Source organism: Benincasa hispida, chromosome 1, assembly GCF_027475165.1.
Source record: "Benincasa hispida cultivar pf3 chromosome 1, pf3_genome.v1.1, whole genome shotgun sequence".
NCBI classification, from domain to species: Eukaryota; Viridiplantae; Streptophyta; class Magnoliopsida; order Cucurbitales; family Cucurbitaceae; genus Benincasa; species Benincasa hispida.
Genome location: NC_143478.1, coordinates 65,913,115 through 65,985,203, shown reverse-complemented (window position 1 = coordinate 65,985,203; position 72,089 = coordinate 65,913,115). Strand labels below are relative to the sequence as shown.

General features: G+C 33.7%; 2 protein-coding genes and 1 non-coding gene across 5 annotated transcripts; 2 read left to right on the top strand and 1 right to left on the bottom strand.

Moving 5' to 3' along the window:
• The first annotated feature begins 28,044 nt into the window (after window positions 1-28,044).
• Window positions 28,045-38,675, top strand: LOC120071174 (low affinity sulfate transporter 3-like). The gene is made up of 11 exons (XM_039023283.2): window positions 28,045-28,684; window positions 28,760-28,808; window positions 28,897-29,104; window positions 29,947-30,127; window positions 30,226-30,294; window positions 32,319-32,549; window positions 32,657-33,070; window positions 36,495-36,688; window positions 36,941-37,014; window positions 37,115-37,191; window positions 38,251-38,675. The coding sequence occupies exons 1-11, from the start codon at window positions 28,355-28,357 to the stop codon at window positions 38,389-38,391; spliced, it is 1,968 nt and encodes a 655-aa protein (XP_038879211.1). The 5' UTR covers window positions 28,045-28,354; the 3' UTR covers window positions 38,392-38,675.
• Window positions 38,676-39,790: 1,115 nt separating this feature from the next.
• AAT (aspartate aminotransferase) lies at window positions 39,791-43,922 on the bottom strand. Of its 3 annotated transcripts, none has more exons than XM_039022157.2 (11): window positions 43,492-43,919; window positions 43,266-43,384; window positions 42,822-43,041; window positions 42,612-42,705; window positions 42,401-42,504; window positions 41,893-42,141; window positions 41,708-41,821; window positions 41,509-41,592; window positions 40,577-40,747; window positions 40,350-40,463; window positions 39,791-40,110 (listed from the first exon to the last, which is right to left on the bottom strand). In XM_039022157.2, exons 3-11 carry the CDS (start codon window positions 43,017-43,019, stop codon window positions 39,970-39,972), a joined length of 1,269 nt encoding a protein of 422 aa, XP_038878085.1. In that variant the 5' UTR covers window positions 43,020-43,041; window positions 43,266-43,384; window positions 43,492-43,919; the 3' UTR covers window positions 39,791-39,969. The 3 variants fall into 3 exon arrangements, with proteins under 3 accessions (XP_038878085.1, XP_038878086.1, XP_038878084.2); XM_039022158.2 differs by having other exon boundaries at window positions 43,266-43,352; window positions 43,492-43,653; XM_039022156.2 differs by having other exon boundaries at window positions 43,266-43,922.
• A 14,747-nt stretch (window positions 43,923-58,669) lies between these two features.
• On the top strand, window positions 58,670-58,756 carry TRNAS-UGA (transfer RNA serine (anticodon UGA)). Its single transcript has one exon. It is a non-coding gene; the product is annotated as a tRNA-Ser (tRNA).
• Window positions 58,757-72,089: the final 13,333 nt, after the last annotated feature.

Below are 72,089 nucleotides of genomic sequence, written 5' to 3'. Positions count from 1 at the left end.
TATCTTTATCTTGTATTGTACATTAATCTCCCAAGGCATTAGAACAAGTCGGAGATTGTTGGGGTTGGTGTTCTAGTTCTCCCAAAGTCTCGTAGTTATAATATATACACATTGTTATGAATAAAATAAGAGTTATTTTATTTTGGCATTTACTCATGTCCAATAAATAAAGCTCCATGGTTATTATATGTAAACTTAAGAATTTATATGAGATATACAAGTGGATAATGCCTTAAGCGATAACCTAAAAAGGTCTGTAGTATAATGATTAAGGAGGGATACCTGATCCTAGTGACACTACGTATACGGCCTACTTTGTAGAGGTTTGCAACTGTTGTGAGACATGCGAGTGAGGGTGTCCTATACAATGAGTTTGTATAAGACCAGACCACGAGATGACTAGTCTCTATATATAACACCGTTGATACTGGAGACTTACATCTCACCTAAACGACCATAGGTGACATAACCTTAATCCTGAGTATTTTGGGAACTCCTACCTTTGAGGGCATTCCTTTGATTAGTATGGATTAGAGTGGCCAGATTGCCAACTCAACATACCTACCTTTTTGGAGATTTGTCTGATTTGGGAGCTGAGAACTCAGTTACACAAGATGGAATTCACTCCTTCCCCTAAGTAGGGGTAAGTAGATAGATTGCTCCTTTAAGGGCTGATTCCAGATCTTGAACATAGTGGCCACAGCTTCTCTTTGGAACAGAGGACTCAGTCATAGTAGGACTATGACTTATGTTCATTAGACGGATCAGTAGTACGTAAGGAGTTAGATGTAACTACAGGGGCATAACGATTATTGTCCCAGATATACTTACGAGCGATCTGTGAAGAGTTATCGCACTGTTGATTGGTTGATATGAACACATAATATATCTGTAGTAAAGAGAGTTCAACTGTCAATCTTTAGTGGAGTGCCTGGCAGTTAACGGATGGTGGATCCTATGACTAAAGAGTTTAGTCAGTTATTCACGTACTGTTAGAGTTTTGAGCTATAGGTCCATAAGGTCCCCTTGGTAGCTCAATGGATTCAAGTTGAGAATCAGTTCTTGGTGTTGATTTGAAATGTTCAGATGGACAAGAGGAAATTTGATTATAGATGATATGATCGGTGTGATGTATGAGATACATTAAGTGGAGGATTAATGTAAATGAGATTTATATTAAGTACCATGAAATAGAAAAAGAACTATGGATAATATATTTCATGAGATAAAATATTAAAACTATATGTTATAAATATAATATGGTAAGTTGTTATCATATTTATTTATAATAATATTAATTATTGGATAATTATATCTTTTTTTCTAATAACCAATTGAGTGGGAGGTCATTCGTAATTTCATGGTAAGCTCTCTATCTATCACAGGGGGGGTTGTTCTCCTTTGTCAATGCTACTAAGGATTGGGGCAAGCGGAATTTTGTAGAGGCTCGAAGAGGGGCTTACTAAGCGAAGAGCCGAAGGCGGCTTTGCTATCGAGACTACTATACCACCAAATGGTGGCAGGCAAAGCTACAAGGATCTCTGTGAGATAAAAGGAAAAAAGTTTTCCTAAATTTAGTGGTTGTTGAAAAGAGATTTTCTATTCTCGAAAAGTTCTCACGATTGGCTATCAAGTGGTTAGATTCACTAAACGATATCTGAAGAGAGAGTAGATGATCGTGGAGTGACACTACGATAGTTCATTCAGCTGGCCTTTAGCTAAACAATCGCGTTGCTTTTGCTAAACGATCGCAGAGCTTTTGTTAAACGATTGGGCATCATTTATACGATAGACTTTGTCATCTCCCACTTGCTCAATCGTTTACATGATTGCTCTTCGTCTGGTCCCATCCTCTAACCATGTCCACAAAGAGCCCACACTTCTGGATTCTCACACCGAGAATACCAAGATAGCCATTGTGGTGGTGTTGTACTCAGCTCGACATAGTTCGAGGTTTGTGGAGGTCGTTCGTTGCGTTCACGGTGTTTGTGTGGTGGTCGCTGTGATCGTGTTGTGTTGCGATCGTTGAGCTCGAGCTTTCGTGTGTTACGGGCTTGGAGTCTGAACGAGCGTTCGTGATCGAGGGAGTTTGAAGATGAATCTTCAAAGATATGTATAATTTTATCCCTTAATCTTATAGAAAAGCATGCTATAATTTTGTATGTTGCATGACCAATTAGTTTTCATTTGTGTACTGTAATTGTTGTTGTTCAAATATGTATGGAATTTGGTACAATCATTCCGTTACTCATGGAAATCCTCATGTCCGATTTCCGATAGGATTGTCCTTTGATCTATATGTGCGAGAGTGGTCCAAGTCTCCAACTCAATATGTCTACCATTTTGGGGACAAGATCAAGTAGAGACCTAGAAACATAACTACATGAGATGAAATTTATTCCTTCTCGCTTTAGGATAGTAAAGGAGTTGTTCCCTTAAGTGTTAACTACGAATCTTGAACAATAGGGTCCCTTCCCTCTTTGGCTCGAGACAGACTTTGTTTATAGTAAGACCATAAACAAGTTGTTCAATAGAGGGTCTTCAAGTCTTAAGAAACTAGAAGCAATTATAGGGGTAAAATGGTAAGTTGACCTAACTATAATTATGAATGACTCGTGAAGGATTGACTTACCGGTAATGGTTATATCCATGGACACATAAATATATCTATAGTACGAAGAGTGCCGTTGTAGGTCTTTAGTGGAATGACATGCAATTAATGAATGTTGATTAATTTAATTAAAGAGTTTAATTAATTAATCTCGTATCATTTGAGCTTCTAATCTGTACATTTATTAGGTCTTTCCGCTAGCTCACCAAGGGTAAAAATAGAATTGTTAAAGTTTTGGATGAATTTGAATTATTCAAATTATTTGGGAAACATAATTGTATATGATACAATTAATATGATGTAAATGGATACATTATATTACAATTAATTTTGAATTAGATTCAAAGTTAAATTTTATTATATGAGAAAAAATATTTGAATAAAATTCAAATACCAAATAATAAAAATTAGATTTATATTCAAACTATAGGTTAAAAATTAATATGAATAAAATTCATACTAAAACTATAGGTTATGAGAGAAAAATATATTTAAATATGATTTAAATATAATATTAATTAAATATAAGATATTTAATTAATTAAATTTAATAAATTAGATTTATTAAATATTATTATTTATTTTCAAATTAAATTTTAACTTAATTTATATTAATAATAATAAACAAAAATAACTCCCCACGGAGTTAGTGGGAGAGGTAACTCCTTCTCCCTTAACTCAACGTGAAATGAAGAAAGGGAAAGAAAATTTGATTTTTTTTCTTGCATCTTCTTATTCGTTTCTAATCCTAACTCTCTCATTCTCTTAAGAAATTCTTTCTTTCCCCATACTTCCAAAAAAGCTCCCACAAGCCACGATTCTACCGGAGAATAGCAGAGATACATGAGTGATGGTATTCAGAACATCTTGACGGAAGAATCGCTTGAAGCTCCCACAAGCCACTTGCACTCTATACACTTGTTTCATCAGACGTCCTAGTAATTTTAGAAACAACAGTAAGACAACAGAAGAAGAATCCAAATAAACACTCCAATATTGGTAACCTAGTTCAATGGTAAACCACCTACGTCTGGGGAGCAATGTGCCCAGGAAAGATATTCCACTAATATATAATAGTCACACAATTACACCATTTTACTTACCTATAAATAACAACAATTACAGTGACACTCGTACTACCAGACGTAGTTGATCATCTAGGCTCTCCCTCGTTGTGGGACTCCCTCTCTCTCGAACTTAATCTCCCCTAAGTATATGAATATTAATGTTGAAACATTTAGGCTCCCCCTAAGTGTGTGAGACTCCCTCTCACTTGTTGATATCTTTCCTTTAACTTGTGAACTCTCTTCACATGAGAACTTAGGTTCACCTAAGTCTTGAGAAATCCTTCTCGATAAACAAAGTCTTAGGCTCCTTCTAAGACCTATCAACCTTTGTGAGTTGAAGCAAGAACAAGTGAATAACACCGCTACAAATAGTTCAAATAGCTCAAAAAACTTCTTCTTGAAAACAATGTAGAACTTCTCGAGCTTAAATAGCACAACGAAATGATGGAAAATATTCCCACACAAAACCGTTAGCACATCGGAAAGAAAAATATTCCAAATAAAATATTCTACAAAATACAATAAATAAGGAAAAAATATTCTGCAAATTTAGCAACTAAACGAGCAACCTCTGAGACAAGATCCATCAAAGACGAGTAGAGACAACTCTAGAAAGCCCAAGAAAAAATGATGCTAGAAGTCTAAAACAAATATATTTAGCCAACATCATTATTTTTAACAAATTTTCCCTTGGCTAAGATATTATTTTTAAGATAGTACAAATTTAACAATTCCAACCTATATCAATAATTAACAAAGGTAGACAAAAAATAATAAAGGTCCATGCAGAAATAAGAATTAGTCTGAGATCTAAAGACAAAAGATAACGACAAAAGAACAACAATAGTCCAACATAAACAATAGCTCAAACAGCAAACCAAATGTTTGCAACTACCGTTATCCAACAATCAGATCAAGTAGAAAAACAAAATCATTAGCAACCAACTCTCCCTCTACTTCAAAGAAAGTATTCATGAAGAGGGGCCAACACAATCAGGATCTTCTCAGCTTGCCTCATCAGAGATATCAACGATATAATTTCCCACTTCCGATTAGAAGCACGATCAATAACATCATTAAGCATTATAATCTCCTCAAACAAGGAGTGTAGAAGACGATGACTATAAAGGAGGAAGCAATAAAGTTTTGCACTGGGAGATTCCTCAACAGTACTAGGAGAAGGTAGGGAAATATCTGAAACATGATGGTCTTGAAAAAACTTGTAGTTAAAAATTAGCAGACCTGGATTGGCACTAATTTGAGAGTAAATTGGTCTTCTGAGACAACAAAATTCCATAAATCCGGCGTGGATAGGGAATAGGTAAATGCAAAGCCTGAGAACCAATATGTCGTTGAAGTTCACCAATGGTAAAAACCCCATAGTCAAAAGTAGAAAATTTTCCAATTTGATACAACAAAGTAGCCATAACAATCAAAAGATCGGAGTGGTGAGAGAAAGGGCACCAATTGGCATTTCTAATTTGAAACAATACAACATATTTAGCACTTCATGAGTGTTAGAGGGAACATTCCTATCAAGCATTCTTTAAACCTCCAATTAATTCAAAAACCAAATCTTCACAGAAGGACGCAAATCATGAGTGTTAAAGGGAACATTCCTGTCAAGAAAATATTTAATCACACTGGTAGTAAAAACAAAACTATGGCCTCTAACATGAACGCTTTCAAAGTCAGGAAAATTCGCATCATCAAAAGCCAGCAAAAGATTCACAAGAAATTCTCTAACAAGTTTAGGATAATAAGAACCAAGATTCATAATAGTCTTCATTAGGTCAACTTTAACAATCAGTTTCTTGATATCAAGACATTCTTATGCCTTTTCTGACAACTCCTTTTCAACAAAAATCTTCCCCTTGATGACAAACTCTCAAAAGAAGGCACTTTGCTCAAAGTTAAAGGAGACACCATCAAGAGGCATGGGAGGGATAGAGACAGGATCTGCCTTTTTCTTTTGACCCCTTGCAGAAGCACGAGTGACTTTGCCTTGAACTTTTTCAGATTCATCGTCAGAACTGCTCAGCCTTCAATCTCTGGAATACTCAAATACTTCTTCACCATATTCTTCATCGGGATTTTCTTTTGAAGAATTAGAAGTTGCCTTTACATCCTTTCCAACATCTTTCAACTTGGATAACATTTGACTAAGGGGAATATTATCCAGACTGGACGAATCTGAAGGCTTTGCAGAATTCTCCCCTTTTTCAAACTGAACATGATCATCATTAATTATTTCAAAGTTAACACTCACATCTTGCACCTTTTAAACATTCACACTTGTAGGCAAAAAATTAGGATTCGTCAACAACTTGATCATTTGAAATGACATTTTTATCAAACCCACCATTAACAACACTAGTGGGTTCAATAGACTCGCCAACAACACTTCGTTTCTCACAAACAAGTAAAACAACAGTAGGCTCATTAGAAGCAACAAAATTCATAATAACATCACAACTACTACACACCTTAGACTCATGCACAATCTAATCAATCAATTTAAAGGGACTATCAACTGATAACTTGTAGAAATACAAATTATTTTTCTCTCAAAGTTGGATTAGGATCTTTAGTGATAAAAACGCACTCATTATGAAGGAAAATGCATGAAATTCCATATATATGCACTCAAAGTTGCTTCACTAATGCACTTCAATTAACAATCAAAGAAATTTATTGAGTGTTGCCAGTTAAGTCCAATGCAAGAGGGTATGCATCCGAGAATGTTCGACAGATGAAAGATAAACTTGCCTTGTGCAGTTCGTGTCAAATCACCACTTCCAGACATAGGCATCTAACTATCGGCATCTAAACAAAACGAAAGTGGTAGGCAGCTCTTCCAGAGTATGAAAATTAATGTGGTCAAATCACCAAGTTGGTGAGATTTACCTATAAAAGGAGAAGCCACCTGCAAAATCAAGAGTTAAACATTTTTTAGCCCAAGCATTAGAAATTATTTTAAGAACCAGTAGTTAGAGTCCTCTGTCGATGCAGGTAAGAAGTAGGAGGGAAGACACCGTTTTCACTGTTGATCAAGAGGAGTTGTCGAAGAGAAACTTGAGAAAGATATCTTCTTCAACTCCTTCACCAAGTTGGTTGTAGCAAGCATTAAAAACAAGCCAAATGGGACAAGAGATTGAACTCTATGGCTTGACTTCTTCCTTTCTATCTTTCTTTTCCATTCACCATTTCATTTCATTATGCTAAGATTGTTTGTATAAACACTTGTTATCTTTAATTTAATCTTATCTTTGGCCATTTACCACTTCTCCATCTGTTTACCTTCAAAATTGTGTGTGTTTGTGAATTTTCTGACTTAATGAGAGCACGAAATCTATTGCTTAAATATTCATGATCAGTGAATTAAAGTGATTAAGTAGTTAAGTTACTCGAGAGAGCAATTTAACTATTGAACGCATTAAGTTGGAGCGTGAAGTAAATCTAGAGATAGAGTTGCTCACGTCTTTTTCCTGTTCTTTGTGAGCAACGCATCCATTCTAGAGATAGAACTATATGTGGCTTTCACAACGAGAGATGTTGAACTTAGCATGATTTAAAGAATAGAATTTCCAACGCATGGCATATACATTTAGATTGTAAACAAGCATATACACCATCTTCATTTCATCTTCATTGTGCTCATCTAGGCTTGCTATTCTTTCTAGGAAATAAACGCGTACCATTTAACTTTAAATCATTCATCCACAAACCCGTTTCCCCCTCTGAACTTCTATTTCTTCTTGCATGCATGTTGTAGATTAGTGTAAATAACTAATTCATCTCAGTTAATTAGGACAAATTTGCATTAGATCTGAAAATAAACCCTACGTTAGTACATTTTAGAGTCCTTGTGTTTGACCCTTGTCTTACCAGGAAACTTAGTTTAGATTTATACTTGGATCTAACTCAGAAGAACTTGTGCGCATAACAAGTGAGATCAATCCTTCATCCATTTTCATTTATCATACTCATTTATCTCAACTTACATTCATCACCATAAGCACATTTAGAATCAAAATCATAGGGTGAACATCAACATTTGACGAAACGACAGGGCTAGTTCCAGAGATATTAACATTCGAAGCAACAGGAAAATTTTCAATAAAAAAGTCAACATTTGGTCTATTAGAAACAGATGGTTCAGAAACCCTAACGTCTTTGCTAGAAGGTTCACCAAGATCAGAACATATATTTTGCTCAGAACCACGACTCACCACACGCTAGTCTTATCCAGATTTAGAGGAATCGTTGGAAGATGATTGGTTAGAGTTGGTTAAGATTGTCTTACCTACTCCCACAAAATTAGTCATAGTCAAGGCGATTGTTGACAATAGGTAATTCTTCCTCTTTGTAGAAACGGGAGAACCAACATTCGATTGAGGGAGAATGTAACCCCCGCGTTCAAACCCCATAAGCATTGGTAATAGTTGCAAGGACATCTACTTCAACAATCTTCTTTCAATTAGCTTTTTCTTTAAAACAAACCATATTTTTCTTAAGAACATAAGTCCTCTTCCTTGTATTCACCATCATGCAAGTAGAATACTCAAAACATAGCACTCCGATAGTTGAAGCAACATGGGGAAGAAGATAAACAACCACGTTGGAAGGGATTAGCGTGTCAAATAATAACTGCCACCTACTTAAATTCCAATTCAAAATAATCACCTCACTAAACTAAGCGTGGGCCAACAATATATCACAATTAATGGGCTTGTTTACTATAAAGGCCAATTCTAGCAAAAGAAACATATGTTAGTTAATTGCTATAAATTAATTTTGCAAAGGCTCAAATTTTCCCTTAAGGCTTCAAACTGAGCTACATCCAAGGCTTTAGTAAATATATCTGCTACTTGATCTTTAGTAAGAACATGTCCAAGAACATTTTTCTTATTTTCAACAAGATCATGAATGAAGTGATGTCGAATATCAATGTATTTGTTTCGACTGTGCTGAACAAGAGTTTTTTATATATGGATAGCACTAAGTTTGTCATAGTAAAGAGTCATCGCTTCCTGTGGAACATCATATTCCTTCAACATCTGCTTCATCCACATCAGTTGAGTATAACTACTACCTACAACAATGTATTAAACTTTTGCAGTAGATAGAGAAACACAATTGTATTTCTTGCTATGATATAAGATTGTTTCCAACAAAGATACAACTCTCTTAAGTGCTTTTTCTATCATCAGAACTCCCTGCTCAATCAGCATCACAATAGCTTACAAGAGAGCTACTTGTGTCAAAGGTATAATATAAACCATAGTCACTTGTCCCATTGATATACTTGATTATTCTCTTATCACCAAAGAGATGATTAGATTTAGGGTAAGATTAATATCGAGCACAAACTCCAACTGCAAAAGCAATGTCTGGTCTACTAGCATTGAGATATAATAAACTACCAATGATTCTCCAAAAATACAATGTGAAGAACAAAATCACCACGGTTTATCATCCATGGATGAATAAATGAGTTGAGCTATCAAATAGAGAAATAAATGAAATTTTGGAGAAGACTGAAGTGAAAGGAATTGAATCCTAGCAGAAGCTTCTTTGAATTCTTGGACAAATTAAAAATACCAATAATCAAGAAAACGTTAAGCAACATACCTTTGTCGATCCACAATCCTCTTGAAACTGGTTCTCTCCTTCTTGAATTCTTCCAATTCCACGAGATCTTCCTTGTTGTGACTCTAGAAATGATCTAGTTTGTGAGAGCCTCTTCTTGAAAGGATAAAAGGAATGGGAAGAAGAATTTTCCTGGAACTTTTCTAAGAAAATAGGGAGAATATTAGAGGGAGATTTTTAGAGTAATCATATCATTATTCTTGTAGAGAGTGTAGAGTGTGTTCTATAAGAGCTCTCAAGGGCTCTATTTAAAGAACTCTGTGGTTTACTTCTAATCCTATTGGAATAACCCTTTGCAGAGTTTTTTTAATTTAAATATTTAATAATATCCAATATTAATAAATATTTATCCAAATAATATCTCATATTAAATTTTTTTTAAATATTTAAATCATATTTAAATATTTATCTTCTGCAAAATCTTTAATTTGAATTTTATCCAAATTAGTTTTGGGACATAAAATATCATAATGGGTTAGAGGTGGACAAAGCAAAAGTTTCTGCAGTTGAATAACTGCCACCTCCTACAGATGTGAAAGAAGTTAGAAGCTTTCTAGGACATGTAGGGTTTTACAGGAGATTTATCAAAGATTTTTTAAAAATTTCTAAACCCTTGAGTAACTTGCTAGAAAAATATGCTAAATTTTTTTTTTAATGATGCTTGAAAGCTTTTACTTTTTTGAAAGAGATTGATTTATGCTCCTATCATTGTCACACGTATGTGGTTTGAACCTTTTGAAATTATGTGTGATGCTAGTAATTAGGCATTAGGTGTTGTCTTAGGCCAACGTAAGGATAACATTTTTATAATACTTGCTAGAATTACACTACTACTGAAAAAAAGTTGCTAACTATTGTGTTTGCTTTTGATAAGTTTTGTTTTTGCAAGAAATTGACTTTTCCATCAACGATAAAAAAAGGATGTGAAAATCTGGTTGCAAACCACCTGTCTAGGCTTGAGCTTGAAAATGAAAAACCTAGCTCATTTATTGTTAAGGCCTTCCCTGATGAATGTCTATATCAAGTAGAGGGAAAGTTGCCTTGATTTGCTGACATTGTTAATTATCTTACAAGTAAAGTGTTGCCTCCTAATTTAACCACTCAACAAAGGAAGAGGTTTTTACACAAAGTCAAATCTTATCATTGAGAGGATCCTCTTCTTTACAATGTGTGTGCAGATGGTCTCATAAGAAAGTGAGTCCACCAGAAGGAAGTGGTAAGTAATTTGAACACTTGCCATTTTTCACCTTATGGAGGTCATTTTGGACCAACTAGAACTGTAGCTAAGGTATTTGAATCAGATTTTATTGGCCTTCATTTTTTAAAGACCGTTATACTTTTGTTAAATCTTGTGATAGATGCCAACATACTGGCAATATCTCTAGACAACATGAGTTTCCTATGACTCCTATTTTGGAAATGGAGCTTTTTTATGTCTGGGGTATTGAGTTTATGGGGCCCTTTCCTGTGTCTTCTAGAGGTCATGTATATATTTTAGTTGCAGTTGGTTATATGTCTAAATGGGTGAGGTTGTAGCTACTATGAATAACGATGTCCACAATGTTTTGAAATTCTTGCATAAAAATATTTTCACAAGGTTTGGTACACCTAGGGCTATCACAAATGATGGGGGGTCTCATTTTTGTAAGAAATTGTTTGATTACATGATGTTTAAATATGGTATGAAATAAAATTGCCACAACATATCATCCTCAAACTAACAGTCTTGTTGAGGTATCAAATAGGGAAATCAAAAAAAATCTTGAAAAGACAGATCAAATTAACGGGAAGGATTTGGCTCTCAAGTTAGATGATGCATTATGGGCCTACCATACAACTTTCAAGACTCCAATGCTTCATTGTATAGATTTGTGTTTGGGAAGGCTTGTCACTTACCGGTGGAGCTAGAAAGCAAAGCTTATTGGGCTAATAAGAATTCAAACTTCGATCTATAGAAAGTGGGAGAGAAAAGATTGTTGGAACTTGCTGAGTTGGAAGAGTTTTGTGATCAAGCTTATGAGAATGCCAAGTTGTATAAAGAAAGAACTGCTAGATGGCATGACAAGAAGATCATTCACTGTACATTTTATCTTGAACAAATAGTTTTTCTTTATAATTTACATTTACGCTTGTTTCTAGGTAAACTCAAGACTCGATGGCCAAGACCATTTGTAGTAGTAAAAGCTTCTCTTCATGGAGCTGTGGAAGTAGAAGGAGAAAATGGATTGAGATTCAAAGTCAATAGTCAAAGACTTAAGCACTATTGTGGTGATGAAGAAAGAAAGATAGAGAACCTAGTTTTCAAAGAATGATTTAATGGGTTCGATCTAGCTAAGAGACGTTAAACCAAGCGCTTGTTGGGAGGCAACCCAATATTTTTCTTGTTGGGAGGCAACCCAATATTTTTCTACTTTTATTTATTTTAATTTTTTTGCTTTTGTTGTTTTATTTTAAAAATCAGAGAGTCACTCATTTTTTTTCCATATTTTTTGGGGTCTATATGCAACACAAAGTACTCTTTCCACTAGCCTATGACTCTCACATGCTCCCAGGCTTGTTTCTCTGTGCTTTATTCTTTTCTTTCATTAAGGGCAATGAAAATTTCTAAGTTTGAAGTGGAAGATATCTTTCATACTTTTGTGTTTGTTTGTTTATCTAGCTATGCATCATACATATATATAACCTTTATTTTAATAATTAAGTATTGCACAGAACTTTGAAAATCTTTCTTATTCATGCACTTGTCAATAACTTTTGATTTCAAAACATTTTTATGAACCATGAATATAGATAGTGTACAGATAGAAAACAATATTATGGTTTTATTTGTCAAAAACAATAACCCTCTACGAATTATAGACTATTTTCTAGGGAAAACCCACTTAAATTTTGGTTTTTATGCTATAACATTTCAAAAATAAGGCCACGTTAGGTAACCATTTGGTTTTTAATTTTTTGTTTTTGAAAATTAAGTCTATAAATAATACTTCCACCTCTAAATTTCTTCCTTTGTTATGATCTACTTTTGCCAATGGTTTAAAAAACAAGCCAAAGTTTAAAAACTAAAAAAATAACTTTTAAAAACTTGTTTTTGTTTTTGGAATCTAGCTAAGAATTTAACCATTATACTCAAGAAGGACGCAAATTATTGTAAGAAATTAGGAGGAAATAGACATAATTTTCAAAAATCAAAAAGAAAAAACGAAATGGTTACTAAAGGAGGCAAAGAATTTCTGGTTATTAAAAATTTATAATATCTTTTAACCATTTTTTCTATATTCTTAACTTATCAAGAATTAACTATTTGTAAATAAAAACTTATGCACAAAATGTATTTAATCACTTTTCAAAAATAACTCAATTTTAATGAAAAATGAATAAAAAAAAATGGTAGATAACATTATTCATGGCTTTAGTTTTATGTATTTAACTAAAATTTAATAAATCAAATTTCATGAAAATAAATAAGGAAAAAATAAAAGTTTTGAAAGTATAGGTACTAAAATGAACAAATATTAAAAATATATAAACTAAAATAAACATATTTGAAAAGTACGTGGATAAAAATGAACAAAGCCGAAAATATAAAGAACAAAAGTAGTATTTAAACTTAAATATTATGAACAAAGGTATAGAAAACGTATATTTTTTTGTTCTGAGCTTCTACTTAGATTGTATTTAGGTCTCTGAGTTTTTAACCTTAACGTTTTAACTATTGATGCGATGTTTGGGATAATATTATTGTTGGTCCATGTCAAATAGGTACTTTCAAGAGTTTCTCTGTCTCTTTTATTTATCAACTTAATTATGTCAAATAGGTCAAAATGAAGTTAATTGGAAATTATAACATTATATAGGGAGAGAAAAGAGGGAGAAATGTAATAAGTGTCTAGATTCAATGTATAAAAGATTTGTAAATGTGGTGGTCGGTCTAGTGAATGAAAAGTGATAATTAATTTAATAAAGATTTGTGACTTATAGATTCATGATTTTGTTCAATGAACCACTTTTACAATATAAATTTAAATTTTAAGATCTAATAGAATATAATCGACTATTAAAACATGAATCTTCGATTAGAAGGTCAAATATTCAAACCTCCTAAAAATTTCCAAGGGAGAAGATCGATTTTGAAACCCTAATTTGAATTTCACAGTGTATCACTTTTTGGCTTTTGTCAGCCACCGCAGCTTTTGAGGTGCTTTCTTTCTCTAGAGAGTTCATATTTTCTAAACAAGAAAAATCCCTTTTTTAAGCCTTACACAATTCTCCCCTAAACAAGTCTACATTCGTTCGCTTTCTTCAAGTAATGGCTCTTTTTGGCCATCTCCTTTTCTCCTTTTCTAGTTAAAGTAATGGCTCTTGTTTGGGCAATCATACCCATAGGTAATAATATCTCAACTTTGAAAAACTTTAATCAATTTGATTGAGAAATTTTCAAAGAGTTTAAATAGTTTTCTTAAATACTCAAGGTTGTGCATGATTAGTTAAGTGTAAATTGTCCAAATGAATATAGCTCGTTGATAATTAATATATATATACTCAACTCTTGAGGTCGGAGGTTTAAATTTTCACCATACCTCCACTCGTTGTACATAGAAAAATGTTGACTAATTAAGAGCTGTGCAAAATTTGAATACTATATATATGTAGCCATAACCAAAACAAAATAGATTTGAATCTAAGTAAAAAGATATTTTTAATCTTGAGAATGGAAGATCAAACTAATTTTGACTTAAAATGAGAGAATGCATGTAAATTATCGTTGAGCGAAGTTCACTTTGATATCTCTAAATAACTCGGTCTCTTAAAGACTAAAATTTAGTTAATTATGTTGGGATATTAGCAAGTTGTTTGCATTGTGTATAAAAAAATGAATTTTTTATTTTTATTTTAAGACTTCTTTTGAAATGAAAGTTTGAACAAATGGTTAGGGCTAGTATTATATTTTTATTGAGAAAAAAAAATACTATTAGATTACTATGAATCTTGTCAATCCCAAATACTTGTACACATTATACTTTATAACAAGTGTTGTGAAATTGAGGTAAGAAAATATACACACATATATATATATAATTAATAAAATATAATAATAAAAAAAGATAAAATATAACTAAACTTATAAATAACTAAAATTATAATTTTAAGGAAATAGGAATAATAGAAATAGAAAATATGATTTTATAGAAATAGAAAATATATGAAAATTTCTTTTTATTCTCATCAATGTACATAATTTTAAGATCCACCAAATGTCACTATTTATAACCAAAGAGGCAAGAAAGATGTGGTTTTATATGGACACCAAGCATGAATTTAACAAGGCATATGGACAACATGAAAAACGACACATGGATGGGCATCTACTTTTATGATATTTATAATACTCCCCCTTAAATGCCCATATATATATATGAAATATGTCTCGTTAAAACCTTACTAGGAAAAACACAATGGAAAAAAAAAACCTATTGAAGGAAAAAGAGTACATATTTCATATAATACATACTTCTAAAAGAATATAATATATTTACTCTCCCTCACGAAAACATCACTTAAGATTTCTGAGTTGCCGCATTCCAATGTTGTGCACCAATTTCTCAAAAGTTATGGTTGGTAATGCCTTTGTAAATAAGTCTGCCAGGTTATCCTTCGAACAAATTTGTTGTAAAGGGATGTCGCCATTTTCTTCAAGATCATGAGTGTAGAAAAGCTTGGGTGAAATATGTTTTGTTTTATCTCTTTAATATATCCTCCTTGATTTGGGTTATGCAAGTTGTGTCGTCTTTATATAATATTGTTGGAAGATTTTTATTAGAAGATAAGCCACATGTTTCACGAATGTGCTGAATCATTAACCTTAGTCATACATATTCTTGACTAGCCTTGTGAATTGCAAGAATTTCAGCATGATTTGAGAAAGCGGCCGTTATGGTCTGTTTCACCGATCGCCATAATATAGCAGTTCCTCCACATATGAACAGATAACCTATTTGAGATCTAGCTTTGTGTGGATCAGATAAATATCCAGAATTTGCATAACCAACTAGATCAAAATTTGATTTATTTGAATAAAACAAACCCATATCAATTGTTACTCGAAGATAACGGAGTATATGCTTAATTTCATTCCAATGTCTTTTTATAGTAGAAGAACTATATCTAGCTAATAGATTTACTGAAAATGCAATATTTGATCTTGTATTATTAGCAAGCTACATAAGTTGACCAATTGCACTAAGATGTGGTACTTCAGGACCAAGAATTTCTTCATTATCTTCTCGAGGTCGAAATATATCTTTCTTTATATTCAATGAACGGACTTCCATTGGAATATTTAATGGATGTACTTTGTCCACATAAAATCTTTTCAAACTTTTTCCTGTATATAAGTTAACTGATGTATAAATATTTCATCTGCTAAATGCTCAATTTGCAAACCCTAAGGCAAAATTTTATTTTTCTGAGATCTTTCATCTCAAATTCTTTCTTAAGATATTCTATTTCCTTTGAAAGCTCTTCAAGAGTTCCAGTTATATTCAAGTCATCAACATATACAGTTATAATAGCAAATTCTCATTGTAATTTTTTTATAAAAATACATGAACATATTGAATTATTTTGATATTCTTCTTTCAATAAATATCCACTCAGACGATTGTACCACATCTGTCCTGATTGTTTCAATCCATATAGTGATCTTTGTAACTTTATTGAATACCATTTATGAGAATTTGATGTTTGTGTTTCAGGTACTTTAAATCCTTTTGGGATTCTCATATAAATATCATTATCAAGAAATCCATATAAATATGTTGTGACTACATCCATAAGATGCATATCCAAACTTTCATTCACAGTCAAGTTAATTAAATATCACAGTGTAATTGCATCCACCGCTAGAGAATATGTTTCCTCATAATCAATACCAGATCTTTGTGAAAAACCTTGTGCAACCAGTCTTGCTTTGTATCTTGTGACCTCATTATTTTCATTTATTTTTCTCACAAAAACCCAATTATATCCCACAAGTTTGACACCTTCTAGTGTTCGCACTTAGTCCAAAAGCTGTCGTTTTTTAAAGTAAGTTTAATTCTACCTTGATTGTTTCTTTCTACTGAAGCCAATCATTTCTAGTGGACATTCTTCAATGGATTTTGGTTCAGGATCCTCATTTTCAAATATAATATCAAGAGCAACAATATACGCAAAAATGTTGTCAATAATTACATTAATTTGATTCCATCTTTTTCCTATCATGACATAGTTTATTGAAATCTCATCATGACATAGTTTATTGAAATCTCATTATTACCTTTAGGTATTTCACCTTCTTCACTAGTCATGTCGAGGATTTCTTCATGGGTATTCACATCATCAACCATGTCTTTTTCACTATTAATTATTTTTCGTGTTCGAGTATTTTTATCTTTAGAACCCACTAGTCTACCATGCTTCTAGCGTGTTCTAAACTCATTATTGACAACTTGTTGTGATGGGATATCATTTTTTATGGAACATTTGCAACTAGTATATGTAACTTAGTTACTTTCTTTGCATCTATAAATGCATATGGTAATTGATTTGCTATATTTTGCAAATGAATTAATTTTTTAACTTCAAGTTCACATTGATCTGTACGAGGATCTAAATGAGACAATAACGATGCATTCCATGCATTTTTTTTTCAATTTCTTAATTCCTCCCCCTATTGTTGGAAAATTTGTCTCATTAAAATGACAATTAGCAAATCATGCAGTAAATACATCACCCGTCAGGTATTCAAGATATTTAATAATTGATGAAAAATCATATCTAACATATATTCCTAACCTCATTTAAGGACCCATCTTAGTGCATTGTGGTGGAGCAATTGAATATATACTGCATAATAAAAAATTCTCAGATGGAAAATATTTAGCTCGTGACCATAAGCTAATTGTAATGGCGAGTACTTATGATAAGCTACTAGTCTAATGTGTACAAGTAACGATGCATGCAAAATAGCATGTCCCTAGATGAAGGAAGCTTAACTCTCATAAGTAATGGTCTTGCAATTAATTGCAAACGTTTTATAAATGATTCTGCTAAACACTTTTGTGTATGAACATGAGCTACAAGATGTTCACAATTGACATACAATAACTATCAAAAGCTTGGGATGTAAATTCACCAACATTATCAAGACGAATGGTCTTAATTGTATAATTAGGAAATTGTGCTCTTAACTTAATTATTTGAGCAAGTAATCTTGCAAATGCAAGATTTCGAATTGATAATATGCACACATGTAATAATCTACTAGATGTATCTATTAATACTATAAAATATCTAAATGGTTCACTTGGTGGGTTAATAGGTCCACATATATCACCATGAATTCGTTCTAAAAATGCAGGTGATTATGTCCCCACTTTGGCTAGTGATGGTCTAATTATTAATTTACCTTGAGAGCAAACATCACATGATATTTCATTAGATTGAAGAATCGTCTGTTTCTTCAATGGTTTCTTATTTAAATTCTCAATAATTCTTCTCATCATTATATATCCTGGATGACCCAATCGATCATGTCACATTGTGAATATGTCTGGATTCATGAACTTTAGGTTCATTGTTACATATGTTTTAATTACTCGTATATAAGTATAATACAATCCATAAGATAAAGCAGGAAATTTTTCCAATATACGTTTTTCATTTGAGATAGTAGAGATAATATATAGATATTCCACATCAGTTTCAAAATGATAACTATTGCAACGTATGTCTTTAAAACTTAGAAGATTTCTCTTTGATTGACTAGAGAACAATGCATTGTCAATTGTAAATTTTATTCTTTTAAGTAAAATAATATTTACATTTCCAAAACCTTTGATCAAGTTTGCAGAAATAGATATTGTATTTACTTTTGCTTTAAGCATTGACGATTTGGAAAGTATTTTTTTTTTATTTGTAAGTATTGTATGTGTAGTTGCACTATCTGCCAGACATAGATCTTCTTTGCTTTTCGTAAACACCCAACATATGAAAATGATCCATGTTTCTTCATTCAAAGAAAAATAATTACAATAAGAAAAACAACACTTAAAAAAATACAAAAGTTCCTAAAAAAAAATGAAGATAGATAAAAGAAAACAACAACATTAAGTCTAGATATTCTCAGAATCAAAAGAAACACTTGATATTCCATCAACTACGTCAATCTTCTCTTTAAGAGATCCAAAGAAGTCCACCACATCCAAATTTTTCATATGGGATGGGTCAAATATATCATTATCCTAGTACACAAAATTTGCTTCCACATTTTTTTCTTTTTCCTTCAGGGAGGCTTGATAAAGGTCAACTAAGTGTTTTGATGTACGACAAATACGTGACTAATGTCCAGTCATCCCGCATTGGAAGCAATTATTTCAACACTTTTTAAGCTCTTATCTTGTGGAGTTTTTCCTTTGTGATCATCATTTTGTATGGTTCTTTTGAAATTTGAATGATTAAAATGACCACAAAGAAAATAATAATTATTTCCTCCTCTTCCATGGTCATGATCTTGACCACGACCACAACCTCGACCACGATTATTATTAAAATTCACGGCATTCACTTCAGAGAATGGTGTCGTTCCGATTGGTTGAGATTCATGATTTTTCATCAATAACTCGTTATTTTGTTCGGCTACGAGAATACATGAAATTAATTCAGAATACTGCTTAAAACTTTTCTCCCAATATTGTTGTTGTAAGAGCATATTCAAGACATGAAATGTAGAAAATGTATTCTCTAACATACCAGCATCAGTAATTTTTTCTCCGCATAATAACAATTTTGAACTGATTTTAAATCATGTGAAATTGTAATCATTTACTGATTTAAAATCTTGTAGCCTCAAATGCATCCACTCATAATGGGCTTTAGGAAGAATAATTGTTTTTTTATGATCATTCCTTTCTTTCAAATTTTTTCACAAGATACGAAAACCTTTTATTGTAAGATATTCCATTTTTAATCCCTCGTGGAATGATGACGAAGGAAAATCATAGTTTTTGTTTTTCCTGGCTGGATGTCATATTTCCTTCTTTAGATGTTTCTCCCAAGGTCATAGCATCCAGGTGAATTTCAGCATCGAGCACTCATGATAAATAATTATCATCATTAATGTCAAGGGCTGAGAATTTCTAATTTTGTAAGGTTTGTCATAGCAACACTATCACAAAATATTGTATTTTTATTAAAAATTTAATATGTACTAAATACGAAAAATAACATTTAATTTATTAATTATAATAAAGAGAAAAAATCAACCTAACTTTAGGACCTACCTTCAGTAATGGGAGCAATAGGAGCTCATGCTGATAACGTGTTGTGAAATTGAGGAAACAATGGAGCACAACGAATATGGAGTATATATATATATATATGGAGTGTATATATATATATATAATAAATAAATATAATATGATATGATAATAATAAAATAATAAAATATAACTAAAATTACAATTTTTGAAAATAGGAATAATAGAAATAGAAAATATGATTGTGTGGAAATAGGAAATATATGAAATTTTCTTTATATTCTCATCAATGTGCATAATTTTTAAATCCACCAAATGCCACTATTTATAGGTAAAGTAACAAGTAGGATGTGGACTTACCTCATGAATTATTACAAGACATATGGACAACATGAAAAATGACACATGTGTTTCAAGACACTAAGTATTGGGCATCTATTTTTATGATATTTATAATAATAAGGACATTTTAAAATAAATATTATATGAAACAAATAATATAATAGAAATTTTAAGATAATCATAAGTAAAACTGAATAACTTTTTTTACCAAAATGATTATAGCTCAATTGACATAGTACTTAAATTATCAACTTCGAAGTCAAAAGTTTGATCCTCCACCGTCCCTTATATGTCAAAAAAAATTAATATCTTTTGGAAAAACTAAATTAAATCTAAAATAAAAAGTATAAAGACAAGTGTAACTAAAATAATAATAAATTATTTAAAACCACTCATTGCTACAGTGAATAATATTTTGTAATCTCCAATCAGCTACAACTAACACTATTTCAAAATCATTTATCTGCTACATTATTTACTATTTGTTACAATTTTTATTATTTTACATTCATCATTTTTTTCATTCTTTGCTATAATGTTTGTTATTTTCTCATCAAACTAGAATAGTTTACACACATACTATTATAACTCAAATTAAAATAATTTATCCTTTAAACACAAACCATCATAACGCAACTACAATAATTATAGACTATTATAAGAAATTTAGTACCTCAAATGTCCCGTTAGTTTCTTTGTTTGTCATTATAAAAATATATATGTTAACCACCCCATAAAAATTTAGAAGTTTTCAATTTTTAATGTGAAAAAGTGTAAAGAGAGCTCTAGTGATCACAAAAATAAATATATTCAAACAAAATTCAATAGTAATCCAAATCAAATTTGGTTCCAAATATGGCATTAATTTAATATGGCTATTAGCTAGCCATGGCACCATGGAGGCACCTGATATGTTGGGTTAAAGCATTTGCATTTGACAATCTTGTTTGATAATATTCTTCCCCTTTACCCAAAAGTTGGCATTAATTTTGATCAAGAATTATATGCCTTTGGAAAATTACTCAACCATTCAAAGTCTTTAGGTCACTTTGATCTTTTATATTCTTTTAATATTGATTGCATCATGCATTCAACAATATCAATCTGTCAATTTAATCTATTTTAAGTTCATAATTATACAATAAAATCCTTTATAATAATTACCAAGATCTTTGAACAAGATGATTTTTTTACGATTATGTTAAGTTAAGAGTAACATACCTTGATCCATAATATTGATCTAGTAAATGATTGAATTTCTCTCTCTTGATCATATTCCTTTAGAACTTAATTGACGAGGAGAAAATAACCATTTAATGAGGTAGAGAGAAGATCAATCCCTAGGATAAAAGGATTTTATTTTTATATAGGCACCTCCCATAAGAGTGTGAAGTTATGATAAATTATCTTTTACTTAATTATGAACTTTATTTTTTTTAATTCGCCTAATAAAATAATAAGTCTAAACGATAAAATAGTAGATAACATACATGGGTCACATCAATGATAATATTAAATTTAAATTAAATCGAATATCTAAAGTACTCAATTGGATAAGATGTGTATGTATTCTTGACTAAATATTAGACGAGAATAGGAAACATGTCTAGGTGATCAATCTGTCCCTTTTCTGAAGCCTACCCTTTGCACGTCCACAACTAGAGGCAATTGAGCCATTTGATCCAACAAGCCCACTTCAGTCGAGGCCAACCTTCCCCAGCTAGTTTTTTTCTTGCTCATGATTAGGGGTGTTCATGGTTCGGTTTGGGGTTCAAACGAACCGAACCGCGAATTTTAAAAAGTGAGCATATTCGGTTCAGTTTCACAGTTTTTTTTTTTTTTTTTAAAAAAATTTTTTTATGTTTTTTCATATTTTCTAAATTTCTATGATTTGAAACAATGTATTTAAAAATATAATTTTGATGGTTAATTTTGAAATTTTAAAACAATAAGAATTAAAATGTTTAAAGTTTAATAATAAAAATTACAATTAGTCATTATTTGGTATTACTAGTCTACATTACTAATAACACTACTATTTCAACAACAAACTTAAAAATTATTCCAAAGTCAAAAAATATAAATACTACAAACATAAAAGATTTAACATCCTTAGTTGCTCTATTTTTCAAACTTTTATGTATATATAATATATATTAAAAAAGCAGGGTACAATTCGGTTTCAAATTGGTTTTTAAATTTGAAATCAAACCAAACTACAAAAGATATCAAACAGAACCGAACCATATTAATTCGGTTTCGGGTCAATTCCAGTTCACCTTCGCATTTGGTTTGGTTTTAACGGCTTCAATGGTCACTCCTATCATGATCGACCCCACCTTCCCTAACGTTACTCTTAATATATCTATAAATTAAATCAATAATGATCTTAGGGGAAAATATTGTGTAAAAAATGTAATGTTTATAAATACAAGGTATGAAATTAAAGATCAAATTAAAAAAAAATTTAGTAGTATAAAATTGTATAGTCCATCTGCCTACTTGTGCAATTCTGAACTAAAAAATAAAATATTTTATAAAATTGGAAATGTAAAGACAATAATATCCCTTCCATGCCTATTTCTGGAAAGATTATCTTCTCTAATAGGTATTTAATTTGAATTGAGGATATTATAACAAAACTATGTCCTTAATTAAAATATCAAAATTTCAATTATATTTCATCCTACTCATGAAAAAATTATGTAGTACACATAAAATATTCTAAATAATTATTTAGATTTCATTTGGCAATCATTTAGACTTCATTTGGTAATCGTTTCGTTTTAAATTTTTAATTTTTGAAAATTAAGCATATTTTTTTCTTATTTCTTACGATGATTTACATCTTTCTAAAGTATAATGGTTGAATTCTTAACAAATTCCAAAAACAAAAAGGTTTTTAAAAGCTACTTTTCTAGTTTTCAAAGTTTGGCTTGGTTTTTTAAACCATTGTTAAAAGGAAAATAACAACCAAAGAAATTAAGAGGTGAAGTAGTGTTCTTAAGCTTAATTTTCAAAACAAAAAATTAAAAATCAAATGGTTATCAAAAGAAGCCTTAGTTTTTTAAAATTAAGTCTATGAACACTCATTTCATCTCTAAGAGTCTATTTTGATTGACTAGAGAAAAAAATGTTTTTCAAAATCATTTTTACTTAAACTTTTTTTATCAAGATTATTTAAAATATACTTTCAGAGTGTTTCAAAAGTTATTTTGAAGGATTGTCAAACACTTCAATTTTTTCTAGAATGACTAAATTCTAAAACTAAGCACTTGAAAAGTTAAATCAAATACATCTTGAATCTCTTGTTTTGTTATCTACTTTGAATTATTGTTTTTAGAAACCAAGCCAAATTTGAAACTAAAAAAAGTAGTTTTGAAAAATTTTGTTTTCGCTTTTTAAATTTGACTAAGAATACAACTCTTGCACTTAAGAAAAATGCAAACCATGGTAAAAGATGAAAAGGAGATAGCCTTAATTTTCAAAAACCAAAAATCAAAAACGAAATAGTTATCTCATGGATCAATTTTCAATTTAAAAAGATTTTTTTGCATATCAATTACCATTAAACTAGTTGAGTTTAACTATTAGAAAATGATTTTGAACATCAGTTTGATATTCTCTATATTTTAGATTATGATTGGCAATATATGTGATAGGGAAATTCACTTACTTTTGTATTCTATATATACATATAAAGTTGGATTCCAAATTAACTCAATCCATTCAATTGAATTCCCATCACGTTGACCCAACTCAACAATTGAGTGCACTGTTTCATTATTTTTGTTTTGTTTTGTTTTGTTTTCTATTTTTATTTTAATGTTTTTTATTCTAGTTTTCCCCCTTTTCTCCTATCTTTCCCTATACTTTAATCAAAGAAAATAAGTACATGAAAATTCTTTTATTCAACTTCATTCTTCCATTCCAATATACATATATATTTTAATTAATAACAAAATTTTTGGATCAACAAATTATTTATAAGTCACTTTTTGAATTTTAAAATTCATCCACACCAGAAAAAGAGATGTCATACTAGACGTTCTAATAAATTCAGAGACAAAAATAGAATAACAAACAATAAATCAAGAATAAATACTTAGAGATTGGTGACCCAATTAGGTGATAAACCACCTACTTTGGGAACAAAGTGTCCATAAAAGATAATTCACTAATTTGTAAAAGTCAAGCATTCACAGCATTGTACTTATCTGTAAATAATGATTATTACAATAACAACACATGTAGAGCCTAACTTATTTAATCACTTAGGTTCCTCCAAATATGAGACTCCTTCCCACTCGAACTTAGACTCTCCCTAAATGTGAGAGTCTCTCTCATTATGAAGATATCTTTCTTCCTTCTTGTGAGTTGTGAACTTAGGCTCTCTCTAAGTTTGAAAATTCCTTCTCTATGAATAATGTCTTAGGATCTCCCTAATGTTGAGAGACTCTTCTCGATCAACTTTGCCTTAGGCTTCCCCTAAGATGAAATCAAACTTCGCAAGATTGAAACTTTCACAACAAAAACATTGAAAGAATAAGTCGCCACAAGCCAAGATTTTAATTCTTTCTTCTTCGAACACGTGTTGGGTTTATTTCACCTTTTTTCGTGAAAGCCAAATTAAGGCCCACTAGGGCAATATTAGCTTTTGCTTTAAAATCAAAACACAAGCAGCCCCCGATTTTTATTTGATTATGTACGCAAACCATGAGAGACCAAGAAAAATGGCAGTGAGATTATTTTAGAAAACTTCTTCCATACATCAGCATTTTCAAGCTGAAATTTTAACGACGTGTTCTTCACACGAGAGTCTTCAATCTAGATAGTAAAGATTTCGTATGAAGCTACCTTCAGTTAGATATCGTGGATAATTGATTACCACTTCAAGTGAGACGTTTTTAATTTTATTCTTCTCAATTTGTTGCCATTTGTTGCCAAGATTATTAATTTTGAGATATTTACTGTGTATGCCTCTAGTTGTGGCTAGGGAGAACTCGTTGTAACCCATTATTGATTTTAGTGAAGATTTTGACTTCAGTCCGTGGTTTTTTACTCCTCACATTGAGGGGTTTTTTCCACGTTAAAATTGATTGTGTCCTTACTTGATTATTATTGTTGTTGCTAGTTGATTAGTATTCTATTAGATTCACACAAAAGTGGGATAATTGATCCGAAAAATATAGTATTTATCCCAACAGCACAGACCATACAGAAAGTTGTCGGTCACTACTCAATAAATTATCTCACACAATAATACATGTGGCAACCCTAGCAAACATACTTCTTGGACTCAAATAGTACAATTGAAAGATGAAAAATATCCCTAAATAAATTCTACAAATTATCCAAAAGGAATGTCATTCAGAGAAAATAAAATGCATAATAATTGAAATAAGAAAAGAAATATTCTGTAGAGTAAACATCGTGTATAACAACCTCCGAGACATATTCTCACTAAAACATATTTTAAACAACTCCAAAAACAACCTAAGAAGAAAAATCCATAAACCTTAAACAATTATATAGCCAATAACACAAATTTAAAAACTTTCATATATCTTGTAGGTATGATGAAGAATATGAGCTAAATTACAAAGTTAGCCCCGTAAGCTTTAATAATTTAGTCTATTGATTATACATGCATATACATTTTCTTAATTTTATAGTGTAATTTTTTATTTCATGTTTATTGGACAAATATTGATAGATTTGACATGATATAGTAGACAAATGATAGGAGAAAAACTAGACAAAATAGATGAGCAAAATTTTAGCCAAAAAACAAAAGGCCAAAGACAATATTTGGGTTTTAGTGTCACACCCCCTCCCGAGCCATGTTACCCTTATCCAGAAGGAGATGTGAGGACGACAGGTACCAGCCTTTTGTGATATCTACTGCCCATTTGAATCTTTTTCTCTTTCTAAAATTTATGCCACGTATAACAAACAGTTGTTGACTTATTTTATTACAAACAACATAACTTTTATACAATCTCCAGACTTAACTCAATAGTTACAGACTCTTAGCTGCAACTGTTTACAACAACAACTTAAATTTGGAAGTGTGGCTGTGGTGTGGCAGATCTTGACCTTAGTAGCACCCTGGAACTCCTCTATTTCTCTACCGGAGAAGAAAAACATAGAGGAAAAGAATGAGCTTCAAGAAGCCCAGTGAGTGACTAAATTAAAACATAAATCTCATGCTTGAACTAGAAACTGGTATTTGAAAACTGAAACTGAAAACTAGCCAAGCAACATCCATGCATAAATTTAAAAAATAAAAAATGACTTTTTGAAGTCAATTCTCCCCTTTTGTACTTGAATCTACCAGCCATTCATCCTTAATAGACTGCCACAACACCCACTTAGTGGGTTGATTCTACTAAATCGACACAGTTGGCCTTCCTAAACAGTGCTTAAAGATGATCGCTCATGCAAAACTTGATACTCGATGGCATTTTACTTTGCACGATGGCATTTACTCGATGCCTAATCCCTTCCTTGCTCACGAATACTCGATGCACGATCCTTCCTCGATCACACATACTCGATGCTCGGCCACCATTTTCACGGCCAATACTTAACCAAAATTTCTTCTTGCTAGGCTAACATATAAACACCTGAGAGCCAAGTCTCCAATACTTAAGCATTTTTCCTTCTTCATTTTCTTATCATTTACCAATTTCCCTACAATTCCACATTAATTTAAATATTAAACCCCTCATTTTACTAATCTCAACAATAAACATATTTAAATAGGGAAAGTAGCGTTCGATTCGGATTTCACATTTAGAATTCGCCCCTAACAAGTATACAACCATACACTTCTCAAGGATGAACTCTAAAATCGAAACCATAAAAATCGAACCAAAAATTTTGTTTTTTTTTTCTAAAGCATTAGTTCAGTTCGGTATAAAATTATAAGAAATCCAATTTTTTTTATAAAGTATAGGAACTAAAGTTTTTTGTGGACTAAATTATTACAAATTTCAAAATGCTATATATATATATATATAGTAGGGATTGGAGATGACGACATATGTCTAATCACCATTTGTTAGAGTTGAAGGTTGGTCTCAATTGTTTAAGGTTTTAAAGTGATGTAGCCATTGGCAGTTGTCTCGGCGGTTGTTCTTATGATTCATTGTAACATCGGCCTTCTCGCTTGATTTCTTCTTTCCTTTTTTATGCGACTGCGTATATCTGTGGCTTTTGATTGTTTCCTTTTTTTGGTTGTTAGTTTTCTGAGTAGGTTTCTTTCCTTCTGCTGCTTTTCTATATAAAGGGTGTTTTGTTTTACTCTAGGGCTGCTGCTTTTGTGTCTTTACAATCCATAAGAGTGAAATTTGTTTGAATGGCCATTAGGTTTAATGCTCTCTACTCTACATACTACTGGAAGAGTTTTGGTTGATACAGTTCTTTTCAAGACAGCTGGTCTTGAGAATTGAATGTCGTAAAAGTTTCTTCAGTGTTTTCTAAGGCTTTTAACAAACTTAGGGGAGCCTAAGTTTGCATGTGAAGTGGATTTTACACCAAGGTGGAAAGGTTGTGACTTTGATGAACCCACACTCTCAGGGAGAGTCCAAAAGTACCTTGCTAATTTCCAACTTAGTGGGAGCCTAAGTTTTATCTTGAGAGGAGGTATTGCACTTAGGGGAGACTGAGTGTCAGTTTGAGAGTTAAATTGTTCAGGTCATTGTCTTTGTTATACTCTTATAGATAAGTACAACATTATAATAAGCTTAACTTCATATTAGTAAAAGAATCTTTCCACGAGCATTAAATTGGGTTAACAAACTTTGTTTACCTTCTTTTAAGTCATTTATTTTGTTTTCTGGTTGTTATTACAAGTGTGGATACTTTGTGTGTGACATCATTTAGTGAATGGTAGACTTTCTTATTCTTCACCATTAAATAAAAAAACTTAAGGTGATGGATTTGAATTTAATAGTAATATATATCAATTTCACTCCAACATTTCCTTCCACTTGTGGTTCTTGAAATTTTGTTAGAGAGCTTAAGAGATGAAATTCAATATTAACTAGAAAGAAAATGACTTTTTTGTGTAGGTGGAAAGTTAATACTCTAGCTAACAACGTCATACATCATTGACGAAAACACTATAAGTTGTTTAACTAAAAGAAATATAATAATCGAGTAAGTGGCATCTCCAAATATAAAATTTTGAGTGGTTTATATATGTGCTTAAATTATTGTAAAAACACACATTCCCTGCGTCAAGGCCAGGCTTTTTCATGCAATTAACCTTCATAATCTCCCCATAACCTCGCATCTGACTAGCCGGAACCTCACCGAGCTGTGTCACTGACACACAGCTCTCTCAACAACCTTAGTTCCCCCAAACACTTCAAATCATGTCGGTCGCTAACGCCGACACGTCTCCGACCATGTCGGACGACGTCTCAACGATCGAGAAGAGCAGCCCTGCAGACAGGGCTCAGTGGGTGGCAAACCCACCGGAGCCACCGGGGATATGGCGAGAGCTAATCGACTCGCTTCGCGACACCATATTTCCCGATCCTACCAAGCTTTTGTCCCTCAAGAACAAGACTAGAACTGCAGTGGTTGGAAGCCTATTGCAGGGTGTCTTCCCTATCCTCTGCTGGGGGCAGAGCTACAATCTTAGCAAGTTCAAGAATGATATCTTGGCTGGTTTGACTCTGGCTAGCCTCTGCATTCCTCAGGTAAATTAAATTATGATCCTACTGAGTTTAATTTAATTACAAAATAATAATCAAAGTTGTTAATCGGTGATGCAGAGTATTGGATATGCAAATCTGGCGAAGCTTGATCCTCAATATGGGCTCTGTAAGTGCTGTAACTAATGAATTAATTAGATGAAAGTTTTGATTTGTGTTTAATTAATTAAGAACAAAGAGGTTAATTCTGTGGGCAGATACAAGCATTGTGCCACCGTTGATTTATGCAGTATTGGGAAGTTCGAGGGAAATAGCGATCGGACCGGTGGCCATAGTATCTCTGCTTTTGCCGGCCATGATTCAGAAAATTCAAGATCCCGCCGGCGACCCTCTTGCCTATAGAAACCTTGTCTTCACCGTTACTTTCTTCGCCGGAATCTTTCAGGCCGTCTTTGGATTCTTTCGGTCTCTTTCTTTCTCCTCCTCCTCCTCCTCCTCCAATTGTTCCTCGCCTTTGAGTTTCATAACTTGTTTTTTCTTTAATTTTTTTTTACTTTTTCTTTCATCTTTTCGCCCAAATCTACGAAAACCCTACTTTTTACCCTCCACCTCCAAACCTACAAAATACTTCTTTTTTTAAAAGTTGAATAGTAATAGCAATCTGCGCGAAGGAGGAATTCAAACCTCAAACTTTTAGGTCGACTATATATTTTTATGTTAATTGAGTTTGCAGATTTAGATTAAAAAAAAAAACTTTATAGTTAAACTCTATGATTATCGAAATTAGATTTTGATAGTAACTAATGATTTTTTTTAAATACAATTGAAAGGTATGGGAATTCGAACTCCAGATCTTGTGATTATTCATACATGTATGCCTATTAAATTATGCTATATTTGAAAATTAATAATTTCTTCAATTTGATTAAAATATTATTTTATAGTTCATATACTTTGTGCAATTATATTTTATTTTAATTTTTGCACTTTGAAATTTAGTCTAAAAAAACTAACATGTATTTAATTTAAAGCTTGATTGAAAGCAATATTAAATTAAAATTTAGACATATTTAATTTGTATGTATAGAGACTAAGATAGAATGGATACTAAATTATATAAACCAAATAGTATTTAAATTTTTAAGATTTGGGAAGATGGTTAAGATTTTAAGCACATAGTTCTAAAAGAATACTTAAACTATAATTTGGAGAAAGTGATAATTTATTCCATATGTTTTAAAAATTAGAATCAAATTTTTTAGTTTAAACCAAAAGATAATGCTATATTATAATAAAATATATTTCAGGCTGGGATTTTTGGTGGATTTTCTGTCACATGCTGCCATAATTGGGTTCATGGGTGGAGCTGCCATTGTAATTGGGCTTCAACAGCTCAAAGGATTGCTTGGCATCACTCACTTCACTAACAAAACTGATATTCTCTCTGTTATGGGAGCTGTGTTTGGATCATTCCATCATCATAATGATGTAATATAATTAAATTCATATTAAACTCAACTTTAATCTCATTTTACTTCAAATTAATTTTATTTAGTCTCATGTCCTTCTCTTAATTAATTTTTCAGCAATGGAATCCCTTGAACTTCATCATTGGCTCTTCATTCCTTTCCTTCATCCTCATCACCAAATTATTGGTAAGTTTTCCTCAACCTTATATCATTTCATTAATTTATTTCTATAATTAGTTGTCTTACTTTTTATCTTTTATGACTAATTGGTAACTTTTGAAAAATTAGTTGATATATTAAATATAAATTTATATTTCAAATTTAATAAACGCTAAACTTTTTATGTCTAGTAATAAAATATGTAAGTTTAGGAAAGTAAATTTGTAATTTAACTTTGCTTTTTTCATTTTTTATTTAAGGTTTTGTTTTTTTGTTTTGGACTTGTTTATTATCTTTAAGAGGGCGTTTAGGGCGCTAAGTAGGTTATAATAGTTTGTGGTAATAGTTTGTGGTTTATAATTGTCTATGTTTGGGGTGAAGGCTATTTTAGTCTTAAAAAAATAGTAAACATTACTGAAAAATTAGGTGAGAAGATGAGCGTAAAATAGTAAATAATGTGGAAATAGTAAATACGACATCAAATAGGGTTTTGAAATAGTAATTACTATAATTAATTATATGTTATAAATAGTTGTAAACACATTTATTATAAGTGGTGTCTCTATTGAGTTATAATAATCCACTCCTCCAACTTTAAGTTAGGGGTCATACGCCCCTAATAATTATGAAGTAGATGAGTAAGAAGTTATTGTGTTATGATGCATCGTTAATAGTCAAACAACGGGAAAAATATTTTAAAAATTAAAATTAAAAAAAAAACACTTGAGAGTCAACTTTTCTTTTCTTTTTCTTTTTTTTTTAAGTGGATAAATTATGTTTTTATTTTGATTTTAAGTTGTGATTTAATTAATTGGTGGGTTTTGCTGTCGTAAAGCAATAAAGAAAAAGAAAAAGTTATGACACGCACCATAAAAGTAAATGATGAACATGAACATGAACCTACCCAGTTTTATGGGAAAAATTCTAAGATCATCCTATTTTCATAACAATTTTTGTCATTAGTTTTCATAATATTTTAGCATTAGGATTGTTTTTATTCACTATTTTCTTTTCTTTTCTTTTCTTTTTTTACTTCCCCAAAAGCTGGATGGGGATAATGTAATTTTTTTACTTCTAAAACTAACCTTAAGGATGGATATATATTTCACTAGTTGAATTATATTAAAGTTTATATATTCTTAAAAATTTCAATATTAATCTCTATACTTTCATAAAACGTCAATGACACTATTTTTATATGCCAATAAACTAACATTTACTATTTAGATGAATGTGTTAAGTTGGCTATGTGGTCTAAGGCTCAGTTTAAAACAGAAGAAAAGAGGTGGTTTGTTTGAGTATGTGAAATACTTTTAAATAATGGAAACTAAATTGAAGTAAATTAAAACTTTCAGAATCACAAGGATTAAATTGAAATTATGTCAAAACTATATAAACTAAATTTATAATTTAATCTAACAAAAAAAAATGCAATTTAACCGAAAGAAATTTTAAAAAGGCAAAAAAGAGGTTTATAGTTATACATAAACTTTTTTTTTTCTTTTTCTTTTCTAATTTGACTTTAGTTCTTCGAAAACATAATAATGATAATAAAAGTTTGCAATATATATATATATATATAGTATGAAATTATGTATACAGTTCATCCCCACCCGAAGGCGATTTCTAATGTGTTGAATAGTTAAAGGCATTAATATACTATTTTTGGTTAAATTATAAGTTTAGTCCTAAAATTTTAGATTTTTGTCTTAACTTTTAAACTTGTGATGAATTAATTTTAAAAGTTCTAAATATAGTAAGATTTACCAAACATAAAATTAAGCACAAATTCAAAAAACTAGAAGAGGAAACATAAGAAAACTATATTAATTAGGCCTTTTGGTAACTATTTCGATTTTTTATTTTTGGTTTTTTGGAAATGAAGTCTATTTCTTTCTTATTTTTTATAATGATTTATATCTTTATTCTTAATTAAATTTCAAAAAATAATAATAATAAAATCAAATAGTTATGGAATGAACGTAGATAATTTCCACATTAGTTTGTGTATATGTCCAATAATATTAGATAGAAAGAAAACTGGTTTGCAGGGGAAGAAGTACAAGAAAGTATTCTGGTTAGCAGCCATGGCCCCACTGTTATGTGTAATCCTATCAACGCTTTTGGTGTTCCTCACAAGAGCTGACCAGCACGGCGTCAAGATCGTAAAACGAGTCCCCGCCGGCCTCAACCCCATCTCCGCTCAACACATCCAAATCCACACCCCTCACATCTCCCAAATCCTTAATGCCGCTCTCATCATCGCCGTCATAGCCCTCACGGTTCGATCCTTTAATAATATATAATTTCTTACACGCTTATACTTATGAAACAGATGATATATTTCAAAGTAATTATAAAATGATTAAAATCACTTTTGTGATTTCAGGAAGCTATTGCTGTGGGGAGATCATTGGCATCCATGAAAGGATACAACATTGATGGGAACAGAGAAATGGTGGCATTAGGCTTCATGAACCTAGCCGGATCTCTCACTTCTTGCTACGCAGCGACAGGTTCTTTGTCACGGTCCGCGGTTAATTTCAGTGCAGGGTGCGAGACGGCAGTGTCGAACGCGGTCATGGCGGTGACGGTGATGATATCATTGGAGATGTTCACCAAGCTCCTCTACTACACTCCCAATGCGATTCTAGCTTCCATTATTCTCTCTGCACTTCCAGGCCTCATTGATATTCACCAAGCTTATAATATATGGAAGATCGACAAGCTCGACTTCTTGGCTTGTCTTGCAGCTTTTCTTGGGGTTCTCTTTCTCTCCGTCGAATTCGGCCTCATCCTTTCGGTAAATCTCTCTACTTATTTTCATTTACTACTTCGGTATTGCCTGAGCACACATATCTTTATACAGCTTAAATTTTTCATGTGAAAAAAAAAATTAAGAAAATAAAATGTTTTTATTGTTTTTAGTAGGTAACAAAAATGGGATATATTGGATTGTATAGCCCACCTAATCATTGTCAAATAATAATAATAATAATAATAATAATTAGATGTTGATTAAAAATTTTCTAGAGCGCAACTAATCATTGTGCTAAATACTTTTTTTAATAATTATAACTCCATTCTAATAACTACTTACTCCCAGCAACTTCTCACTATTGACATGAATTTATACTATCAACTTAAAATTTTTAAACTTTTATGACCTTAGATATAAATTTATAAACTTTTAATTTTTGTGTCTAATGTATATATGCCTAAAACTTTTTATTCTATGTCTGATAGAGTTTCTAAATTCTAACATATTTGAGATTTTTAAAAAGTTAATTCATCCGTTAGATATAAATTTGTGTATTAGAATGTCTAATGAAATATTTGAAAGAATTTTTAAATAATAATAATTAATTAAGTTTCACTATTAAAATTCATTTTAAATTTTCCCAACATAATTATTAATTATTTTAAATTAAGAGATCAAAGTTTAAGGATTAAATTATAAGTATTTGATAGGTCTTTTACTTAATTTGATTTTTTTTTAAAGCTCACAAATCTCTTTAGGCACAAATTTTATAAACTTTGAGATTCTATAATTAAAAAAAAAAATAAGACCTCTAAATTAATTTTTTTTAGTTTGTATCAAAAAGATTTTTGTACTTTGGAAAGTGTTTTAAAGTTTGAAATTTTGAGGATCTATTTGATTTTTTTTAAGGTGGAATCAAATAGATAGAAACATAAAAATTTAGGCTCCTTTAGTAATCATTTTTTTTTTTTTTTAAAATTAAGTCTATTTGATCCACATTTCTTACAATACTTTACATTTTTCTTAAGTACAATAGTTAAATTCTTAGTCAAATTCTAAAAATACAGACAATTTTTTGAAAAAAAAAAAAATTTGTCCTTAAAATTTGACTTATTTTTTAAATCATTAGTAAAAGGTAGATAATAAAAGAATAAATTTGAAAGTGGAAGTAGTATCTATAGACTTAATTTAAAAAAATAAAAAACAAAATAATTACCGAAGCGTTAGAAACTAAGCCAACCCAAATCAAAAAATGGAGTGATTTTTCTGATAATTTAATACAAATATAAATAAATTCCATTTGAATTTATTAGAATTAAAACATCGTGCATCACATTAATTAGAAGAAAAAAGAATTAAGTGGTGCATTTGACTGGTTGAAGATTAGGTCATCATATATCAATTATTTTTTTTAACCTTTCTTTTACTAAAGATTAAAGAAGAAGAATAAGCTTTTTTTAGAGGCAGAAAGAAAAATAAAATAAATTAATAAAAATGTATCAATTAATTAAGGTATAATTATTTATTTTTTTATTTTTTATTTTTTATTTTTAAAAAAATTAAGACTATAAATATTACTTCAATCTTGAAATTTCTTCTTTTATTATCTACATTTTATCAATATTTTTAAAAACCAAGTCATATTTTGAAAATTAAAAAAAAAAATTTAAAAACTTATTTTTGTTTTTAGAATTTAGCTAAGAATTCAATTCTTGTATTTAAGAAAGATGTAAATCATTGTGAGAAATAATGATAAAATATGCTTAATTTTCAAAAACCAAAAATAAAAATGGTCCATTTGAAAACCATTTTTTTTTAACATTAATCTTATAGCTACTTTCACCTCCAAATTTCTTCATTTTCGCTCTACTTTTCACCAATTTTTTTAAAAACCAAGCCAAAATTTTAAAAAAAAAAAAAAAAAAAAAAAAAGGTAGCTTTTAAAAAGTTGCTTTTTGTTTTTAAAATTTGGTTAAGAATTCAATCAGTATACAAATGAAATATGCAAATTATTGTAGGAAATAAAAATAACTTAATTTTCAAAAACTTTAACTAAAAACAAAAAAAAAAACGAATTGATTATGAAACGAGGCCGAAATAATTATCGATAGGCCAAAATTATTGTTAAATATTCTATCGTAAAGTTGTGAGTTTGACTTTAAAATAGTGAGTTGCCCACGTCACGCTTCATCACAACATATATGGTTGTCGTGCTGAGTGGCAACATTTTCGTAGATTTTAGATCCAACTATGTATAAACTTTGTCTTTGATTTCCGAGTTATATATTTGTTTTAATAACTTAATAAAGTTTTCAATTGTTTTTAAAACATAAGTTTGGATTATGCTTCTCTTTAATACAAGACATTAACAAAATTAAAACGAATTGGTGATGTGATAGCTTCATTAGTTTACCTAATTATTTATCTTATTATATATCACTATAATTTTTTCAAACTAATTTAATTGGCATGCTCAATACTATACATAATTTACTCAGATACCGTAAAAATCTAGTGATGTAACTAGCAATTTTTCCAAATTCATAAATTAAATATACAACCTTAAACTCACATTTATAATTTTAGCTTTTAAAAGTTATTCTGCGTAATCAATTTTTAAAAAAATAAAAAATAAAAAATACTCATACACCAAAAAGAACAAAAAAACAAACAAACAAAATGAAGAATTTTTTATTTTATATTTTTATTAAATTATATACTCATAACTTTATTTATGAAGTGTTTTTATAATTTTAGTCCAATCTTAAGTCCATTCATTTACTCCACGTTTTGGAATTATTTAGTTTTTTTAAAAAAATAAAATAATTAAAACTATCTCCTCTCATTTGCTTGCCATGATATGTGTCAATCTTAAGTAGAAAATTTAAATTCTTAGTCAAATTCTAAAAAGAAAAATAAGTTTTTAAAAACTATTTTTTATAGTTTTCAAATTTTGACTTGGTTTTTTAAAATATGGATACAAAATATATATCAAACCAAAAAATTTAGAGGCGGAAGAGGTATTTATTGACTTAATTTTCGAAAATTAAAAATCCAAAACAAATTGATTAAAAAAACGGAGCCTTAGTTTTTTTATTTTTAATTTTGAAAATAAAGCTTATAAACATTTTTTCCTACTTATGAATTTTTTGTTTTAATTTATTATCTACTTTTTCTAGTGTTATAAAAAGCCAAGCTAATTTTTGAAAACTTATATTTAAAAAAAATTAGCTTAAAAATCAAATGTTTAGTTAAGAAAAAAAGGAACCTAGTTAAAAAAAGGGTAAAAAAAACACGTATAATTTTTAAAAACTAGAACTAAAATTATGGTTATTACTTTACTTCTTTAAGCAAATATTATGAAATATTATATAAATATTAAAAAAAATAAAAATCTTGGCTTTTTGTTAGTGATGAATTGACATTGTAATTGAAAAAATTGTAACCTAAAAAATATTGTATGCAGTTAGTGATATCATTTGCAAAGATAATACTAATCTCAATCAAACCTGGGACTGAGATTTTGGGAAAACTCCCTGGAACTGATATCTTTTGTGATATTCATCAATATCCAATGGCTCTCAACACTCCTGAAGTCCTCATCATCCGTGTTAAATCTGGCTTACTTTGCTTTGCAAATGCCAACTTCGTCAAAGATAGGTAAAAACCACTCAATTCCATTACTACTTTTCTACACATAATTACTCGTAAAGGTCACCACAATATAGCTGACAGTTTTACTTCGTTGAATATGAAAAATATTAAGAATATTGTGACGTTAATTAGATGTGAAATTCGAATGTCTATATACTTTAGTAAAAATATCATTAGATGTGAATTCGAACAATCTAGCCTCATTATCGAAATATCAATCAACTTTATATTCAAAATCTGTGTTTATTTGTGTTTTAGGATTATGAGGTTCATCAACAGCCAAGATGCATCAGGAAAGGGAATCACTCATTTCTTAGTCATTGATCTCTCCAGTTAGTTTCATTTCTTTTTCTTTTTTAGTATAAGATATCAAATATATTTTCATATGGTTAATTACTAATTTACTTATATAGTTATTTTCTTTCTATGTAGATTTAATGAACATTGACACTTCAGCAATTGCTTCTCTTGAAGAACTGCATAATAGTTTGGCAGCCAGTGGAATAGAGGTAGTTATCTCTTTTTCAAAAAGCACTTCTATTCCTTCACATACTCGAGTTTTAGGATGTGTTTGATTTAATTTTTCAAGTATTTAATTTTAAAAATAATTCATTTTGAGAAAAGTTGAAGTGTTTAGCAATCAACACTTTCAAAATGTATTTTAAATTATTTTTATCAAAAGAGTTTAAACAAAAATTACTTTTTTAAAAAAATATAAAAAATATATATATTAGTCAATCCAAACAAGTCTTTGATGACTCGAATTTAGTCCTTATGTTTTAATATTTTAATATTTTTTTAATGAAAAACTTACGAAAAATAGATACTCATTACATAAGTGACCTAAAAAAAGAAGAAAATATTTAATTCCTCCTCACATTGAAAAACAATAACATAAACTAATTTTTCCTTTCTTGTTATTTTTTTTTTCAATTCACAGTTAGAGTTTGACAGAGTTTAAATTGTTTTCAAATATAACAAAATGAACTAAAATATTTACATAATATAGCAAAATTTTACTGTCTATCTATGATCAACTGCGATAGACTGTGATAGACTACTATCTACGTCTATCTGTGTTATCTCTATTTATCTGTGTCATGATAGATACAGATAGCAGTCTATCATGATCTATCACAGTCTATTGTAAATAGACTGTGATAATTTGCTATATTTATAAATATTTTTAGTAATTTTGTTATTTAAGATAATTTTTCTAATTTTAACCGATGTGAAATATATAATTGAAAAAGTATACAAAATAAGAATTAAACTTGAAAAAAGAATAATAATAATAATTAAATATTAAGTGCTAATTAAAAAACTTTAGCATGAAACTTCAAAGAATTTTTTTTTTTTCCTTTCTTGAATTTTAGATATGCCATGTTTTCAATATAGGAAAATGAGTAGACATTTGATAGACAATGATATTTTGCTATATATGAAAATATTCACAAGAATTTACAATTTAAAACAATTACCTAGAACCAATCAAAATTATATAATAACAAATTTAAGTAGTTTTGGTTTTGTATCATTGTTACAACTTAAACTTGTTTACTCTACAGTTGGTCATTGCAAATCCAAAATGGGAAGTGATTCACAAGCTGAAGGTAGCAAATTTTGTTGCCAAACTGAAAGGGAGGGTGTTCTTGAGTGTTGGAGAAGCTGTGGATGCATGTCTTTCAGCTAAAATGGAAGCCATCTAAAGCACCAAAAATCAAACTAAATTTATTAAAATAATAAACTTTTCTCATTACCAAACCAAAATGTAATAAATTATGCAATTTTACCTATGTTTTGTTTTGTCTATCTTTCTTTATTTTAATGTGTGGATTATAAATATTGGCCATGTGCTGCTTCTCTCTATGGGACCAAACAAACATATTATAGGTTCTCACCAATTGAACCCAATTGGTTTTCCTTTAATGTGGTACTGAAATAATGTGTTTGTAAAATATGTATAATAATATAACTATTATAATGGGGGAAAGTCCCATGTCTGCCTTGTTGCTTTTTAACTTGCATTGCTTAGTAATTTGATCTCTTTAAAGTATACCCAAATTTACTTATTAATTGATCAACTAAGCTTCATTCACCATTGCTCTTAATTCTAATTGGGAACTTATGATTTCGATGCAAATAGCTTCGAAAGTTTATTAGTATTATTGAGCTCGTTGAGGTTGTTGCTCTCTTAGACGAAAATATTATAGATGAGGAAGCAATGATTTATCCTTTCTGGGTTGAAACAAATTGGATGGTTTTCTAGAATTTACTTACTCGAGGTTTTTGCTCTCCTAAACGAAGTATAATAGTTGAGAAACTAGGGTTTGTCCTTTCTAGATTGAAATAGATTCAATGGTTCTCTAGAATTTACTTCAAGATCGGAACAAATGTTGTGAAATCTATTGTCTATTTGTCCTTTTATTCATATGACTGCTTTACCATGAATTTGATTAGGGGTGTTTTAGCTATGATATATGCTTTCCCAAATTGTTCATTCAAGCTTTGTTCTCACAACCATTTATGGTATTGCCCACTTTAGAATTATGTTTGTATAATTTTGCTTTTGACTTTACTCATAAAGTTGTACCAATATTTTTTGGACGATATTTATATGCGTTGATATGAACTCTATATATACCACAAACTTTTTTCACTTCTAACTAATGTAAAACTATGCTTGTATTTCCAACAATATTATCTCAATTATTTATTTACAATTCTAACGATACTCAATCACACAAGATATGTAGTCATCCTCTAAAAATATGTTAGATTCTAAGTATAGTATCTAAATTTTTTGCTTGTGTCTAGTTGATATCTAAACTTTAAGATGTGTCTATGAATTTTAAACTTTTAACTATGTCCAATTGATCTTTGAACTTTTAAAAATGTCTAATAGTTTCTTAAAACTTTTATTTTATATTCAAAAAATCTGAATTTTCAATTTTGTGTATAATACGTTAAAGCTTCCCTCTCTATTCTCCTATCCAGATATGGCTCAATTGTAGCTAAAAGAAGGGTTTCAACTTTCTGTTACACTAATTAAGGCAGACTCTATGCCAACAAGAAAAAATGGGGGGAATGGAGGCAAACAAAAAACAATGACAATGACTTGATACTTATTTTTTCAAATTTAAAATAATTAAAATCGGTCTTTTGTATTACTTATTTGAACACAAACACTAGGATACAAATTTCAGCAGCTTAAAATTATCAATCTAAATAGAAACTAACAATTGAAGGGCTTGTATTATATTCCTGATTCCATGCATTAGCAGTTGTTAAACAGGAACGACAGGCCTAGCTGCTTCGAGTGCTTCCTTAATTCTCTCCACAGCAGCTTGCAATACACTGAGGGATTCAGCATACGAAATCCGAATGCAACTATCATCACCGAATGCATCTCCCGGAACTAGAGCAACCTGAAAAATCGAAAACCATATTGACCTCACCTCTTGTGATGATAATGAATTGGTTTTGAAATTCTACTCAATATGCGTCTTTAGAAACAAATGATACAAGGAAAAAGGCTGTTTTACAAGTTTCATAAAAAAGCAGCAAATTTGGATTGATTCAGTCTTCAACTAAGATAAGCTTGAATTTTAGAACAATGAGAGAAACAATAGTTAAAAATGAGATGCTTCCTAATGAACTTAATTACCTGGCCCTTCTCAAGAAGATATCTGCAAAGTGACTCTGAATTGTTGATTACACCAAACCCTTCAACTTCAGCTCCGTAGTAAGAGCTGAAATCAAGGAAGAGGTAGAAAGCTCCCTACAACAAGTTACAGAATCTTCAGATATTACACTGACAGCAAAATTATGAAAGATAAAGACCAAGGGTCAAGCAAGAAACATGCGAAAGGTGAGGAAGGTTGAAGTTGGGACCTGAGGTTCTGAAATCTTGACACCTGCAAGTTCACCAAAGCTTTTTACCAAATAATCACGACGTTCCCCGAAGGCTTTCACCATCGTTGCAACTGCTTCCCCACCAGCATAGCCCATTCCTAGAGCTGCAACGGCTGCTTTTTGGGATATGCTACTGGCTCCTGAAGTGGACTATCATCAACAAATATACAGAGTAAGCTGGAGAAGGAAAAACATGTTCTGGCAATTAACAATTTGAAAACTTAATCAAAGAAGTTGATCCATCTGCAGTTGCAGCACATTTTCAAGAAAGAGAGTGAAACTATTGCATAAATAAAAAGAACTCCCCATGTGATGCGCAACGTATTGGTTTTTGTGGGTCAGGGGAATAATTCCATGTCTCAAGTTAAAGTTAAAACTCTGGATTTCCATTAGGCATTCAGTCCCTTTACACTTTTTGTTGCCTATAGGCTTCAACCATCAACCTTACATCAAAATTCTCATACATGAAACAGAAATTCAAAGTATCCCTATAGAGATGGAGATCCAAGATAGTTCCAAAAGCCTGGAATTTTGAAATTCTGGATAACCACATAGAAACTATGTTTACCCAAGTTCTAGAGATGGAGATCCAAGATAGTTCCAAAAGCCATTCTACATTGGTTTTAAAATGGACTTCCTAGATTTCCCTTATTCTACCTTTACTTTTTAATAAGTATTCAACAATAAGATAGATAAAATATATAAAACACTACTCATACTAGATATAGACAATTAAGTTCCCTAGAGAAAATATTTTCACCATTGTCTTGGCTGTATGTAAGAAACAAAGTCGGGAGAAAAGAAGACAAAATGAATCAACACAATGCAAAGGTGAGTTGAAAACGATTGAAGATTGCATAACCAAGCTCAAACTGCTAAGAGAGGTGAGAAATATTAAAGTTCATACATACCTGACTCTGAATTTTTCCACAAGCAGAAACAAAGTGTTTGGGACCAGCAAGATATCCAAGTCGCCAACCAGTCATTGCAAAGGCCTAAAACATTAAACCTTCACATGTTAAAGAATCGTATTTGCTAAAATATGAAGATCAAATACGAACTTTCACATGGCTGGTAGTAGTAAAGATCATAAATCTAATTTTCAATTACCTTAGAGAACCCATTAACAGTCAGAGTTCTTTCCCACATGCCTGGCAAAGAAGCAAAGCTTGTGTGGGTTGCTGGAGCATAAATTATGTGTTCATATATTTCATCAGACAACACCTGCAAAGAATCGATAATTTAGGATCAAACAGTTCAATACATTACTTTCAGCACAGTTAAAGAAACCTCACCAGAAGTCTAGGATGTTTTGCAACAATTTCAGCAATCTTTTCAAGTAGTTCCTTTGGATAAACAGATCCCGTAGGATTGGATGGAGAACAAAGAATCAGCAATCTTGACTTCTCTGTGATCTTTGATTCAAGAAGCTTTGGATCCAACAGAAAGTTATCCTCTATACGTGTTGGAAGAATCACAGGAGTTGCATCAGCCAGCCTTGCCATTTCTGGGTAGCTTACCCAAAATGGAGCCGGAATTATAACCTGAAGGGGAAAATATTGGTAAAGGCATCACATACACCACAAAAGTAAGAGCATCATATTCACGAACTATGTTATAAATGGATTAGGTTCCTTTACAATAATATTGGTACTACATGGCTAATCACCTTAATATTTCCCCAAGAATAAGCTACTTGAATCAAAATTGAACTATTGTGCCTCCTAATCATATCTCTTTGCAACTGACTGTCAGAGTAGTATGAATCTATTACATTCATCATAAGACCAAGGAAACCTTTACCTCATCCCCTGGAGAACAAACAGCAACAACTGCCTGAAGAATACTCTGTTTGGCTCCATTGCTGACCAATATTTGATCTGGTGTATACGAAATCCCATTCTCCTCTAGAGACGAAAAAGCATACAACTCAACCACATTTCTAAACACTCAACGGAGCTAGTATACAACTCAACCATATTTCTAAAACTTCGATCCCCAAACCAAAACTAACCTTTCAGCTTATGACAAATTGCTTGGCGGACTTCCAATGTTCCTGCATTGGGCGTGTAGCGAGTATAGCCATCCCGAATCGCATTAATTCCAGCCTAACATTCAATCAAAAAGAGCAACTATCACATGTAGAAATATGAAAATATACATATACTAGCATCAAAAGAAAACTTGGACATTGAACAAAGAGAGTTTTGAGATAAGATAATACCTCAGTAATTGGGGCAGGTGTATCAAAATCAGGTTCACCAGCAGCCAACCGGATCACTGGCACACCGGCTTGCACAAGAGCCGTAGCCTGATCAGTTATGGCCACCGTCTTGGAAGGTTTTACAGAATTCACTCTTGGGCTCAAAGATATGTCCACACTCATATGGTCGGGAATATTCCCAGCCATTACTGGCTTCATTTTCTTAGTATACTTTACAGACCTATCATAAAAATGGAAAGTTTAAGGAACAGAGAAAAGGGGGAATAACAACTCATTCCCAGCAATTATAATCGAAGATAGAAACGACCCAACAAAAAGGAACATAGGAATTCCACTTACAAAATTCACTTAAAGATCCATCAAAATAGTCCAAAAAGCAAAAGAGAAATCATCAACCGAAGCTCAAAATCAGAAAGCACAAAAGTAAAAGGAGATGGAGCATACTTGAGGGACGGAGCAAGAAGTTGAGAAGGGAAAGAAACGGATCCAAAAGCAGATTCTAACGCAGAATCAGCTCCAGAAAATTGATGTCTGAATCCAAGACGAGAAGCATTAGGTAAAGTCTGCAAGGAATTTGCCATGGCAAAGAGGAAGGTGCCCTGATTCTGTAAGGGACAACAAGAAAACACTACAGGTAAAAGAAAAACTGGAAAGAAAAAAAAGTGTTTACCCAGAAACCGCAATGAGGAATGAAGAAGGAAAATAGGTTGGTAGAAAAAGGGGAGGAAAGAGTGGGGAGTTGGTGGAAACGACGACTGTCGGAAATTTCGATCCAGAGGCCGAGTTAGGTAACGTTCAGAAGTTGCCGTAGTTGACCTCAGCCGTCGGATCCAACCTCTTTTGTCCATGGTAGGTAGGTTTATTCTTCCATTCGGTCCAGTTTAGTTTGGTTCGGTTCACGAATTCGTCAAATCCCCAATCTAATCAGATTGGGTCTTTAGAATGAAAATAAAATTGAACGAGATCAAGCGATTTGCTATTGGTGGTGAACGAGATGGAGAGATTGAGCATGAGATTGCAAACGACGGTGAACACCGTTGTTTGGAGACGATGGAATCAGAATAGAATTGAAACGTCGAAAATGGTGAAGAATCAAAAATCAAAAGACAACAGGAAAAAGATCGACGATGGTAATAATCAAGAGAAGAAGAATGTGAATGATCAACAACTTGAAGGGGAAAGACGACGTCGTCATGTCAATGCGAAGTACGTGGGATAAGTCGTGGTGCATGAACATGTTGGGTTGCATATTCTAAAACTCGCAGTTTGTAAATTTAAACATATTCTATTTGAAATAAAGATGTTATTGAAGTTTATCCAATAAATATGTTATTGAATATGTAAATTGCACTTGTAAAAGCCTAAATCCAATAAACTAAGATTCAGGTTATTACATGAATACTTGGACTTTATGTGGAGACATAATGAATCAAGCTCAAGTAAATAGCCAAAACGGTCTATAGTATACGAATAAGGTTGGGTACTTTATTCTGGTAACACTATTGGATGCGGCCTACTTTGTATTTAGTACAAACAATTTGATCCTAAATTGTTCATGTGGAAACATGCGAGTGTGGGCGTCCTATGCAATGAGTTTGTGTAAGACCAAACCAAGAAACAAGTCACTCTTACTTTATAACGCTATTTACTGTTCAAGACTGACTATTTCAATGCAATGACTTAGGTAACTCGACCTTAATCCTGAGCTAACTATGAACTCCTATTTATTCAGTATTATCCTTAGATTTGCATAAGTGAGGGGTGGCTCAACAGTACCGACTCAATAAGCCTCCCATTTCAGGGATAAGACCAGGTAGATAGCTAAGAACATAAGGTGCAAGACGAGATTCACTCCTACACGCTTTTAGGGATAGTAGAGAGGTTGTTCTTTAAGTACTGATTCTAGGTCTTGAACAAGGGGCCCCACCCTCTTATTGGCCCGAGAGGGACTCGGTTTAGTGATTGAATCACAAACCAATTGTTCATTAGAGGATCAGTGAGACTTAAGGAACAAGATGTAATCTCGAGGATAAAACAGTTTTTAACCTAGTCGTTATTACGAACAACCTGTAAATGGTCGACTTACTGATTACGGTTAAATCGAATGGATAAAAATATGTCTATAGTGAGGGGAGTACAACTACTGGGCTTTAGTGGAGTGACTCGATAGTTAACGAATGTTGATTAATTCGATTTAAAGAGTTTAGCCAATTAATCTCGGATCGTTGGAGCCCATAATCTGTATGTTCATTAGATCCTCATACTAGCTCACAAATAGATTAAACCTTAGAATAGGGTGATGAGTAAATTTAAAACATTCAAATTCGAATTAAGAGAATTAGTAATTATATACAATATAATTACACATTTAATTCTCAAATTAAACAAAATTAGATAATTGGATAATATTTAAATTTGATTTAAATATTGATTACATGAATAGAGATTCATGATTGAGGAATTGGTGTTTAATTAATTTAATATATGATATTAAATTAATTTAAAAGTTTAATTAATCATTTAAAATTAATTTTATTCAAAATTAATCATTAGAATTAATTTTGTTAAAAGTAATTATTTAAATTAAATTAATTTTGAAATTTGAAATTTGATGTCAAATTAAAAATTAGTTTTATATTTAATTTAAAATTGGAAGAAAGTGAGTTTTTCCCCTTTCTCCACATGGTTTTCCACCTCCTTCTTGCTTCAATTTGTACAAATTGAGGTGTCAATTTCAGATGCAAAGGAGTTGCATGTTGAAATTGAGCAAAACCAGTTCAATAGAGCTAAGAAATGAGGAGAACACTATTTTTCTGAGTGATTGGGCATTGAAGAAGAGTTCTTCATTTTGCATGTACACAAAATCACATCCTCTCAAAATTCTATGAGAATTCTACTCATTTTGGGTTCCACTACCCAATCTAAGGTCCAAAAGAATAGTAGAGAAGATCAAGTGATGGCTACAACCATTTAGAGTGAAAATTCAAGCTAATTTCATAGATTGAAGAAGTTCTTCAAAGGTAACTTCTTGAAACCCTCTTTTTAATTGATGAGCATGTTATCTTAGTTGCTAAAATTGATGAATTAGAGTATTTAATAATCCCGATTTCTTCTGCTAATTGCTTGTTAACACCAACAATTGGTATCAGGGCATAATTTAAGCACTCAATTCATGGTAATTTTAGCTTGGTGGGTGATTTTCATAGGTTGTATGAAAATAGTTGCTGATATGAATAATTTCAGTTTCGGCATTTAAATTCTCTTCAATTAAATATTAATTGTTGTAATTGGCTCTTTGTTTATGGGCCTTAATGTGTGATCAAGAGTCTGTAAATTTGTTAGAGTCAATAGAGTTATAATTAGGCTGTAATTGAAGAAAGAAGCAAGAGAGGTCAACTGAAGAAAATTGGAAATGAAGCTAATGCAACAAAGCGTTGTAACTCTACCTACAGAGCATTGCAACGTTGTTCTTTAAAAGCCCGTGGCATCGCAACGCTGGGATGAAGCGTTGTAATGCTACTCATCCCAACCCAAAGAGAACGTGTGTGACTCGACCGACGGTTCAAGTCAACCGGTTCGACTAGTTCGGGTCTTAGAGTCCGGTTCAGTCCTTTTTTGTTCAGTTCAACTCGTTTTAATTCATTGGAGATCCGGTTCTGGTTGGTTCGTGAAGTCCAAAACCTTTTGGAAGTTGGTTTTGATTATTATTGTAATAATTTTGACTATTTGTTTGCTTATGATACCAAAATTGGTCCATATCAGTATGTGTTTAATTATTTATGCATTATGAATGTATGTTATAATTACAAAAATCTTGTATGTGCACATAGCATGCCATGTAGATTTAAAATCCCACCATAAAAAGTATGAAGCATGCATTAAAAGTATGTTATAAAGAATTATAACATATAGTATGCATGTTTAGGGTTTCAAGTATTTAATATAAAGTGTTATATTAAATCTTGAAATGCGTGATGAATGTTATGGATGATCAGTATGTCTATTGTTTTATAATTGTTATAAAAACCGAATTAGACATTTAAAATCCATAACAAAGATAAGATGCATACTCATCTAGGGTTAACACATGACAACTTGTTTTAATAGTTAAAATAGGTCATTTTCTTGTAAAATTGTGGTTACAAACTCAACTGGTCTATAATCCTATATAAGGTTGGAGGTATTTAAGTTGATGGTTTATGGAACACCTCCTATCTAAGGATTATAACTGAATAATTGAACGTTGATAACCTAATTTTATGAGCACCCAATTTTTTGAGCATGCTTGAGCGATGTGAGATTTTAAAACTGGTTTATCACCTAGATATTATAGGTTAAAGCCAAATATAAAAGTTATATTTGGAAGATCACCTCTACTTAGGTTGTTTATTAGCCGAAATATACCTAAATAAATATTTACCCAAAACAAATAGAACACTTCAATGGGAGATTAATAACATATATGGTATGTTATTCTTAGTTTTTGCGTCCCTAAGAGTTAACACCGTGAGATCCGTGCTTGGTTTCGTGTCACCTTAGAAGTGACTTTCATTCAGAAAGTGTTTGCATGGGTCAATAGCAAGGTGAATAGGGGAAGTAGTTCATAGTAATTGAGTGAAGGATATGTGTCAACGTATCTTGCGGTCTCTTCCATTAGTTTGGATCGTGAGATTCCTATGTTGCGTCTGATTGTCATTTTTATGTGACATATACTAGTCGTTTTACAGCAGTTATCCCCTCAGAGGGTTGTAACACGGGATTCGAAACAACTCAAACTCCAAAAGTGGATAGGATTTCTTAGGTTGATTCCTAACCTTGACTCTCCAATTCGGTAGCATCGTTGGGGCCAACCTCTAAGGTTTGTAAATGAAGGGTTAAACTTACGAGAATTACTAAGTGTTAGTAAGTTCCTGACCGAAAACGGTAAATAAATGACTATAGGAATAAGAGTTATTCTAAAGATAGTATTTAGTCAAGATTGTCTTGCTTCAGTGAAGGTGTATTTGACTGTCCCTCAGTAGCATTTATTTTGACTCACTAAAGCATCGTTGCAAATAAATAATGAAATTTGGGTACATTATTGCTTTTGCTAAAATTAAAATTGGATTTAAAAGCAATTTACTAATTAGAATTTGTTTACGTTTTCAGCATGTTGAATTCTTCAAAATCACTCGCTTCCAATAAATATAATAGTCTTAATCATTCAACATTAAATATAAACGCAACACTACCAGATGATGATTTAAAATTTGTTTTAACAGAGGAATGCCCTCTATCTCCCAACTCATTTGCAAATCAATAGGTTTTGAATTGTTGGATCAACACTATCACGCAGGGAAGAAATCAGGATCCATAAGCATTCTAATTCATTAATTTGGTTGAAAAGAAACATGCTAAAAGCAGAGTATAATGGGTTCCATGAACATACCTTGGCCGAACCAACGAAATCTCCATTTCCAGCTGCAAAATCCTCTGAATCCTTATGTAGACCACCACAAGATCTTTCCTACTATTCTCTTGGTGCTCTAGATTGAGTTGTGGGACTCAAAATAAGTTGGAATCAAAGGGAATATGGAGAAAACTCACCGAACAGAACTCATTGAAGAACATCTTCTTCATCCGAATTTTTCAGCAAAAATTCAGTCGGTTCTCATGCCTTTCTTCACTCAAATCTCTTCAATATATTACAGACTATCATGCAAAGAGATATGTTGCATGGGATGCAACTCATGCTTGGAGTAAAGCAAAGGAGGAGTGGTGGGTTCTTTGTAAGCTACTTTGAAGAAGAACTTGAAAACCCATTTTCAAGTTTTGTGTGATTTTTCATTTTCCAAAAATCCAAAATTGATTTTAAAATAATATTTTATTTCTAAAATCAAAATTTATTAATTTTACAAATTAATTTCAAAAATTAATTTTATAATAAAATTAATAAATAATTATTTAAACAATTTAAATAATTCTAATTAATTTAATATCTAATATTAACTTAATTTTTACACAAATTCATCTTCATATATTTAAATCATATTTAAATATACTTTCTCCAATTCCGTTTGATTCTAATTTGAACGTTTCAAATTAACTTATCACGCTACTCTAGAGCTATCCATTTCCGAGCTAGTGGGTCCCATGGACCTATAGATCATGGGCTCCAACAATCCGAGATTTATCGGCTAAACTCATTAGACCGATATAACCCTCATTCGTTAACTAATGGGTCACTCCACAAAAGCCTATAGTTGAACTCCCCTTACTATAGATATATTATGTCCACTCGATATAACCATGATTAGTAAGTTAACCCTTCACAGGTTGTTCATAATAACGGCTGGGTCAAATCTCTATTTTATCTCCAAAATTACCTCTTGTTCCTTAAGTCCCCACTGATCCCCTAATGAACAATTTTTTTGTGATTCAATCACAAAACCGAGTCCCCCTCATTCCAAATGAGAGGGCGGGATCCCTTATTCAAGCCCTAGAACCAACACTTAAGGGAACGACCTCTCTACTATCCCTAAAGCGGGTAGGAGGGAATTCCCTCTTGCACCCTATGTCCCTAGCTATCTGTCCAGTCTTACCTCTGAAATGGCAGTCATATTGGGCCGGCGCTGTTGAGCCAACCCTCACCTATGCAAATCTAAGAACAATTCCAGATAAACAGGAGTTCATAGTTAGCTCAGAATTAAGGTCAAGTTACCTAGTTCATCGTTTTGAAATAGTTAGTCCTAAACAGTAAACAGCGTTATAAAGTAAGAGTGACTCATTTTGTGGTCCGATCTTGTACAAACTCTTTTGCACAAGGACACCCCCATTTCTCATGTCCAACATGAACGAATTAGGATCACTTCGTTTGTAGCACTTTACAACTCCTTGTAACAACTACAGAGCAGGCCATATCCAATAGTGTTACCAGAATAAGGTACCCAACTTTATCCATGTACTATAGATCATTTTGACTATTTACTCGAACCTGATCCACCTTTATGTCTCCATATAAAGTTCAAGTACTCATCCAATAGTCAAGGGACTTTTAGGTTTATTGGATTTCTATTCAAGCAATAGATCTATTCAATAACACCTTTATTGAATTTTCAGAATAAGTTCCATTGTTTACATACCACGAGTTTTAGGACATAAAACCTAACAAACTCCCACTTGGACTAAAAATCCAGTGGTAACTTATACATCCGATATATAAGACTGAGTTTTTGAGTTTTATAGAGAAATACAATAAACTAGGGCATCCCATACCCATCTTTTACCATTTGGTATCTCTATACCCGATATTTCTCCCACTTGCCCTAGGTTATCTGGTATTCTTAGTCCTACTAGGTAATTCTCCAACACTTTAACCAAGAGAATTATTGTAAACATTGTTAGGTATACAATAGGCTTTAGAAAAAACTATAAGGGGATTGCATCTTAATCTTAATAATGGCCAGGAAACACATTCTCCTCCCACTACATTGAGGTATTCTCAACTCTTTGAGCAAGATGCATCTGACCTGTCTCAACAACGTTTTGTTAACAGTCAGATCTAGAAATCTTTAAACTTTCTATACTTTGATCTAGTTATTTAGATATCTGAATATCTATAAATGGCTTTTAACAATTTGATTCTCAACAGAGGTTACTAGAACAAACATAATTTTTGAAAATGAACATTTCATTTATCACAAAAATATATACAATTTGTTCTTTACAAGTTTTAACAATTAAAAACAAGTAGCAACTTCTCCCACTGGATGAGCTGAGCAAATGGTCCCACGGTCAAGTTAGCCTGGTTACCTTTTCTCTGCTCTCTTCTCGACAAGATATTGAAGGCAGTGTCTTCTTCAGTACCCTTCATCGTTGCAGGGGAAACATTTCCCTTTGCAGCATTATCCTTGCCTTTCAATCCCGTAGGGTTTTTCCTTCCTTTTCCCTTTGCCTTTCTTCACAAGAATACTCTTACTCTTTGAAGATGAAGCAACTTCAGGCTTGGAGGACATTCTTCACTTCTCAGCAGTAGTAACATTTACTTCTAGCATCAGACCCTTTGTTCTCTGTGGGGATTAGTGACCTAATTCTCCCGGAGTCTCGTTGTTTTGTAAAGATACACATTGTTCAATGAATAAAATAAGTGTTATTTAATTCTGGTATTTACTCATATCCAATAAATAAAGCTTCTTGGTTATCTTATGTGAACTTAAGCATGTATATGTGATATACAAGTGGATCATGCCTTAAGTGATAACCTAAATCGGTCTGTAGTATAAGGATTAAGGTGGGATACCTGATCCTGGTGACACTATAGATATGGCCCACTTTGTAGAGGTTTGCAAGTGTTGTAAACTACTACAGATGGTTGATCCTGACCATTTGTGTGGGAGGTGTCCTATACAAAAAGTTTGTATAAGACCTGGACCACGAGATGACTAGACTCTGTATATAACACCGTTGATACTAGAGACTTGCATCTCACCTAAATGACCATAGGTGACACGACCTTAATCCTGAGTGTTTTGTGAACTCCTGCCTTTGAGGGCGGGCCTTTGATTACTATGGGTGAGAGTGGCCAGATTGCCAACTCAACACGCCTACCTTTTTGGGGACTTGTCTGATCTGGGAGCTGGCAACTCAATCCATAATATGGAATTCACTCCTTTCCCGAAGCAAGGATAAGTAGAGAGATTGCTCCCTTAAGTGCTGATTTCGGGGCTTGAACATAGTGGTCACAACTTCTCTTTGGAAGAGAAGACTCAGTCATAATAGGACTATAATTTATGTTCATTAGAGGCATCAGTGGTACTTAAGAAGACAGATGTAACTACAGGGGCACAACGGTTATTGGCTCAACTGTACTTATGAGCGATCTGTGAAGGGTTTTCGTATTGCTAATTGGTTAAGATAAACACATAATATATCTGTAGTGAGGAGAGTTCAGCTATCGGTCTTTAGTGGAGTTCCTGGCAGTTAACGGATGGTGGATCCCATGACTAAAGAGTTTAGTCAGTTATTCACGTACCATTAGAGCTTCGAATCTACAGGTCCATAAGGTCTCCTTGGTAGCTTAGATACATGTTGAAGGATCAAGTTCTTGGTGTTGATTTGAAATGTTCAAATTGACAAGAGGTATTTTGATTATATATGATATAATCGGTATGATGTATGAGATACATCTAGTGGAGGATTGATGTAAATGAGATTTACGTTAAGTGCCATGGAATAGAAAAGAACTATAGTTTATATGTTTCATGAGATGAAATATTAAAACTATAGGTTATAAATATAGTATGATAAGTTGGTTATCATTTATATTTATAATAATATTAATTATTAGATAATTAATATTTTTTTCTTTTAAATAACCAAATGAAGTGGGTGGTTATTGATCATGGTAACCGTGAGTATAAAGGAAATCGGTTTCCTATTTTGAAAAAATGGGTTTTCATAAGAGTTTGAAAAGATTTTGAGTTTTCTTTCCGGCGAAAAAGAAATTCACGGAAGTTGTCAAGTAAATACAGATTTACTAAACGACGATTGGGCTAAGTAAACGATTATGCAGGTACTAGCTAAACGATCGTGCAGTGTTTACTAAACGATCGCGTAGCTTTGCTAAACGATCGCTGGCCCAAGATAAACGATCGTGTAGAATCGACCGAGCTAAACGATAGAGCTAAACGATCGCATAGCTTTTACTAGACGATCGCATAGTTTTATCTAAACGATTGGGCATCGACCTATACGATAGGTCTCTGATTTCTCCCACTTGCCCAGTCGTGTATACGATCTGTCTTTCCTCCATTCGTCTGCCTCACACCAAGTCCGAACAGAGCCCACCCTCTGGATTCTCACACCGAGAACACCAAGGTCACCTTTTTAGTGGTGTCAGACTCAACTTGAGGTGCTTTGTAGGTGGTTTTCTGAAGGTCGTTTGTGGTGCTTTGTAGAAGTCTGTTCATGGTGTTGTGGAGGAGTTAGTGTTGCGAAGGAGATCGTTGAGGACGAGTGCGAAGTGTTCGTGCTGTGTTCATGCGGTGTTGCGGTCGTTTAGATCGAGCACACATGGTTGCTGTGGTTCGATCAGAGTGCGCATTAGACGTGGAGACGCTTCTGCCGTTGTTAGTATAGTTTGTCCCTCTGTACATTTGTTGTTTCATGCTGTAATTTCTCTGTAATTTGCATACCCGTTTGTATAAAAGTCGACAGTAAATGTTATGTTAATTCAGGATTGTAATTTAGAATAGTCTTGTTCCGCTGCTCATGAATTGAGTGTCGATTTTCTTTAATTGTTATCAGAGCCATGTTCTCTGATATTCCAAATTACAGATCTGAATTGAACGTTTTTTACAGTTGCGGTGGATTTCTGCATTTGTAGTTAACCGTTTTTTGCATTTGTGGATGAATTTGATGAACGTTTCGGGTTTAAATTGCCTTTTGTTAAAGCTTTCGGTATTAAAAAGTGTTAATTGTAAAGGCCCTTGCATTTTTTGGGCAAAATTAACTTTGCAATCGAGTATGTAATTCGAAAAGTTCGAGTTCGTCGAGTCGTTCGTAATGAAGCTTCGGCGCATGAGGATGCAGTTCTCAATGAAAAAGAAGATCGAGTGTTGATCGGATCGTGTAGCTTCAGGTAAACGATCATTGGGATTTCACTAAGCGATCGTTTAGAATTTTTGTTCTAGACGATCGTATAGTATTTTCTAATCGGTCGTTTAGCTAATGCTAAGCGATAGGGTAAATCGTTTACCATATCGTGTAGTGTTGGTTGCACGATCGCGTAGGCGCTGGAGGTTGGCAATCGTAGTAGGAGCATGTGATGCTCGTCGTTTAGTAGAAGGCGCGCGCTAGACGATCGCGTAGTTAGCAAGCTTCATCGCTTAGTTACTACCTATACGATCGTGCGTATGCGATACGAAGACGCTGGCTATGCGATTGCTTAGGCAATGGTGCTTCGCAGCATCGTAGTCGCTTAAACGATCACGGAAGGCAGGCGTCCTGTGGAGCGCGTTAAACGATCGTGTACTTCAAGCTTCATTGCTTAGTAAAGGTACACGATCGTGCAGTAATAACTAAACTATCGTTTGGACTTTTCTAGACGATCGTATAGTACATGCTAAACTATCGTTTAACTCTGGGAGCGTTGGTAAGCGATAACGAAGTGTTTGTTTTATCATGTAGACGATCGCGGGGTGCTCAGTACATGATGGTTTGAGAAGCGATGCTTTGCCGAGCGGTTCAAGACCCAGTTCGCCTGTTTGAACTGAAGACTCCTTGTCTTTGTAATAGTTAGCTTTCCTTTTGTGTTTTTAAGGAAATTTTACCCGGTTCATCAACTTTTATTGCTTATACATGTGATGTATGGTGCTTATATGCCAAAGTGTTTGTCATATAGTCAAAAACCCACCTTAGGTTGTGCATTTATTCATGCATCATGTACTATAAATGTTATAATCTTGCATGAAGAAATTATATGAAAACATGCACATGCATCATGAAATATAAGAGTTATATTTTGCATGCAGTGAGCATTCTCATGCATCATCCTTTTATTATAAATGTTATAGTCTAAGGGTGAATGGAAGCATGTTTTGCTTGTTTTATTGTTGTTTTGTATAAGTGTTATATAAAAGAAGTAGCAATGAATGGACAATGCATTGAACATGACACTTAGGCTGTTTATAATCATTATGAATGTCTTGCATGTGTTAGCTTCGCATTGTGGTTAATCCTGTTTATAAGTGTTATAAAGGAAATTAGACCTAAAATCGATAATTCAGAGTTGCATGTGGACTTAGGGTGAACTCATGTTTTTAAAAGGGTTTTACAATTGAATTGAGATAGACCTAAGTTCAGTGGTTCTAAAGAGTTTAGTAACCTAGATTAATCTTTTAAAATCGGTTTAATAAGATTAAATTAGTTAGCATAAAAGATTAAATTTGTTGTAAACCTATCTATAAGGGACCTTTTGTCTAAGGTGGGTTCTGGCTAGGCTGGGGTTCTTAAGTTGACGGAAACGTAACACCCCTACTTGGGAACCTGCCTGAAAAGGTGAATTAGATAGATTTTCAACAAGCATGTGACGTTTTGGTCAAAGACTCTGTTAAAGAGTTTAATGGATGATGATCAAAAGTTGTTCAACTATCCAAGGTAAAAGTTACTCTTGGGAAAACCTAAAAGTCACTTAGTTAAAATCCTTAGCCGTATTTTTTCTAAGTAAGCTAAACCCTAGGTTATAAAATACTCAGTAGGAGGAGAAGGCGTATCAGATATGTCTATGATTCCACTCACGTTTCTCCCTGTATGTTCCCACCGTAAGATTCATGTCTGGCCTCGAGATGCCCCAGGATGCATCCCCCTTAGGATGGTGTTTGCATGAGTCAATATCAAGGTGGACGGAGAGAGGATTTATAGTAAGTGGGTGAAGGGTGTGTGTCAACACGTCCTATGGTCTTTGTCATTGGTTCACACCGTGAGATCATTCTGTACGCCCTTGTGTCACCCTAGTAGCGGCCCCCTTAGGAAGGGTTTTGTGCAGTTGGTCAATATCAAAATGAACTCCAGAAATGGATAAGGTCGCTTTAGGTTTTTCCCCAATTAGATTTTTTCCCTTAGGATTGACCTTTTAGGACGAACCTCTAGGGCTTAAAATGGCGGGTCATACTTACGGGAAATTGTTAAATAAGTTAATGATCTTTTGGCCAAATCAATGATGGCTAGTCATTATAGAAACACAAGTTGTTCTGGTATTAATGACTGGTTGAGAACTTCTCAATTCAGAGGAGGGATAACTGACCTCCCTTGGGTGGCTTTTGTCCTAAACTTTTGAAGCGTCATTGCGAAACTAGACGTCACACGGGGTTCATGTTAGTTTTGCTAAAACCTTATTGGATGTTGTTTTGTTTTTCAACGGGTATTTGCTTAAAACCTAACGTAGGTCAATGTGTTTTTCTTTTCAGCAACTCGTTAGTATTTCCGTTTAAAGCTTTTAAAAATGACCGATTTATTACAGTGGAAAGAATCGTGTGAAACGAATTTCGTGGCAAACGACCTCCATCCCACTACTCTCTAAAAGAGGAGACAAGACAGTAAATATGATTTATTGGTCTTGGAGACATGTCTAGTAGAGAATGATGATTCTGCCTGGATTCTTAATTCAGGTGCTACCAATCATGTCAGTTTATCTTACCAAGGATTCAGTTCCTAGCAAACGTTGCCACAAGGAGAGATGACTCTTCGAGTCGGTAATGGTGAGGTTGTTTCAGCTGTTGCTGTAGGCAGACTAAAGTTATTTGTTGACAGGAAACGTTATCTGTTACTAGATAATGTTTTTGTAGTTCCTCATATTAAGAGGAACTTAATCTCGGTTTCTTGTCTCATTGAATAAGGCTATACCGTCTCTTTTTCTGAGAATAAAGTGTTTATTTTCAAGAATGGAATGGAGATTGGTTCTGGTTCGATGAAAATAACTTATATATACTAAGGTTGTTAGTCATAAAAGCGTTGTTTAACACTGAAATGTTCAGTACGACAACAACAGCTAAAAGACCAAAGGTTTCTCCAAAGGAAAACGCCCATCTTTGACCTCTAAGGTTAGGTCACATCAACCTCAATAGGATTGAGGAGTTGGTGAAAAGTGGACTTCTAAAGAGTTTAAAAGAAAACTCCTTGCCAGTATGTGAATCATGCCTCAAAGGCAAGATGACCAAACGACCTTTTACTGGAAAAGGTTACAGAGCCAAGGAAGCCTTAGAGCTTGTACATTCAGACCTTTGTGGTTCGATGAATGTTAAAGCTCGAGGTGGGTATGAATATTTCATCTCTTTCATATATGATTATTCAAGGTTTGGGTATCTCTTCCTAATGCAACGTAAGTCTGAAGCCCTTGACAAGTTCAAGGAATATAAGGCTGAAGTTGAAAACTTATTAGGCAAGAAGATAAAAACACTACGATCTGATCGTGCTGGAGAGTATATGGACCTCCAATTCCAGAACTATATCATAGAACATGGGGATTGCATCCCAACTCTAGGCCCTTAGTACACCTTAGCAGAATGGTGTATCAGAAAGGAGAAACAAGACCTTGTTGGACATCGTTCGGTCTATGATGAGTTATGCTCATCTTCTAGACTCGTTTTGGGGTTATGCAGTGCAGACTGCATGTTATATCCTGAACAACGTTCCCTCGAAAAGTGTTTCTGAAACACCTATTGAGTTATAGAGAGGCCGTAAAAGTAGTTTATGCCATTTTAGGATTTGAGGTTGTCCAGCACATGTGCTAGTGACTAACCCAAAGAAGTTGGAACCGCGTTCGAAGGTTTGCCTCTTTGTGGGCTACTCTAAGAAAACGAGAGGAGGATACTTCTATGATCCAAGTAAGAACAATGTGTTTGTTTCCACTAATGCTATCTTCTTGGAAGAAGATCACATGAGGGATCATAAGCCACGAAGTAAGCTTGTTTTACGTGAGATCTTGATGATATCAATTTACTCGACAACTAAAATCCCTTGGACGCAATATGTGTTGCATGTTCTTAAGGTATGCGTTGATAGTCATGCGTCGATGGTCATGCATTGGAATGAATATGTGCCAACAAATGTATGCGATGACCATGCATCTTGTCACAAGTTTTCTTGCGCGCACGCCAAGTATAACGCGAACGCAAGTTTCTCGGGTGATCCGAGGTCGAACTCAGGGACTTGTAGCAAAATGAATACAGTAATGTGCATGCAGCCGTTTAAATAAAAGAATGATGGAGGGGTTTCTACACTAACACTACTCCTACTTCTAGCTAACAGACAACGCAATGAGAATATGCATGAGAGGTAAAGACACGACAATTTTTGACATAAAATAAATGAATGGGAAAAATAGATAAAATGCGGAGATGTTTTTATTGCAATACTTAAGAGTGACTACAAGGGCAACCTTAGTCAACGCAAGCCATGCAATCATGCAACACACGTACAATAGTAAACCACCTCTCGGTGCGAATGTTACGGCTTCTAATGCTAGAACAAATGCGATATATGCGATAAGTCTACAGGGCCTACACATAAGCCGCTATCCCTATTTATGCGATGACAAAATGACATTCACACAAATATGCGACCACATAATATCATTTCTATTCCTAGGGTGCATGCGATGCAAGTTAACAAACGGAGCTTATCTCTAAGTTCTCCGTTCTTGCCTATGCGTTCCAATCTACTCTCTCGAGTCTTAGATTTGTGTCTTTAGACTACTCTCCCAAGTATGCCTAAATGATGAATGATCGTGCTGGGCAGTTGGTTGTTTCTGATTTTACTCATAGACAAACATTGCATTAGCCTATAGACAAGCGTTGCTGCAGCTTCACACTAAGCAAATAAGATTACTCACACACTCATGCAACGCATACCTCTTGGTGGGTTACTACATGCTTTGTATACCTAATCCACATGACTAAGTATGCGATACCCAAGCAATCTCATTAAGCTTTGCAATGAAAGTAAAGATGCTAAGCAAATAAGATGGAGATGGAGTCGAAGGAAACACAGAAATGTATTGAACACAAAATGTATACAATACAATATAAGAAAAGAAAGGAAAATGAAATGACCGGCTGGAAGCAAAGACTTGCTTCTAGCGGATGTGCGTCAAGGCTGCCGGTGGGCCATGGATGGGCGCTAAAGCTGACTCTCCCGAGATTTAACTTCGGTCGAAGGTTCCGATCGTCACTCGGAATAGATGAAGGAGGTGAAGAACTCTCAAGCTTCTTCTCACGCAATTGTCTGGATCACAAGGATTCGCCTTAGGCGAACCTCAGACGAAAACCCTACCTGCCAGCGCGCGAATAGATAGGGTGGGCGAAGCGCGAAGGGGATGGATGTCTGAGCGGTTGAAAGAGTCGGTCTTGAAAACCGAAGTATTGATAGGAATACCGGGGGTTCGAATCCCTCTCCATCCGCGAAGTCATAAGTTCTCTCTTGCGTTATCGAGAGATAAGAACGAATCGAATCGACTCGACTGATATGATAGATGGAATGGTTAGCTTCTTTATATAGAGCTTGGATTGCCAACAACATTAATGGACTGCTCTGATTCTGACATTCGGCGCGTTTAGTCCTTTCTGAATCCCTGCTGCCAATGGTATGGTAGGTGAAATGTCAACATCATCTTTTGATTTGCGTTGATGCGTTCATTTCACCCACCTTGCGTTGATCCCATTATTATGCGTTATCGTGTAGCCGCAATCGTGTAGTGACCGCATTCGCTTAATATCGCATCTTTTACACAATGACCGCAATTGCTTGGTGATCACAACTCCTATGCGATGTACGCATACGACTGATTACCGCAACATTCATACGTTGATCAAGCACGCTCACCTTTGCGATGGAGAGTTTCTCCACATGTAGTTGTCTATCCGGTGGTCTAGTTTACGCATTTGTATCCACTTCCTGCGTTAGCTACAAAATAAACAATTGAACGCATAATAACGCAAAATAACGAGTTAGCTGAGATTCTCAATGTTGAACGCTGCAAACTCAATTTCTCGTGAATTCCTAGCATAATTGCCACATATTCCGCTTAACAGCCCTCATAATTCTAAGTAAAAGGCCTAAGATGACATGCATTTCTGCATGTCATCAGATCTCAAGTGAGACTGAGACTGCTGAGGGTTCAACAAAAGTTGTTGAACAGGCCGAAAGATCAACAAGAGTTGTTGAGGTCAGGACGTCTAGTCAACCAGCTAAAGAGTTGAGACTACCTCAATGTAGTGGGAGGGTTTTGAACCCACCAAATCGCTACATGGGTTTAACTAAAGCCCAAAACGTCATTACGAATGATGGGGTCGAGGATCCGTTGTCTTTTAAGAAAGCAATGGAGGATGTTGACAAAGATGAATGGGTTAAGGCCATGAACCAAGAAATGGAGTCTGTGTACTTCAACAACGTCTGGGAGCTTGTTGATCCACCTGATGGGGTAAGACCTATTGGGTGTAAGTGGATCTATAAGCGAAAGAGAGGTGTAGATGGAAAGGTGCAAACCTTTAAGGCTAGACTTGTGGCAAAGGGTTATACCCAGGTTGAGGGAGTTGACTATGAGGAAACTTTCCCACATGTTGTCATGCTTAAGTCTATCAGGATTCTCCTGTCCATAGCCACATTTTATGATTATGAAATATGGCAAATGGACGTCAAGACTGCCTTTCTGAATGGTAATCTTGAGCAGACCATTTATATGACTCAACTAGAGGGGTTCGTAGTTCCAAATCAAGAGCAAAGAGTTTGCAAGCTTAATAGGTCCATTTATGGGCTGAAACAAGCATCTCGATCATGGAACATCATATTTGACACTGTCGTTAAGTCGTTTGGCTTTGACCAGAACGTTGATGAGGCTTGTTTTTACAAGAAGATCATCAAAAGCTCAGTAGCTTTCCCGGTACTGTATGTGGATGATATCCTACTCATTGGGAATGATGTAGGATATCTGACTGCTATAAGAGTTGGCTAGTTGCCCAGTTCCAAATGAAAGATTTGGGTGAGGCACAGTATGTTCTCGAGATCCAGATCATTCGGGACCGCACATTGATCAAATGTTGATCAGGTACAGGATGCAGGATTCCAAGAGGGGTTTGTTACCTTTTAGGCATGCAATCATTCTGTCTAAGGATCAATGTCCTAAGACACCTTAAGAAATTGAGGAGATGAGACAGTTTCCCTATGCTTCTGCTGTAGGAAGCTTGATGTATGCAATGTGTGTACCAGACCCGACATTTGCTATGCAGTAAGGATTGTCAATCGGTATCAGTCCAATCCAGGATTTGATCATTGGATGTCGGTCCAATCGATCCTAAAGTATCTTCAGAGAATGAGGGTCTACATACTTGTGTATGGAGCTAACGATCTGATTCTTACGGAATAAAACGTTGCTGATTCCTTACAAAGGCCCTCACGGTTAATGTGTTTGGGGGTCACCGGGAATGTTTGGGTCTGTGGGACATGCGCCATCTTGTCTAGAGCAAGTGGGAGATGATACTGGTGTATGCCCTAGTTTATTGTATATTGTACATTTTTATATTGTATTGTACGTTAGTCTCCCGAGTCATTAGGACAAATAGGTGATTGTTGGGATTAGTGTCCTAATTCTCCCGAAATCTCGTTGTTTTGTAAAGATACACATTGTTCAATGAATAAAATAAGTGTTATTTAATTCTGGCATTTACTCATATCCAATAAACAAAGCTCCTTGGTTATCTTATGTGAACTCAAGTATGTATATGTGATATACAAGTAGATCATGCCTTAAATGATAACCTAAATTGGTCTATAGTATAAGGATTAAGGTGGGATACCTGATCTTGGTGACACTACGGATACGGCCCACTTTGTAGAGGTTTGCAAGTATTGTAAACTACTACAGATGGTTGATCCTGACCATTCTTGTGGGGGGTGTTCTATACAAAGAGTTTGTATAAGACCTGAACCACGAGATGGCTAAACTATATATATAACGCCATTGATACTAGAGACTTGCATCCCACCTAAACGACCATAGGTGACACACCTCAATCCTGAGTGTTTTGTGAACTTCTGCCTTTGAGGGTGGTCCTTTGATTAGTATGAGTGAGAGTGGTCAGATTGCCAACTCAACATGGCCACCTTTTTGGGGACTTGTCTGATCTGAGAGCTAGAAACTCAATCTATAATATGGAATTTACTTCTTACCCGAAGCAGGGATAAGTAGAGAGATTGCTCCCTTAAAGGTTGATTCCGGGGCTTGAACATAGTGGCCACAACTTCTCTTTGGAAGAGAAGACTCAGTCATAGTAGGACTATGATTTATGTTCATTAGAGGGATCAGTGGTACTTAAGAAGATAGATGTAACTATAGGGGCATAACGATTATTGGCCCAGCTATACTTACGAGCGATCTGTGAAGGGTTGTCGCACTGTTGATTGGTTAAGACGGACACATAATATATCTGTAGTGAGAAGAGTTCAGCTGTCAGTCTTTAGTGGAGTGCCTGGCAGTTAACAGATGGTGGATCCTGTGACTAAAGAGTTTAGTCAGTTATTCACGTACCGTTGGAGCTTTGGATCTACAGGTCCATAAGGTCCCCTTGGTAACTTGGACTCATGTTGAAGGATCAAGTTCTTGGTGTTGATTTGAAATGTTCAAATTGACAAGAGGTATTTTGATTATATATGTTATAATCGATATGATGTATGAGATACATCTAGTGGAGGATTGATGTAAATGAGATTTACATTAAGTACCATGGAATAGAAAAAGAACTATGGTTTATATGTTTCATGAGATGAAATATTAAAACTATAGGTTATAAATATAGATGATAAATTAGTTATCATTTATATTTATAATAATATTAATTATTAGATAATTAATATTTTTTTCTTCTAAATAACCAAATGAAGTGGGTGGTTATTGATCATGGTAACCGTGAGTATAAAGAAAATCGGTTTCCTATTTTGAGAAAAGAGTTTTTCACAAAAGTTTGAAAAGATTTTGAGTTTTCTCTCCAGCGAAAAAGAAATTCACGGACGTCGTCAAGTAAATACAGATTACTAACGATTGCGTAGCTTTGCTAAACGATCATACAGTGTTTACTAACGATCGCGTAGCTTTGCTAAACGATCGCTGGCCCAAGGTAAACGATCGTGTAGAATCGACCGAGCTAAATGATCGCATAGCTTTTGCTAGACGATCGCATAGTTTTATCTAAACGATTGGGCATCGACCTATACGATAGGTCTCTGATTTCTCCTACTTGTCCAGTCGTGTATACGATCTGTCTTTCCTCCATTCGTCTGCCTCACACCAAGTCCGAACAGAGCCCATCCTCTGGATTCTCACACCGAGAATACCAAGGTCGCCTTTTTGGTGGTGTCAGACTCAACTCGAGGTGCTTTGTAGGTGGTTTTCTGAAGGTCGTTTGTAGTGCTCTGTAGGAGTCTGTTCATGGTGTTGTGGAGGAGTTGGTATTGCGAAGGAGATCATGACTGAGGAGATCGTTGAGGACGAGTGCGAAGTGTTCGTGCTGTGTTCATGCGGTGTTGCGGTCGTTTAAATCGAGCACTCATGGTTGCTGTGGTTCGATCAGAGTGCGCATTAGAGCGTGGAGCGCTTCTGCCGTTGTTAGTATAGTTTTTCCCTCTGTACATTTGTTGTTTCATGCTGTAATTTCTCTGTAATTTGCATACCCGTTTGTATGAAAGTCGACAGTAAATGTTATGTTAATTCAGAATTGTAATTTAGAATAGTCTTGTTCCGCTGCTCATGGAAATCTTGAGTGTCGATTTTCTTTAATTGTTATCAGATCCAGGTTCTCGGATATTCCAAATTACAGATCTGAATTGAACGCTTTTTACAGTCGCGGTGGGTTTCTGCATTTGTAGTTAACCGTTTTCTGCATTTATGGATGAATTTGATGAACGTTTCGGGTTTAAATTGCCTTTTGTTAAAGCTTTCAGTATTAAAAAGTGTTAATTGTAAAGGCCCTTGCGTTTTTTGGGCAAAATTAACTTTGCAATCGAGTCTGTAATTCGAAAAGTTCAAGTTCGTCGAGTCGTTCGTAATGAAGCTTCGGCGCATGGGGATGCAGTTCTCAATGAAGAAGAAGATCGAGTGTTGATCGGATCGTGTAGCCTCAGGTTTTCTACCGTTCGTGGTGCTTTGGAGGAGTCTGTTCGTGGTGTTGCGGAGGAATTCGTGTTTCGGAGGAGATCGTGATCGAGAAGATCGTTGAGGATGAGCGCGAAGTGTTCGTGCGGTGTTGCGGTCGTGTAGATCGAGCGCTCGTGGTTGCTGTGGTTCGATCAGAGTGCGCATCGGAGAATGGAGACACTTCCACCGTTGTTAGTACAGTTTGTCCCTCTGTACATTTTTTGTTTCATACTGTAATTTCTCTGTAATTTGCATAACCGTGTGTATAGAAGTCGACTGTAAATGTTATGTTAATTTATGATTGTAATTTGTAATAGTCTTGTTTCGCTGCTCATGGAAATCTCAAGTGTCGATTTCCTTCATTTTCAACATTATCTGGTAAGCCTGTAGCTCATTCAGCAGAGTAGTCAAATTGTATTCATTAATGCATTCAAAATTGCAGAAAAATCTTCAGAAGAGATTCTAGAATAAAACCAACTTGACTTCTCTCGTTCATGACAGCACCGTTTATTTCTATCATATTAAAGTGGACCATCATGTCTAGGACATGTTCACAAACATTGGTCCCTACTTTGATACGACTATTGTAAACATGCTTAATGGCATCTCTCACAGAGATTCCATAATCTCTTTGGCAGTACTCATATCCTCATGCTTCTTTTGTTAACACATCTGATAAGCTGACAAGGATATAAGCACAGGCTATATCATTAGCCTTGACCCATCTATCATATACATCCTAAACATTTCGGTTTGTTTATAAAGCTAGGAATGGGAGGACAGTCCTCAATTAAGACAAACCACAAATTGTCTATCACAAGTATCGTGTTCAAATTTGATTTCTAATTCACATAATTATCCCAATAAATTTATCTGACGCCAACACTTGTATTAATGAACTTGTCATTCTGAAATTTTATATCTAATCAAGTTTTTGCAATTTTAATAATTTACCCAAGATTATTCTTTTGCAACGATACTACATCAAGACATTCTTGACTAAATACTACCTCCAGAATAACTCATATTTCGATAGTCATTTAGGTACCGCTTTTGGTCAGACATTATTAACACTTAATAATTATGTAAGTGTAAACCCGCCATTTTCGGATCTTATAGAACGGATGAGTGTTGCTCCGAAATGGAAAACAATACCCAAGACGGAACTATAAAATCCTATTCATGTTACTGAAGCCTAGGATGTTCTGAATCCTATGTTACAACCCTCCGTGGGGATAGCCATCGTTAAACGACTAGCAAAGGGCCGCTTAAAGCTAACCAGCAGGCGCAACATAAGAATCTCACGATTCAGACTAATGGAGGAGACCGTAGGATATGTTAACACATTTCCTTCACCCACTTACTATGAATTACTTCCTCCGTTCACCTCGGTACTGACGCATACATCCGCTCTCCGTAGGGAGGTCACTCCCAAGGTGACACAAAGCGTCATATGAATCTCACGATGTGAACTATGTGGAGACGTGATAGTTGAAATCATACACTTGATTTCTGTTTGAACAACTTCCCCTTATTCACCCGAGTCTAAATTTAAGCTAAAAAATACTCTCCGTAGGGAGGTCACTCCCAGGGTAACAGGAAGTACCGCTTAAATCCAGACTGTGAACTCTTAGCGATGCGAGAGCTAAGAATAACATACCGCATATATTATTAATTTCCTACTGAAGTTTTCTAATAACTCTATCATATAGAAGTTATTCACTAACACTGAAGTGTTCTAATGCTTGGGTAACCTTCTACTTAGGTTCTTTTCCGGCTAAATAAAAATAACCCTAAGTCTATATGGTTTATCCATGTATAACTCTTATAAATGGACTTAAACCTACGATGTCTAGGTGATAAACTCTTTTATTACCTTACATTGCTCACGGATACTCATAAAACTGGTTACCAACACTCAATTATTCGACCATAATCCCCAGGTAGGAGGTGTTCCGTAGCCTGTCAACTTAAATACCCCCAACCTTCGACATGATTATATACCGGTCGAGTTTGTAACCCTAGTTTTACAAGTTTAAAGACATATTTTAACTAATTAAAATAAGTGGTTAACCTACGTGAGCATGCAGCTATTCTTTGTTATGGATTTTAAATGTCTAACCCAATTTTATAGCACCTTATAAAACTTTAGACATGCTAAACATCCACAACATACAGGCATTCAATATCTAATATAACACTTATATTAAATACAAGAAACTCTAACATGCATACTATATATTATAACAAATTATAACATACTTTCAATGCATGTTGCATGCTTCCTATGGTGGGATTTTAAATCTAAATGGCATACTATATGCACATACAAGAATTATTTAATTATAACATACATCCAATGCAAAAATAATTAAACACGTAATAATATGGTTTTAGTTTTGGCAAACACAAGCCTAACTATTACAAAAACAGCTTTAACACTGGTCAAACCGCTGCAAAACCGCTTGAACCGGACCAGCAGAGATTGAACCGGACCAACCATAAACCATTTGAAGCTGAACCGGATGAAACCTCAAGAGAACCGGTCGAACCGGCTTCTCTTGCTCTCGCTCAAAATCTCGCTAAGTCAGATTGTTTAGCATTGACGACCATCGTCATGCAATTGGCTTGATCGTTTAGTGTTTACTTGATCGTTTAACAACCAATGCCTATTGTTTAACAAAGCTACACGATCGTATAGTGTTTGCCTTCTATCGTATAGTGTCATCGTCTAGCGCCGGAGGATGCTACACGATCGCTTAGTGTCAAACACTATCGCATAGCTCCATCGTTTAGTACCTCGTCTTGATCGTTTAGCGCATGCCTGAGGTAAGCGATCACCTAGTGCTATCGCATAGCAATCGATGCATAGCTGCCGCTCATAGGTAAACGATCGTGTAAGTGATCGCTCAGTGCCATCGTATAACTCTTCGTCACATCGCTTAGCTTCATCGAAGGTAAACGATCGTGTAAGTGATTGCTCAGTGCCATCACATAGCTCTTCGCCTCATCACTTAGCTCCCACTCGAAGCTACACGATTGTGTAGTGTCATCGCATAGCAAAACAATGCATCGTTTAGCTCTCGAGGCAGATGATTGTCTAGCGCACAACACCTAAACGATTAACGCCCGAAGCTACACGATCGTTTAGCTTTTCCTTCATATCGTCTAATGTATGAAGCTAAACAATCGTTTAGCTACTGAAGCTCAACGACGATATGAACAGAGGCTGATCGTCTGGAATCTACAACTCGGCCCCTTCGCTTGTTTCTTCGAATTACAGCTTAGTTTCAACTCTAATGACTCCAAATAAATTACAGATTCTTGGGATTGATCATCAAACAAGAGCCAATTACAAATTTAAACGAAAAATCAAAGAGAAATTAAAGGCCAAATCTCAAAAAACCATATTATTACATTAGTTTCATATTTTCATACAAAACACCCATCAAACCAGAATTAATCCGAACTGAATGCTTATAAGATGCTCTGATACCAATTGTTGGATCAACACCATCACGCAGCGAAAGAAATCAGGATCCATAAGCATTCTAATTCATTAATTTGGTTGAAAAGAAACATGTTAAAAACAGAGTATAATGGGTTTTATGAACATACCTTGGCCGAACCAACGAAATCTCCATTTCCAGCTGCAAAATCCTCCAAATCCTTATGTAGACCACCACAAGATCTTCCCTACTATCCTCTTGGTGCTCTAGATTGAGTTGTGGGACTCAAAATCAGCTAGAATCAAAGGGAATATGGAGAAAACTCACTGAACAGAACCCATTGAAGAACATCTTCTTCATCCGAATTTTTCAGCAAAAAATTCAGTCGGTTCTCATGCCTTTCTTCACTCCAATCTCTTCAATATATTGCAGACTATCATGCAAAGAGATGTGCTACATGGGATGCAGCTCATGCTTGGAGTAAAGCAAAGGAGGAGTGGTGGGTTTTTTGTAAGCTACTTTGAAGATGAACTTGAAAACCCATTTTCAAGTTTTGTGTGATTTTTCATTTTCCAAAAATCCAAAATTGATTTTAAAATAATATTTTATTTCTAAAATCAAAATTTATTAATTTTACAAATTAATTTCAAAAATTAATTTTCTAATAAAATTAATAAATAATATTTAAACAATTTAAATAATTCTAAATAATTTAATATAATATTAAATTAATTTTTACATAAATTCATCTCCATATATTTAAATCATATTTAAATATATTTTCTCCAATTTCGTTTGATTCTAATTTGAACGTTTCAAATTAACTTATCACGCTACTCTAGAGCTATCCATTTCCGAGCTAGTAGGGAGACCTTATGGACCTACAGATCATGGGCTCCAACGATCCGAGATTTATCGGCTAAACTCCTTAGACCGATCTAACCCCCATTTGTTAACTAATGGGTCACTCCACAAAAGCCCATAGTTGAACTCTTTTCACTATAGATATATTATGTCCACTCGATATAACCATGATTAGTAAGTTAACCCTTCACAGATTGTTCGTAATAACAGCTGGGTCAAATCTCTGTTTTACCCCCGAAATTACCTCATGTTCCTTAAGTCCCCACTGATCCCCTAATGAACAATTGTTTTGTGATCCAATCACAAAACCGAGTCCCTCTCATTCCAAATGAGAGGGCGGGATCCCTTGTTCAAGCCCTAGAATTAGTACTTAAGGGAACGACCTCTCTACTATCCCTAAAGCGGGTAGGAGGGAATTCCCTCTTGCACCCTATGTCCCCAGCTATCTATCCAATCTTACCTCTGAAATGGCAGTCATATTGGGCCGGCGCTATTGAGCCAACCTTCACCTATGCAAATCTAAGAACAATTCCAGATAAACAGGAGTTCATAGTTAGCTCAAGATTAAGGTCAAGTTACCTAGTTCATCACTTTCAAATAGTCAGTCCTAAACAGTAAACATCATTATAAAGTAAGAGTGACTCATTTTGTGGTCCGATCTTGTACAAAATCTTTTGCACAAGGACACCCCAACTTCTCATGTCCAACATGAACGAATTAGGATCACTTCATTTGTAGCATTTTACAACTCCTTGTAACAACTACAGAGCAGGCCATATCCAATAGTGTTACCAGAATAAGGTACCCAATCTTATCCATGTACTATAGATCATTTTGACTATTTACTCGAACCTGATCCACTTTTATGTCTCCACATAAAGTTCAAGTACTCATCCAATAGTCAATGGACTTTTAGGTTTATTGGATTTCTATTCAAGCAATAGATCTATTCAATAACACCTTTATTGAATTTTCAGAATAACTTTCATTGTTTACATACCACGAGTTTTAGGACATAAAACCCAACATGAATGTCATAGATGAGGAAACAAAAAAAGCACAAAAAAGTAAAGATGATTTACTTGTCATTAAGTCATGTTTAGTGGAAATAATAAATTAACCTAGATATTAGATTCAGGTGTCGCTAACCATATTTGTACTTTTGCTCAGGAAACTAGTTCCTGAAGACAGCTTACAGAAGGTAAAACCTTTAAGGTAGGACCGGGAAGGTTGTCTCAACTAAAGCAGTGGGAGATATGAAGTTATTTATTGAAGATAAATTCATTTTACTTGAAAATATTTATTACATTTCTTCTATGAGGAAGAATTTAATATCTATCTCATGTTTGCTAGAACAGAAGTATAAAGTCTCTTTTGAATATAATGAAGTGTTCATTATTTCAAAAGGTATTAGAATATATTTTGCAAAACTGGAAAATAACTTATATGTGTTAAAATGACTGAGGTAAAATTTGTTCTGAATATAGAAATGTTCGAAATAGCTGAGACTCAAAACAAGAAACGTAAAATTTCTCCTAATGCATCTCTTTGGCATTTGAGTCTGTGTCATATTAATCTCAATAGGATTGAGAGATTGGTTAAGAGTGGACTCCTAAATCAGTTAGAAGACAACTCTCTACCACCATATGGATCCAGTCTTGAGGGTAAAATGACTAAAAGATCTTTTACAGGAAAAGATCTTAAAGCCAAAGAACCCTTAGAGCTAGTACATTCAGACCTCTGTGGTCCGGTGAATGTTAAAGCCCATGGAGGGTATGAATATTTCATCAGCTTTATCGATGATTATTCTAGATATGGCTACATTTACCTAATGCATCATAAGTCTGAAACCTTTGAAAAGTTCAAGAAATATAAGGTAGAACCAATTAGGTAAAAAGATCAAAACATTTCGATCAAATCGAGGTGGGGAGTATATGGACTTAAAATTCTAGGACTATTTGATAGAACACGAAATTCAGTCTCAACTCATAGCACGTGGTACACCCTAACAGAATGGTGTAACAAAAAGGAGAAATAGAATCCTGTTAGACATGGTTCGTTCTATGATAAGTTATGCCAGTTGCCAAATTCTTTTTTAGGACATGCAGCAGGAACTGTTGTATATATTTTGAATATGGTTCCCTCAAAAAGTGTTTCATAAACACCTTGCGAGTTATGGAAAGGACGTAGAAGTAGTTTACGTCACTTCAGGATTTAGGGATGTCCAACACATGTACTAATGCAAAACCCTAAGAAATTGGAACGTCGTTCGTAAATATTCCGATTAGTAGGTTATCCTAAAGAGACAAAAGGTGGTTATTTCTATGATCCTTAGGAAGATAAAGTATTTATATCGAAAAATGCAACATTCCTAGAGGAGGACCACATAAAGAATCATCAACCTCGCAGTAATCTAGTATTAAACGAAATAACCACAGAAGTTACAAGCAAATCAACAAAAGTTTTTTATCAAGCTGGTCCTTCAAAAAGTGTTGTTGATGAACTAGTACTTCACATCCTTCTCAAGAGTTGAGAATGCCTCGACGTAGTGGGAGGGTTGTTCATCAGCCTGATCATTACATGGGTTTAACAGAAACTTAGATCGTCATACCTAATGATGGCTTAGAGGATCCATTGACTTTTAAACAGGCAATGGAAGATGTAGATAAAAACCAATGGATAAAAGCCATGAACCTCGAAATGGAGTCAATGTACTTCAATTCAGTCTAGGAACTTGTAGATCAACCAGAAGGGGTAAAACCTATTGGTTGCAAATGAATCTACAAGAGAAAACGAGACTAAGCTGATAAGGTACAGACCTACAAAGCTAGACTCGTGGCAAAAGGGTTTACCCAAAGAGAAAGGATACACTATGAAGAAACTTTTTCTCCAGTTGCCATGATCAAATCTATTAGAATACTCTTATTCATCGTTGCTTTTTATAACTATGAAATTTGGCAGATGGATGTCAAGACAGCCTTTCTGAATGGCTATCTTGAAGAGAGTATCTATATGTCTCAACTAGAGAGGTTTATAGAACAGGGTCTAAAGCAAAAAGTTTGCAAGCTTAAAAGATCCATTTATGGGTTGAAACAAGCGTCTCGTCCTGGAATATGAGATTTAACACTGCGATCAAATCTTATGGCTTTGAACAAAACGTTGACAAACCTTGTGTTTATAAAAAGATTGTCAACAAAATTACAGCTTTTCTGGTTTTATATGTTGATAATATTCTGCTCATTGAGAATGAGATAGGATTCTTTGTTGACGTTAAAAGATGATTGGCATCACAATTCCAAATGAAAGATTTGGGAGATGCGCAATATGTTCTTGGGATCTAAATAGTTCGGAATCGCAAGAACATAACGCTAACATTATCTCAAACATCTTATATAGACAAGATATTGTCTAGATACAAAAGGCAAAATTCCAAGAAAGGAATGTTGCCTTTCAGGTATGGAATTCATTTGTTTAAAGAACAATGTCCTAAGACACCTCAAGAGGTTGAGGTTATGAAACGAATTCCTTATGCATGAACAGTTGGAAGTTTGATGTATGATATATTGTGTACACGGTCTGACATATGCTATGCAGTTAGAATAGTCAGCATATATCAGTCCAATCCTGGATATGATCATTGTACTATTGTTAAGAACATCCTCAAGTATCTTCAGAGAACGAGAGATTATATGCTCGTGTATGGTGCTAAGGATCTGATCCTTACAGGATATATTGATTCTGATTTTCAAACCGATGTGGATTCGAGGAAATCAACTTCGAGATCAGTATTCACTCTAAATGGAGGAGCTATCGTATGAGGGAGTTGTAGGATTGTATTAACAGCAAAAGAAGCACAAGGATCATCTAAGCACTCAAATTCACTAATTTTGGCATAATATAAAGCATTCTTCTCAGAAAAATGGGTTTCAAGACATACCTCTTGTAGAACTTCTTCAAAGCTCATTCTCTAGCTGCAATCTTCTCCATAACTTATTGTAAACCACCTCAAGATCTTCCCCACTATTCTCTTGGTGCTCTAGATTGAGTTGTGGGACTCAAAACAAGCTTGAATCAAGGGATGAAGGAGAAAAGCTCACTGCTGCAACCTTGTTAAAGAACCTTTCTTCAAACAGTTGGAAGTTTTGATTGCATGCCCGATTTTCACTCCAATCTCTTCATTATATTGCAGATCAACATGCAAAGAGAAGAGTTGCATGAGTTGCAGCTCATGCTTGGAGAAGACAAAGGCAAGAAGTTGCTTCATGTGTGAGATAGATGATGGATAATGGAAAAATC

Bases quoted from the DNA above. Each gene is read 5' to 3' on its own strand.
- LOC120071174 (XM_039023283.2), top strand. From the start codon at position 28,355: ATGTCGGTCGCTAACGCCGACACGTCTCCGACCATGTCGGACGACGTC. The intron at 29,105-29,946 runs GTCTCTTTCTTT...AATATATTTCAG, and splicing joins GCCGTCTTTGGATTCTTTCG to GCTGGGATTTTTGGTGGATT. The intron at 32,550-32,656 runs GTTCGATCCTTT...TTGTGATTTCAG, and splicing joins TCGCCGTCATAGCCCTCACG to GAAGCTATTGCTGTGGGGAG.
- AAT (XM_039022156.2), bottom strand. From the start codon at position 43,669: ATGGACAAAAGAGGTTGGATCCGACGGCTGAGGTCAACTACGGCAACT. The intron at 43,042-43,265 runs GTATGCTCCATC...TTTTTATGATAG, and splicing joins CTTCTTGCTCCGTCCCTCAA to GTCTGTAAAGTATACTAAGA. The intron at 40,464-40,576 runs GTCCCAACTTCA...AACTTGTTGTAG, and splicing joins TCAAGATTTCAGAACCTCAG to GGAGCTTTCTACCTCTTCCT.